Source organism: Liolophura sinensis, chromosome 9, assembly GCF_032854445.1.
Source record: "Liolophura sinensis isolate JHLJ2023 chromosome 9, CUHK_Ljap_v2, whole genome shotgun sequence".
NCBI lineage: Eukaryota > Metazoa > Mollusca > Polyplacophora > Chitonida > Chitonidae > Liolophura > Liolophura sinensis.
In genome coordinates, this window is record NC_088303.1 from 13355584 (window position 1) to 13416531 (window position 60948).

The 60948-nt window shown below is 39.5% G+C and overlaps 1 protein-coding gene across 1 annotated transcript; it reads left to right on the plus strand.

The window, feature by feature from the left end:
• The first annotated feature begins 24950 nt into the window (after positions 1-24950).
• LOC135475161 (uncharacterized) lies at positions 24951-58351 on the plus strand. The gene is made up of 20 exons (XM_064754945.1): positions 24951-25216; positions 43578-43727; positions 44301-44393; positions 45305-45443; positions 45740-45842; positions 46505-46559; positions 48232-48338; positions 48809-48878; positions 49238-49303; positions 49655-49701; positions 50280-50982; positions 51407-51524; positions 52196-52361; positions 53310-53487; positions 54420-54575; positions 54921-55083; positions 55653-55756; positions 56114-56197; positions 56967-57123; positions 57470-58351. The coding sequence occupies exons 1-20, from the start codon at positions 25031-25033 to the stop codon at positions 57511-57513; spliced, it is 2889 nt and encodes a 962-aa protein (XP_064611015.1). The 5' UTR covers positions 24951-25030; the 3' UTR covers positions 57514-58351.
• Positions 58352-60948: the final 2597 nt, after the last annotated feature.

The following is a 60948-nucleotide window of genomic DNA, read 5'->3' on the forward strand; positions in this document are numbered from 1 at the left end:
AAATATGTCAGTAACTCTGACTTCATACCACCAAGCTAATATAAATGTATCTGGTGCATGGACGGCAAAACGAATTTCGCTCACCGCCAATTTCGATTCGAGCCGAACGCTCTCGTCATAGTCCGGAAAAAGATCAATTCGTGGAACACTTGGATTGAAAACAAGAAGACGTACGCCATTAAAAAGACCAATGATAATTTGTTTTGCTTGAGAGGCTTAACTTCAACTTTTTGCTTTAATAATGAATGCAGGAAAGCGTTGTCAAAAAGATGGTCTAAATCTTTAGAAGAGCAGCTGAGTCCACCCTCTCAACGGGATCACGTGATTCGAAAATGGCGGTTGCAAAGTTTGGATCTTGCCTGATGGGATTCACAGTTAAATTTGTGTTACGTAAGATTTTCTGATTTTCATTATTTCCGCAGGATGAAGTGATATGAATTCAGAATTATTTTAAGATCACTTGAAACCTGTTTTCGTCGCGCACTGCTTGGACACTTTGAGGACAAACACTCTAAAGTCCAGGTTAGTGAATGTTACGATTCAGAGCGGTTAATGTGGAAGCCAAGCTGGGAACATGGCCAACTGATCTCAGAGATAGATGCCTATATACTTTTGGTCTCGTATCTTCTGTTAAGAATGTCGACATGCTTTATTGAATGGACAAATAAGTTTAAGATACGGCCATCGCTGAGGTTGACCGAATTAGTTTTGAACAAAAATCACATGTAATAGACCTACGTCCTTACCAGTGACTGAGGACTGATTTTATTGGACACTTCCCTTTAACAGTACATGTACCTGTTCCTGTTATTGTGTTCAGTGTCCGGAATGTGAAGTGGTTTATGCCTGCCTGCTCAGCCCCCTAACTATCCGCTCCGTCAACATATACTTCCCCGCCCCGGCCAACTGCCATCATCTCCAGATACATCAGGTCGTATAGATTCATGAACTATATACAAATCACCCCAATCAATAAGACGAATGATAAATATAGTCTTGATTCTTTTAGAAATTAAATTATTTAAATTACACACCAAATGTCAGCTTGTCTATTGCATTCTATAACAGACAATTCACATTATTTTATCACGTTAATAGGTCGACCTATACTATTTGCAATGTAGCCCTATAGCAATATTGCAACTATATGTACAGCGGGAATAGTCGTGGGTTTCCCCCCAGGCTCTGCCAAGTTTCCTGCCACCATACATTCCTGGCCGCCTTGGTATAAGTGAAATATCCTTCAGTGCGACGTAAAACACAAATCAAATAAATAAATATACAAATAAATAGTGAGAAAATGAAAACGAGACAATCATATGTACTTGTTGCCGCAATGACAGATTTTACAAGTACTATACGTGTATATGTCACAAATCGCACTTGGCTCTTTGTCTCGAGATGGCTACAGGAAGTTGTCCGTAATATTTTCAGAATCAATTTGAAATGGCGTTCTGATTAGTTTGGCAAGATGATACGATCATTGTTTTGGAAAATCTTGCGTTGTGTCATCCTGTGTATGTGGGATGGTGTTATATGTTAGATAATGTCAACTTTGATCTATATGAGGCAGTGACCGATGGATATCAATGTCACAATGGCATGTAGAATTCTAGGATTGGCTTAGGATGGTATCGGTGTATACATGGTGTTGGATCTCGGTGTAGGATGGTACGTGTCACAGGATTGGTGTCGGGCACGGTGTCCGGATCAATGTCGTGTAAGCCTGTGGTCGCCATCTGTGTGAAATGGGCAGAGATTGAGAGGTACTGGAAACCAGCCTGGTTGACTGAGGAAAAACACATAGAATGCTGCGTGGGGAAAGTCTCCTCCACCTCATGGGCTGTGCGGGCTTCTATAGTATGTATGTATGTATGTATGTATGTATGTATGTATGTATGTATGTATGTATGTATGTATGTATGTATGTGTGTATGTATGTATGTATGTGTGTATGTATGTGTATGTATGTATGTATGTATGTATGTATGTATGTATGTATGTATGTATGTATGTATGTATGTATGTATGTATGTAATGATGACTATCGGCGTCCATACGTATATGTATACCGTACAATATGAGCCAGTGTGAGCATAGTTTATACAGCATGGCATATATAGGTGTGCTTAACCTTCTCTCAGCGGTGTATTGCATTATATTTAACTCGTATTCATGCCGTCGTTAGGTGCTGTGTCACGAAGGAAAGGAAATACCGACTATGGGGAGGAGGTAAAATCCCAGACCCCCTCAGCGGGCCTAAACCTCATCATACACCAGAGGCAGACCTCTAAGAGCGACTTAGAGTAAAGTATATTCCTTTTTTATGTCAAGCATGATCTTCTTAGCTCGGGTGGATCTGTCAAAAATAGGCGGACAACGTTTAAACCTTTCAAGTGTATAGATGTCGTATTTAGACGTTGACGATGAGGCCAGTCTAAAGAACAACCTTGGCTGAAGCTGAGTGCATGTTGTCATTCACCCTATAAGTATAGGCATACCGTATTTATGGTAACAAACTATTCAAGTATGAATAGGGAAATAGCCCCCCCCCCCCTCCCCCGCATCACCCGTGGTATAGACTAAAATTGAGTCAAGGCGGAATTGAACCCCTGACTATTTAAGGCAGGGTGCCACAATCCCTGTGTTAGCCCTAAATAAAGCACATTCCCCTGTGGATTAAGCTAGAACATAAGCCATCAATATTCCTTTTTAATCAAGGATTCATTTTCCTTTGGCTGTAACTTCAGATCGGGGAAGTGAAGACAATCTTACAATTCAACCATTATATTGAAGAATATACATTATCCTGAAACGTAAATCAGTTATCCTATAGCAAACACTAATTACCATTAAGATGTACGGGAAATGTACAGTAAAACTACAAACTGGTATATTGTGATTATATATGTTTTTATAATTATATGGATCCCTGCCTTTATGGCACCCAGTCTTCAGAACTCATGCGGTTCCTGTCGTTTTGTACATCCATGACCTCGGTTCCAGTCCACTGTTTGTCGATATTTGACGATATAACTATACTAGCATAATCATATCACGATGCACTACAATATGACTTACATAAAGGTTCCAAAACCCTGGGAGTGCTGGTTCAATCCCGACACTGGGCACGGGTGATGTGTAGATTTTATATTTGTTGCTGACCACTTATCTTCCGCCAATGTAGTCTGTGTATATCTGTAAGTCACACGTGAGAAAGTTGGTCGGTGATTTCCCCCGCGCTATCGTTTTAGTGGAAAAATTCTTCAAATTGGCGTTAATCAGCAATGAAATAAGCAAATAAATGAACAAAGGTGAAATATTTGGATTGTTTTGCATAATAGAGGCGTTTCAAAATGTGTAATATTGCATTTGATACAGAAAAATCATTTATTGCATTAAATACTGGGTACATTCACAATACACACAATGCTTCTGATATCTCTAAAATATTCTACATTATCACTTACATGAAGTGAAATAGAAGGATTTTCTTCACAGACCTGTGTTGGCACTATGTAATATATACCATTATTATTGCACGTCTGTTATTACGCCACTGACTATATTGTCAATTTACCGTTGGTACATCTTAATGCATATTATTCGGAATTTAAAACATCGGTAAAAATGAACATATTTGAATATCATATGTAAGACAATTTGTGTGGATCACGTGGTTCGTCATTTCTGTCTGCCTTTGAAGCAACACTCCCGCGGAAGGTTTAGTAAACTCTAAAAGCGTCTACATCAAAAGTGAAAATGATGGTAAGTTTGTCTGAGATGCATTCGTATGCAAACCGTTTCTTTGGAGATCATATCTAGGTAGGACATCACGTTGGATTCTGACAAGATCGTGAACGAGGTGTACCAAGATGGCGATTGATCACATCAGCTGTACACAGAACACAAACACGATCCATTTTTAAGTGAGAAAGCTCTTAGTATATGTCCCTGGGAGGGCTTCTATAGCCTGGTTTGTTCTGTAATTCAGAGAACACTATCAGAGTCAGAGCAGAGAACAGCAGTTTGAACAGACCAGACCAGACGGAAAGCCATTGTTCGCAGGGTTATCGCCAGGATACAGTGGCGCTAGTTGTTAGAGGGCCATTTCCGGTTCATTACTGTCAACAAGGTACGCACCTAAAGAGTGATGCACCTACTACCCAGAGTCATATAGCCACTGCAGATACGGCATTAGGGTTTAAACTTCAGCCTGCAATAAACAAAGGACAAGGCGACATTTAACAAGCATGTCAGTGGAGTGGAGCTCAGGGTTGACCTATACAACAGCTGCACTAAATATAACCACATCCTTCACATTTCTCCTTTGCAGGCTTTTAGCACCTTTTCGATACAGTTAAGTTCGTTATTTTATTAACTGGATGATTTGATTTTCATTGTGCACCCTATTGCTCATATATTTTACGCTGCTCATTCTATCATTTTACTACTCTCACTACTTTTTATTATGTCTAAATCATTAACTAAATCATTAAGTAATTAATTACTAGTATCAAAGTTTCAAATCAAAGTTTAGTGATAGTGATATTACACAGGCTTACCGAGCTAAAACGGCCTGGCATCCCATTGCGATCGAATGACTATTTGTCTATTTGTTTGAATGTTTACCGTTTATAATACTTTCCTTTTGGCTTTGCTTTTGTTGCTATATGAGTCAAGGTCAAATGCATGTTTTTGTCTGTTTTGTTACCAGGATGATAAATAATACATGTTTTTTAATCTGAATATACATGTAATTGCTGTCAAAACGGACATTCATATACCAGTCGTCAACCGAAAAAGTTGTTCTGTAATGCCTATAAAATATCACCATATATATACACCCATATACAATATCAAGAGTAGTGAGCTTTTATCAATGACACTGATTGTATCCTTTGAAACTTTTGATTCTAGAACAAAATTTATTCCTCTAACATATAATAATCGACTTTTATTGCACTGAATTCATACTTGTTCAGTAACCATATCAACAACAAATATATGTACTTTCCGTGAATTTGTTTGTTTCATGTGTTGTTTCATAGGTGATTAAACGCCCCGATGACGCCAAGTCTTTGTTGATGGGAGGAGCGATGATTGCATGGAAGAAATGTCATCAGTTACATGATGACTGACTTCCCCATCCAGTTCTGCCTACAGAATGGAGCGAGAGTAAATTGACTTCTTGATTGACAAAGCACACGATAGATATCATATAGAAAAAGGTTTGGACCTTGGGCCTGAGTTCCTTCAAGCGAGTTCTCGCTGGCCAAGCTGTCCAAAAGGTTCGTCTGGAAGACAAATGGTGACGTCTGTTCAAATTTTCCCGACGATGGTTTGATTCCGACTGTTAGTTCAGCGGTGTTTCGGGCAACCGACAAGGTCCAGTGGTTTCCCATGCAAGTCTCTGTCCGGTTTCCTCCGCCAATACGTGAAACCGATCAGTACAAGTGAAATACCCTTGGGTGTACCGTTATGACATCGACAAAATACATACAAGCTTCAAGCTGAAAAACATATCCTTGTAGCGACGCAATCAGCTTATTCGTCTGTGGTTTCGACCTTATACAGACAGTTTGCCCCCCTTATACCCTAGATGTGATGTCACATCCACGGGAAGAATCTCAGCAATCTAACACAGTAAACAGACGTAGTAAATCTCCTCGCTGCTGTATTTGTAACAGTTAAACTTCGCCTGTGCCGATTAGGCAACGGGGACGGCGCGCCAGTTTTTGTTAAGTTGCCAAGTTGAAGAGACGGGACGGCCATATTTAGGCAATTGGCCTTTTCGTCAGAGTGTGACCCTAAATGCGATGTCTGGCATGTACTACATTGCCAGAAATAGAGTTTCTGCTTTGTTTTTCCGTGCTTTGTTGGGACTGTCCTTTGTCCAGTTTGGTTTTAAATATAGGACGGCGAACGTGTGACGTCTCATATGTGTGTATACAAGAACAACAGCGAGTACATGTTAACATTTGTAGTGCACCATATAAGCGGTCTCCTGTGTGGCAAACTCGAACATGTTTCTGTTATGTCATAAAAAAAGTACACGTAAAAATGTTCAAAAATGAGGTATCCACATTCACTATCCGACAAGTTATATCCCAACTCTTATTATACTACTAGTCCGGTAAAGCCGTATAGAACATCTAACGAATATTTGGATTCAGCGATCAAAGTCTCAGTTTTCAAAGTTATCATTTGCCATAAAACTGGCTCCCAGCCGACTGCCAAATGCAGCGGGTGGGATACAGTGGGAACAACCTGTATGGTATACAATATACAGAGGTATTTATTTATTCATTTACATATTTACTTACATGGACGTAAACTCTGACACAACCCACAGAGAAAACTTCACAGTATAAAACAGAAAAGTGATATGCCTATTCAGGTAAACACTGCATTACCAGGTAAACAGTGCATTACCAGGTAACAGTGCATTACCAGATAAACGGTGCTTTACCAGTAACAATGCACTGCGTGTTAGAAATGTATTATTAGTATTTAACAGAGTATTGATAGATAAACAGTTCATTACCATGCAGATGACAGTTTATTGTCAGATAAGTAGTGTAACAGAAGGTAGTGTAACCAAGTAAGAGAAAGTAGGAAGTTGACTGGTTATCATGACACCTATCTGTGTGTGGGCAGACAGTGATGCCGAAGTAGTATTACGGGAGTAATTCTTGAAACTTGCGTTAAACCCCTAGCAAATAGACACTCCCTCTCACAGACTTGGATACCTTTACATCTCTACACATACACACCAACCATTTATTGGCAATATTCTTGTTTTTTGTTTACATACTATGTGTTTTTGTTTTCTTTATTGTTTTTCTCGTGAATGTGTTATATAGTTTTTTCTCTCAAGTAACGGTTGCTGTACTTAAACCCACTGGTACACGTAATTCGTCCTCTGATAATCTACTCAGCTAACCTCTGCTGTGGTAAAACCATACCTTATCTGATGCGTTTAATTAGAACGCCGACTCCCTTAGATTAGAGCCCGGCTTTTCGCCTATCTACCACACAATTCATCTGTTTAACGTTCACCAGATACGTTCCCCTCGTGGAGAGTTTACTTTAAATGGTCATTTCGGGGACAAATGTCCGGGTTTGGATTTCTGGGAAAATTGACAGCGCTGTTCAGCATGTAGGCGGCCTATCATGCTCAATAGCACAAGGTGCGTTTGCATATGGCACCAGTGAAAACCGTATTCAAGTTAATCACATTACTCGTTAGATGTAACGGTACTTTTGCCCTTTACAATGACATAATTGCCTTCGTCGGGCTTTCGGCTGTGATGGAGTAAGGCTGTGTTCGGGTTAGTGGTACTTGTCAGTTTCAAAGCTACATATTGTATTACTCTATCTCCATCTTCCTATACAGTCACACCATTAACAACCGCATTATATTAAATCTAGGCGTACACGGTCACACCTAACATGCTTCCTGTCGTGATACAAGACTCTCCCAAATACAATATTTCGTATAAAAGTCTTATCCAGAGCGTTGTGCTTAGGATAAATGTAGAAGTATCCAATGTCCACCCGGTGTGGGTCGTGCAATTGTTTCAAACCGTGCATGAAACAGCCACTAAAAACGGTTCAAAACTAATCATTTTATTTATTTATTTAACGACGTATTTTTCACTTATACGACGACGGCGGGTTTAATGGTGGAGGTAATCAGAGTACCCGGGATAAAACCACCGAGCTTCGGTAGGTACCTGACAAACCAATAAAGGACTAATTGAAGTCAGTCACAACCATACACTGGAGTTTCTCGGCCATAACAAGATATGCATTCAATTCCCACTCGTTATTGGATGGTTATAGTTTCGTTGTATTATATCGAACTGAAATAATAGATCATGATGCACATATGATAAAACTGAATGTAGTATACAAGCATTTGAAACAATATTGTCATTCAAAGGGTTCAAAGTTCACCATTCCAAGCCCCATATACAAAGACAATAAAAGATAACGGGGTCGGTTTTATCTTCTGTTTGCTTAATAGGTTCCAGGAATTTAAATTGCACGATGTAAACAAAGCCGGGCCGTAAAATAAATCATAAATATTTATGATTGTTTTTAAACACATTCCTTGTATCATATTCACCCGGACTTTACCCTCTTACTTCTTCTCGTATATACCGATCAGTCTATTAAACTTTCACGAATTGTGTATACACATAAATATATAACAGAGGTCACATATATATGTAATTCTTCCGGAAAACAAACTTGATCCCCTGAAACTATACTGTGGGAGTATTGTGAATATATTTTCACTATAAAGCTAATGAAGATAAACATGATCTAACTTAATACAATACGAAGTACATAAACTCCAAAAGTACAGTATACAAAATCATACATCCACTCTTGCCAAATAGTTGATCATGCTATAAGATAATCATTCATGAGCATTTTTCAAGGCGCTGGTGATCCAACCAGATCATTTCAATTGATCTCGCGTGTTTCATATATAAATACCTGCTGCTTTTATAACAATGTATGTATTTACTTGTATTATAAGGAACAAAAATGCAACGTATCTGGAAGTTTTTTTCGTTGATGCCCCTTGATTTTCACATTGTATGGACTTTGCCTCTACATGATTAAGAGTAATCCGATAGCCTTTTCAGCCAAATTTCCAGGCTGCACACCAAGGGAGGAGTAGATAAGCGGACTCACAAATCTGTAATATATGAAATCTGATATTTACATCTACATTACACTTTACAGCGTGTTTCCTGTGGCCTTTCATACGAGGCTTGGACTCTACGACAATCTTACGCATCCTGTTAACCTACCTTCACTACCGGCCAATCCACGTGTAGACCTCAACCGTGAAGTCACACTTAAATGCCCACATAGAGACCGTGATAAATATCCAGAAAGTGCTATGATAATGACACGTACGTATTAAGACGTACATATTAGTGTATGTAAATTGAGTTTCCCCCAGGCTTATTGCCTTATATGGAAATCTAGGTTAACCACAGGTATGCTCATTCATTAATCTCCCCACGTGACCCTAAGCTACCCACCCCCCACTTACACCTGTACTTCAACGTATTACACACTTTATGCAACTTTGTTAAAAAAAAAAAAAGAACATCGTCCATTTTTTTAGTCGTGGTCTTAATAATTAATCGCGTAACAATTCGCACGCACTTCTCTTGCACAGAAGCTCTACACTCCCTGTATTGAGGTGTACGACTGCTATACTCTCCGGTCGTACGTGGGACGGCCCTCCAGCAGGGTAGTCCTGGGTTTTACCCGGCTCTGGCCGTTTTCCTCCCATCACAATGCCGTCGCATAAGTGAAATATTCTTGTCTACAATAACAAACGAAACACCAATGAAATAAACAAATAAATAGTATTACTATAGTCCTACGTTAACTTGAATATATTCTTGTGCATACATGCAGGAAGTTGTCCTGAACCTATAGGGCTTGGTACATCGGCGAATTTGTTTTTTTTTTTTTTTTTGTTTTTAAATGAGGATTTGGAGTCCACTCCGTTTTGGTTACAAAATGATGACAGATAAAGGACAATGCGATTCAAATATTGATCAAATTTTCAACATTTTGTAATATGGTACAATTTTGTTGGCAAACAGAATATTGAATTCCATGATATTAATGGTTGTAAATGAACAGCAAAAGATATCCTTTTCTCCTTCCATTCTCTTTAAGAACACTTTGCACATGTTACTTAGAAATGTGAGTGCTCGGTATGCCAGTTTTTACTTTCATTTTGGAAGGTGTTGCACAGTACCGTATAATTTCCCGTTTATTTGTATTCATTATAGCATAATCTCTCAGACTCAAGCTTTAGGGTTTCATGGCTCTAATGCAATTTTCGCTAATAGCGGAAAACAATTGAGAAGATATGTAAGTGGAAAACTGTAGGTCACGTCCAACGGGATATTTTAGCGGCCGGCCGCACCCATAATCTACATATTTTCACCTGTAGGTGTTTAACATACATTATTAATCACTTGAGCCTGAATTACTTGGGAATTCGAGATAATTCCCTCCAGATAAAAACCCCGTTTGTGACATGACTAATACAGGCTTTGTCACGGCATGTCATTTCCGGTCTCTCGGGATGTACTGGTCAGCTGAAGAAGGTGAACAACAACTTTTGACCTTGGCTTGACCCTCATCGCCGGAAGTAGAGTAAGTTAGTATATTGAATGCTAACTGTACATTGTTAATACAAACTGAGCAGATATATGTAAGTTATTCCTATTGTATATGATCGGTGATGACGTGTCATATTTTCGTCCGTCGGCATACCGACAATAAGTGCGAGCTGTTTATCGTGTGCATACTTCTCTGACACCAATACAAAATACATCTATTTATAGCCCCAATCTACTGATATATATTGTCACAAGTATTAGATTAGATGGGTATCTGTTCGAATAGGGAGATATAATGCTCTATCGGGTTCAAAATTTTCTTACATTCTTAACGTAAAATGCAAGGGCTTTGTAGACAATTCACTCCATTTTTTTTTCATTGAAGTTGAAAATATAGCCGAGGATTTGACTTGCCATGAAGAAAGGTCGCCAAAATGTAGCCTACTGGTATCGCAGTTAAATTTATACAGAGGCCACATATGTAGGCATTTCGTTTGATACATGAAAAAATAAGTTTTAATTGGTCAAATAGAATATAAATATACCACAGAAACACCCTTAACTCACTTTGCTACTGATGTCTTGTGGCATTTCACATAACTCAGACCTTCGGGTGATCTTGACTCCAACAGTACATCCGTTAGCCCTTGGTCGATGAAATTGTGGAGTCAAAGCCAGTTTCCGTTGACTCAACTGCGTCTTTACGTCAGGAAATTTGCCAGGTATAACAGTACACATGGCCAGGAGCGGAAGATTTTCTGCACCCATGAAACCTCACAACCGCATTTTGTGTGATTAATCAACGAAGCTGTTGGTACGGTTCATTAGTAATGTTATATTTATTTTTTTAAATTTTTTTTTTAATATTTTTTTTACATTTCACTTTTTTCAATTTCTGCAATCAAAAATACCTTTTTCACTTTTCGCTTCACCAAACCTTTGAAGAATTGTGATGTATTTTTTTAGCTTGATTGATGAGTTTCATACCATTAAGGGCCGATTAGAAATACCTGTATGATTATATACTGAGGAAAACGGAAAGAGCCAAGGGGAAACCCCTGCACACCGACAGACACTCGTCAAACCTGAGTCCTGACTTAAGATTAAGACAAGCTGGAAGTAGCTAGACGCAAACATTAACCTAGGTCGGAGTTGAAAATATCATTTGTAAAACTGTAGAGCCATCGTTTAAGTGACAAATTCAAATATCTAACAACAATCAAGTAAATAATACATAGATACGAAAAATTGACGTCGACCCACTACCGAGAGTAATCTGGTCTGGCGTCATTACTACATTGGCGTCAGTGGACTGGCATTACCGCAGTGTTTAGCTGTATACTGGGTGTATTCGATGAGAGCACGGAATTTGTAAGACGGCCCCGTTATGTTTTTGCACAGGCTCTCCACTGTATTAACAGGCACACGGTATAAAGCTGTCTCTGGGTTTTGTAGTGATCACGGATAATCTGCACACAGAATGTAGCCTCACAGACGTGGTGTGAGCACGCATGATCTGTGCTTGCGCATGCCCATATATCTGCTCGTCAACAGCACCTTGTTTTGGGAGAGTGGGGCGGGGGGATTCTATTACTTTAATTCTGACTCGATCACATTTGAATGACGGAGACATTTGAACCTAACTCAGGGATAAGCAAAGCCCTTGGTCCTAATGGTGAATACAAGATCATAGGTTGACACTTCGTGCCATACTAATGCAGTATTGTAAACTGATGATGCACACAATATTAAGGGATGACGCTTCACTCGGTACGTAATACAATACTATATAATAATGGTGCATACAACATTAAAATTTGTTGCATACTGATGGTGCAGGACTGAATATATTGTTGCATACTGCTGGCGCATACAACATGAACATTTGTCTCCTCACGCGGTACTATGCCTAAACAGGTTCATCGTTTTTTTTCTTTTTTCTTTTTTTTTTTTTTTGCTTTTGTAAGTGACATCATTTGTAGGCCGTAAAACAGGAGAAAAATTTTGAGGTTATATTCCACTTAGAGTTATCGCCCCTGTGTTCTATCGCTTTGCTTTGATAACCTGACGACAGCAAGCTATATTCACAGTAAATGCACCCTTACATGTACTGCCTAGTATATTGTTCACCAATTTGACTTTTATATTATTGTAGGACCTGACTGTCCAATCTCTTATTTACTCTCTTGATGATGGCGGAGGTCATTTTGATTGGTGGAGGGAACCGGAGTGCCAGGGGTGAACATCCGACATTTGGCAAGTCATTGACGAACTTTCTCACATGTGACGTACAGATATGTACACCATATTGGTGAAAGAGAAGTGATTTTCAAGGAGCATTACATTCTACAGACGGCGGCAAGAGCAGAGTCAACCGTTCTTTGTCACCACGAGGCCCCACAAGTGATGGCAAATATTAATTTTCAGCCCGAGGGCTAGTATGAACCCTAGACTCGTGGGCCCTGGTGATTGATATTTCACGCAATGCTAATGGTGGATACAATACCATAGGTTGACACTTCGTGCCATACTAATGCAATATTGTAAACTGATATCAAGGGATGACGCTTCACGCGGTACTTAATACAACACTATGTAATAATGGTGCAGTACTTAATATATTGTTGCATACTGGTGGCGCATACAACATGAACATTTGACTCTTGACGCAGAGCTTAATATATTTTTGCACACTGGTGGCGCATGCATGAACATTTGACTCTTGACGCTGTTACGACCCAAACTGCCTGTATTATAAAGAGATGGCTTGTTCGAAATACACGACAGTCTAGCCGCACAAAAAAGTAGCCAAAACCAGCAGATTTTATTTTACAACAATTTATTAGCTTAACAAGAACAGATAATAAGACTTATACAAATACTAAAGTACTTAAGTTTAACAAGAAAGGATAGCAGTATCTGTACAAATACTAAAGTACTTACGGTGCCAAGTCCATACGGACGCATCTATTCCACAATATATATACCACACAGGCATAAATGCTCAGAGGCAAATTCACAAGAGGGAAAATCCACAGTATAACTGAGTGTATGACGAAATATACACAAAATTTCACAGACAGGGTCCGTGTACTAATAGGCACTGTGTTTACAAGAACACAAATTAAACATACAAGTTCAGACTGAACAAGTGCTCGGTGAAGATAGGATGTAACAAAGCCAGAGGCTATAGAGACACCAAAATTCAGCACAAATGGCCTACTAAAGTAATACACAGCAAAAGCATCCAAGCTCTCAATAATTCTTCTTTCTCCGTTCTCTGTTCTCTCCGTTCTCTCCCTGTTTGACCTGCTTTCATAGGTCTTATATAGCCTGGTGGAATTGTCCAGAATAAGAAAATTCCTGAACACTTGATGTAAACAAACGGGAACCGAACTGAGCGCATTCTGGAATATTCTAAGGTAGAGGCAGACAGCACTCCCTGAACTTAGCATATGTAAACAGTGGCACGCTATATTTAGAAACTGACGGCAGGCGTGCACATAACAACGCAGAACTTAATATATTATTGCATACTGATGGTGCATACAACATGAACGTTTGACTTTTGACGCAGAACTTAATATATTATTGCATACTGCTAGCGCATACAACATGAACATTTGACTCTTGACGCTGTACTTAATATATTATTGCATACTGGAGGCACATACAACATGAACATTTGACTCTTGACGCAGAACTTAATATATTATTGCATAGTGATGGTGCATACAACATGAACATTTGACTCTTGACGCAGAACTTAATATATTATTGCATACTGGTAGCGCATACAACATGAACATCTGACTCTTGACGCAGTACTTAATATATTGTTGCATACTGGTGGCGCATGCATGAACATTTGAATCTTGACGCAGAACTTAATATATTATTGCATACTGATGGTGCATATAACATGAACATTTGAATCTTGACGCAGAACTTAATATATTATTGCATACTGGTGGCACATACAACATGAATATTTGACTCTTGATGCATTACTTAATATATTATTGCATACTACCGAGATAGTAAACCGTTCAGTTTCGGACAAGAATATCGGTATCGATTCTTGTATGCGGTTAGCGAGCTCTATTATAGTTCAATGAGGATGTGATACACACCTAACGAATTTACCTCCCCTGAAGTGAAAATAACGCCAATATCATCCAAGTTGTCCAGACAAGTCTTCCAAAAAGCTCCACTTTCTTGTATAACTTCCATTCATTTCGTGCTGAAAGAGAATTAACAATTTTCAATAAGTTCTTCAGATATGCAAAAAACAGCGTTCATTTGTACTGGACCTAAGACGACAGACACGAATGTCAAAAATGACGTCAATATCATTTCATTTGGATGAACTCATGTCCAAGAATAAGCAGGACAAAGGCCTGTCCTAAATAATGCGCAAAAGCGGGGAAGTAATGCTATATTGTGAAAGACTCAATGGAAGGTGGACCTAACACATTAAATCCTACCATAAATATTATGCGCACATTTATTTCTTTTATTTATTCGATTAGTGCATTACGCCGTACTCAAGAATATTTCACTTATTCGACGGTGGCAAAAGTACAGCATCACCGTAACTTTTTTTGCGTTTTTAAACGCTGTAAAGATAAAAATAAAACAGCATGATGTAAATGTAGATGTAAATGTAGATGTAGATGTAGATGTTTTCTGGTACTGTAGTTCTGCGCTATAGGTACTTGTACAGTAATTCTTGTATACCGACTCCGTTTATTTTTGTAAAGTATTTATTGCACCGTAAAATACAGCAAAATATTGTGTGTATATGTACAGACAATTTATGCGGTGAAGGCTACTTCATTGTCTTGACTTATCGCTAATTTCGCTATTCCCGCGTCCTCACTGGTCAGGGCACGATCCGCTTCAGGTTTTTCACATTTTGTACTAATCTATATCCCGTGTTGGTAAATATTAGCATGTTGCATAGAGCCAGAAACTCGTCTATTTAGCATTACTTCACTGACGACTAATCAATCTTTTCAACCCCTATCCCAGTTTCGTCTGCGTCATTCGCCGTCACAGTCTCACCTCTGTTGGGGTTTTTCACAATTTTTCATAAAGCTGAATGCTTTCTAATTTCATAAATGCTTAATACTGCTCTGCTGTGGCAATGTCCCTGTGAAGTAAAAAGGATCTAAGCGCGTCACTAAAGATAGGATACAGTGTATAGCCTACTCTTTATATATTTGCTACTTCCTTCTCTATAAAGTCTAGATCTTGAAGGGTTGAAGAGTTGCCTACCTTTGAACCCGTCACAAAAGCCGCCCTACATAAATCATTGTAAAGACTCAAATGCATTATCAAATATTCCACAAGGCATATACGAGGAAGTTATATTTGAGAGTGGTAGACCAGAACTAGCAAACGTGTCTGTGGGACTTTTAACACGTTAAAACTACCAATGCACATGTCCAAAATCAAATACCCAGTATTCATACAACCTAATGTAAGGGGAAGGCTATTTACTCATGCCGTAGTGCTCCACACCATAGATCTGAATCTCTCATCCACAAATGTTGACACCTGGTATTTTTATATAGTGTACATTTTACATACAGAGTGAATTAAGCAACAAATGTCGACAGGGGGTAAAATATGGAGATTTCAGCAATTTCAACCCAGCGATCTCTGTAATAGCAACCATTGTATTGGTTACAGCCCATTTAAAAACGAAGGCGCACGAGGCATGCATCTAAACGCATGACATGTCTTGTGTAGCCTACTGCTGTTATCGTTAAGTACGTCAACGAAGAGGCAATAGCTTACAAAGATAACCCGTGCAAATTGCTGACATGAATGAAGTTATCTCAAAACGTCTGGATTGGAAACGAGCTAAATCTTGTTCGTTGCACAGATGGACAAGAAATTCTGCACGTGTTCATTTTTCATGAATAGATTAACTTACTGACCAAGATATAGGCCTACCTATGGACGGTAGATAGTGGACGTACTAACACGGGCCATCAGTGCTATTGGTTTGTGTCCAACGTTACCTGTACCTCGGTCAACGAGGCCGCTCTTTCGAATCCATCTGGTTTGCTGCGGTTTTAAGTCAGGAAATATGTCAGCATCATGGCGAGGTGCGGTGGCTTCTGAAGATCGTCCGCCATGTTTCACTTAATCCTAACACTGGCCTCCGTCAAGTAAGTGAAAAATTCTTTAAAACGGCGTAAGATATAAATCAAACAAGAAGAAAACCAATATGATTTTTATGAGTATGTTCATTTAAGATGACGCAAAACATATACTCTGGAAAACAAAAAGTCAATAAAATGAAACGATTATATTTATAGAAGGCTCGTCATATTGTAAGATTTCATCATTTAGTAAATTTTTGTCTTGTAGGAACACCAGGAAGTTGTGTTACACAAAGCAGTATTTTTCTTTTTAAGAAGTCGTTTACTTCTTATCACGCCTTATATTTCTTATGTTTGCAGAAGCTTATTTCGTGGGCGCAGACGTTTGCCTAGAATATTGACTTTTCTGTTTGTACAGCAGTACCGAAACACAATCTTTTGTCATGTGTAGTGTCCATATTGCAATACCATGAAGGATTTCCTCAGTTCATCTGGTGGAAGGTTTGATACGGAGTTGAGAATTGTGCATGACATATACGATACTCTGCAAGGCAATTTAACGTGCAACAGGAAAAAGGTTTTTACCTGATGATATTTATGTTTAGATATATTTTTAATTACTAATCGGGATGTTTAGCTACGGTGCAGTTGGGTTATAACCTTAAATCTCCACATACAGAAGTGAATGATTCCAAAACTTATAATACAACCAATTACTACAGCCATCTCGATTAAAAGTAAATCCTCGGATTTCCTTTCATGCTCACAGCGTCGGCGTATACTATACAGCAGTATGATGAACAGTCTGTGTCTTGACATTCAAAACCAGATCCACTTGCACGAGATCTTCTCCAGAAAGCATTAGCACTATCTGAAAGAAATATATAGAAATATATATATTAATACCAACAAAAATTCGCCCAAATTCATTTAAATGATGTAAGTCAGCATACGAAAACATTTCGATACGGTTTTAGAACTGCTTGATTAAGGGGCCTAAAATTTAAGATCTTTCGGTGAAAGTGTGACATAGAGATTCCTATGTTTGTGTATGTTTGCTCTGTTATGTACATGTAATCATGTCTTTCCAAATAATACGGTTTGTGTAAGATAACAAGAGTGTTGCCGTGGGCCATATCATCGTGTTGACAACCTTTTTACCTGTAATTAGACACGAATTTTCTTTCGCTAATTCTAATTATCAAGTAAGCGGGTTAATCAACTCGTGTAGATAATGTTGTGTGCAAACATTCTTCCGGGATTGTTATAGACTGCATGAAATTGAATATTTATTCACCAATCATGCTCGTCTTTGAAGACGAAGTGCGCGGCGTGCGGCGGAAGAAGGAAGCAAAAAGATTGCATGATAGGCACACGTTAATGAAATCATTGCCTTTATTTATTTCACTGATGTTCTGTGTGGAACTAAATACTGTTTCAATTGTGCGGAGGTCAAAATAAAGGTTAAGAAAGCACTGCTTCGTATAAAATATGAAAAAAACCGACATAAGTCTTTGTGTAGTGATTGGAGCGAACAACTGCCAGCGCGTGGATATGAAACTGTTTTGTCGCCTTGGTTAAGTTCATTATTTGTGTCGAACAGTGACCAGTGCAAATGTTTAAGTCGGAAGACCTGATAATTTTGAATACTTCAAACTGAATTTTGTTTCGTTCTGTAACTACACTTGTATCCCTTCCAACCCCTCGCACGTACACACTACCTTCCTTTTCGACATGAGTTCATCCCACACCGCTCCCACCATCATCAGATGTCACGTCCTCCAATACACCCATGTCATGGCTCTAAATGTTTACTAATTCCAGGCTTTTATTTGTTACTCTAGTATATAATGACATACATTAATAGCACCTTTAGTGAATCAGGGGTGTGCATGTCTTGTGATGTACTAGCTACTCAGTTAAATCTACAAAATACCTTCCGGGTACGAAGGTGCTAAAAACATTTACTCTCTTAGCAGGCTCCGGTATAGACAGGTGTGTTTTTGACCTAGTATATTGGTCTTTTATGTTTAAACTTTGTATTTACCTATACAACTACACTGCACAAAGTTGAATTCTGTTGTTTGTGTTTTTTCTTTTACAAATGTTTTTACTTGTCACCGGGAGTGGAATGCGAAAAGTGTTTCAGACGGTATCTCTTTTCTGCTTGTTTGTGTGTATGTAGATATGTTAACGGAGCTATGTTTAGCTTTTAATTTTACAGATAAAGCATTCTCATGACGTTATCTGACCACACGAGAAGACTGATACAAGGATAGCGGTGCAGTTCAGGTCAGACATTGCCTTCATGGGGTTTTAGTCTCTCATAATTAATTATGAGTATTACTGTGGGTATATTCCGTGTAGAGAGGTGTTCACCTGGCTGGCAGTTCCCCATCACTAACCCCTTGATTTGATATCACCTCTGCCCTCGTGTACACGAGGTTTATTAAATCTTTTACCTGTAACACCTATACACGTCTGCCCTAACGCTTCCGCCTATAAGCTTGTATCCCGACTCGCCTCAGACCATATAACCTGTGCGCCAAGTCATCTATTTATATCGTCCCGCTGCCCGATTGGTTCACATCTACATGTGAATATAGCGGGATCTGCCAAACTCGAAGCACACACAACAACGCTCCACAGTCACTGGAGAATAGCCAAGGTAGATTCGTGTCTAGAATTACCCGTGTGGCCTATATTCCATTGCAGCTATATAGTTTCTTCTATTCCAGCTTTGACTTACCTGAGAAAATCAACCGGTGAGTGCAATGTACCGCTGAACAGCTTATAAAATTACTATATTACCTGACACTAGTTATTACTGACCACTGTACTGGTAAGTATCCGTTGGAAGGTGTGAATTGTCACAGGCCTATATGTATTGATAAGGAATTATATGAGTATTATGCTGGTATACGTATCTATAGCTGTAAATGTAGTGCGGGCTAAACTGATTTTATGTGGTAGCTTTGAAACTGTCTCATGGTTTAAATGTCAGAGTGCATCTATGTTACATGTGTAAGAACCTGGCCTGTAACAAAGCTAACTGCACTCCTGCCTGTCCGGTCTGAGCTTGGGAAGTTTATACCTGCTTATCCCCTGTTCTCAACTGGGCTTATCACTGGATAAACAAGCAGGCCGTCGACAGGTTTGCCACTAACAAAGGCCTGCATGTCGCCCGATATATGATGTAGTGTCATGTGAGCATCCAGTTGTACCCAGTCAATTTATTCAGCTAGTCAAGAACCTTGCGTATGCCGTGGGATGTTTATTCGTTCACTTGATGAGAGCGTGTCTCAGATTGCCCACATTCTCTGCCACCTCGTGACTTACCAAGAACATATAACGGTATACTGAAACAGTGATTAAACCATATCGCGGTTGTTAAAGAGAATTGTGGCGGAAAGACAACACCTAAGACAGATGCCCGACGATACTGAGTCAGGGACATACATGTACTTCTTCTGCAGGATTGATAGTCAGGCACTCTGTGAGGTATTCAAACATACAAACAGCTATTCAATCCACCAGGTTCAGTGTCAGAAAGGTACTGCGCACTCAGACAGTCAGATCTATAGCTACCCAGTTAGACAGGTATTGCATGACTCAAACAAGTACTCTGGCACACAGTCACAAAGGTACACAGTCAGGACTTAGTCAGATAGACAGGTACTCAGTCAGATAGACAGGTACTTGGCCAGATAGAAAGGTACTCAGTCAGATAGACAGGAACTTGGTCAGATAGACAGGCTGCCAGATAAACAGGTAATTAGTCGATAGACAGACACATAGTAAGACAGACAGGTACTAAAATAAACAGGTACTCAATCCAGATAGACAGGTACTCAGTCAGATAGACAGGTACTCAGTCAGATAGACAGGTACTTTTAGTCAGATGGACAGGCACTCAGCCAGACGGATTTTGCATGACTCGGGGAAGCACTCGGTACCACAGTCCCCAAAGGTACTCACTCAGACAGGTACTTAGTAAGATAGACAGGTATTCAGTCAGATAGACAGGTACTTAGTAAAGCTAGACAGGTTCTTAGTCAGATAAACTGATACACAGTCAGATAGGTATACTGTCAGATAGACAGGTACTCAGCCAGACAGACAGCTACACGGTTAGATAAACAGGAAAATAATCAGATAGACAGGTACTAACTCAGACAGGTACTCTGTCACAAAGGTACTGACTGTAAGTACTCAGTCAAATAGACAGGTACACGGTCAGATAGACAGGAACACAGTCAAATAAACGCGTACTTAGTCAGATTTAGGTACTCTCTCAGTTAGACAAGTACTCAGCCAGATAGAGAGGTACTCCGTTAGGCTGGTATTGCAGGACTCAAACAGGTACTCACTCGGTTAGATACTCAGTCAGAGAGACATGTACTCAGTCAGACAGGTATTGCATGACTCAGACAGGCACTGAGTCACATAGGCACACAGTCACGCAGATACTTACTCAGACACGTACTCAGTCAGAGAGACAGATATTCGTTCAGACAGACAGTTACTCAGTCACACAAGTGCACAGACATTTAATCAGACAGGAACTCATTCAAGCAGGTAATCATTCATACAGGTACACAGTATAAAAGGTATTTATTTATTTGAAAGGAGTTTTACTCTGTACTCAAAAATATTTCACTTACATGACGGCAGTAAGCATTATGATAAACCCATGACCATCCGCAAGCTGCTGTTAGATCCAGTCAAGTCAAAATCCAGACAGGTAGTCAGATACTCATTCAAACAACTGTTAGAATACGTACTCTTCCAGATAGTTTTAGACAAACCTAAGACATGAAAAATATTTGTTTATTTAGCCTATTCAGACTTTTACACCTTTTGAGTTACAGCCCATTGCACCAGTTACTACCTACTCTCATGAAATCGTCGAACAAAGTCCGTTTCGGGGCGAAGTCGACCTGCACATTTAATGACAGTTCTTGTGTGGCCATACACTTACGTACGTCAGCACACGGTTCGATGGCCCTCGGTTCAAGGAAGAGTTAAACACTACGTTTCCCAGCCCTGACCGAGCATGAATAGCTGCTCCGAGAGGGACGGGACGGGTGAGAAAACTGGATATTTTTACATCTCGTCTGTGATTCCCAGGATCTATTTTAAACTGAACCTCAGATGGATATGTGCCTCGGCCGTACAGTTCTTAACATGTTAACGGAAGTCTACATGATGAAGAAGGAAGTAAAACTCTCGTGCGAGATCTCTTTGTTGTTTCACCAATGTGTGAACAACAAAAAGGCTGATTCATTATCCAAAGAAAAAAGCTGTTTAATATTGATCAGCTGGGCGAAGATAGCACGTTGGCCTGACGGCATATCATGGAAATGTTTGTTTTGATGATGCGCTCTGAAGCTCTGAAGGCGGTATAATTTAACGGTATATCGCCTGCCAGGCCATTGCCCATGTTAGAGTTCGTCCAACTAAAGGGAGCCATTACCCATGTTATAGTTTTCCAACTAATGGAGGCCATTATATTTTGTCCAACTAAAGGAGACCATTATAGTTTGTCTGACTAAAGGGGACATTATGTATGCTATAGTTTGCCCAACTAAAGGGAGCCATTACCCATGTTGTAGTTTGTTCAACTAATGGAGGCCATTATAGTTTGTCCGACTAAAGGAGGCCATTATAGTTTGTCCGACTAAAGGGGACATTATGTATGCTATAGTTTGCCCAACTAAAGGGAGCCATTACCCATGTTGTAGTTTGTTCAACTAATGGAGGCCATTATAGTTTGTCCAACTAAAGGAGGCCATTATAGTTTGTCCAACTAAAGGAGGCCATTATAGTTTGTCCGACTAAAGGAGGCCATTATAGTTTGTCCAACTAAAGCGGGACATTTTGTATGCTAGAGTTTGCTCAACTATAGGGAACCATTACCCATGTTATAGTTTGTTCAACTAATGGAGGCCATTATAGTTTGTCCGACTAAAGGAGGCCATTATAGTTTGTCCAACTAAAGGAGGCCATTATAGTTTGTCCGACTAAAGGAGGCCATTATAGTTTGTCTGACTAAAGGGGACATTATGTATGCTATAGTTTGCCCAACTAAAGGGAGCCATTACCCATGTTGTAGTTTGTTCAACTAATGGAGGCCATTATAGTTTGTCCAACTAAAGGAGGCCATTATAGTTTGTCCAACTAAAGGAGGCCATTATAGTTTGTCCGACTAAAGGAGGCCATTATAGTTTGTCCAACTAAAGCGGGACATTTTGTATGCTAGAGTTTGCTCAACTATAGGGAACCATTACCCATGTTATAGTTTGTTCAACTAATGGAGGCCATTATAGTTTGTCCAACTAAAGGAGGCCATTATAGTTTGTCCAACTAAAGGAGGCCAGTATAGTTTGTCCGACAGAAGCGGGACATTATGTATGCTATAGTTTTTCCAACTAAAGCGGGATATTAGATATGCTATAGTTTATCCAACTAAAGCGGCATTCCCCTTTAGTTGGACAAACTGTGGGAAATATCCGCCAAAATCTGTGGGCAGTTGGAATTGTTCCTGTCACAGTAGGCCGTTGTTCAGCAAATTAGTTAAATGAGTTTCATCTGCATTTTGAACTCCAGGCCGTGACTGATTATTATAAATGTGCGTCAGCGTTTGTGCGAATTAGTATCGTGTGGTTAGTACGGATAATTTGATAAACTGGGGTGATGCTGGTTGAGTTAGCTTATACAAGTCCGGCGAGTGTAATGGCGTGGCTTTTAGCCTGGGTATAACCACAGCACATTGTATATCTACTACACCATACCAACATAATTAAGATGTGTATATAACATTATGATATATTGACGGAAAAGCCGAGTCATGTACCCTTGGGCTGGTCGGACAGTCAAAATGGAGGTTTAACGAAAAACTTTCAAGAGAGTCATTTATGGTTATTTAAAGACGCCTCAAGCTCTTAAAATTCGTTTATCGAGGACCTGAATATATGAGGTACATGAACCAAGACCTGGTTGATAAAAGCATATTCATACCAGTGCGTCCCCCACCCCCTCCCCTCTCCCCCCAAAACAAACACACAAATCCTCAGCTCGCGGGCGTTTATATGTATATGATTAAATCTGATCTGTACCCTTCAAGGTTTGAAATTACATCTATATTATTTATGTACCTGACGTTCCCGTTTTGTTGTGCAAAGTAACAGTACTCATGTTTGATCCGTCAGGTAGTGGTATATATACGTATAGAGGTATACACGTAGAAACAATGAACAATGCACAGTGTAGTCAGTTTTACTCATTACATAATGGGCTGATCAGCAGGTAGCTTGGTGACCTGAATTCGAATGTTAATACGCTAAGTACAGATGTATATATATGGTTATATCGGCACAGTGCTGATGCTGGATGATGAACACCACTGGCATTACGGTAAGTGTTCATGTAAGTCATGTTGATGATTTCTGGAGCCTCGACCTGGACATCTGAGATAGCAATGTGTAGGCTCTGGTGCTCATGAACGGAGGTACGGTTAAGGAGTTAAGGTTTGTAGTTTTTATCTCTGGTTATAGATATATATACGTATACATGTTCGCGCATGAAGTGCCGCTACGTTGCGCGCAAATATGTTTTTATTTTAGCATGCCGGTACCGTAACAGGATTATCAATTATTCTGTACACGCTACAAACAATTTTGGATTTTTTTTTGTTATTGTACGTATTACATGGCAGGAAAATGGGGCCTACTTTCCTCTGTTAATAGGAGGATAGTGAGCTTTTATTATAACGTTGCGGTAAAATGAGCAGGCTTGTAACTGAAGCAGTCAGTGGCTTATGGATCTGCACAGTGTATGGGTACCGCCGACATCTCCTCATACATGCTCGGCTGTTTCAACAGCTTCAGCTCAATCCCTGGCTGCTTGCCGTCGATCACTGTACACTCCGCCAGATCCAACTGACTGCCTAGCTGCCTAGCTGCCTGACCTCCTGCCATCTCTCTCTATCACTTGAACATTGTCTTCTGCAGGCTGCTGTTGTTGTCCGTTGACGTCGGGGTCATCCACCACTCTTCGTTTGGACCTGGAAGGCTTTGACAGTGTCCGCCCAGATCGTGAGGACTACACCGCCTGGACCACTGTCGTCTGATCAGACCGGAAGACGTACTCAGAACCACGATATTGGCGGTTGGTTTGGAAGCAGATCGTGAAGGCTAGAACAGCTAGACCCACCCCGAAGATTTCTGGCCAAGTCATTGAGTTTACAAAAACACTGTGAGCGAGATTCGGGGTGATTACTGATGCCACTGGAACTGGTTTTACGACATGATTCTGATGAAGGTTTGAAATAGCTCAGTTCGAACAAGGGTTACATGTATGTACCTCTGTCTATCGTTCGTTGTCAGCTGCATGGTGAGGTGAACAGCTGCTAGGGTAACTTATGTAAACCCTCTTCTCTATGTTATGGTACAACTGTATATCTTTCTACCAGGGTAAGCGGAATATATACCTCACATCTAGACCCTCGTCCCAGTGTTAGGAATTATACCATTTTACCTGTGTCCACGGAACATTTATATCGTGTACACGGTCGTTGCAGTATTAAGGAATACAGTTTCCATTGTATAGGTATATACCTGAGATAAACGCTCCTCCCAGCTTGAGGATATATACCTGAGGATATATACCTGTGGATATATACCCTCCCGCTCCAGTACTTTGTTGTATTATGTGAAGACCGTGTGTTGAGGTAACACCACAATGTCGGTGCGACCCCAAGCCATTCAGAAGGGCGAGTTGCCCAACCTGTCGTTGGATGAGCTGAATTATGTAATGGACTTGGTGAAGATATCTAATATGTCACCAGACGAAGCTTTCCGAAAGGCCAAAGAAATCGTGAAGAACAAGAAAAATGGAGAACAACGCGGCCGTCCAGCGGAGAACAAGGTAAGATTTACTCATTTAGTTTACACGTGGTTTAGAAGTTTGATGATATAGTATAAGCCATTAAATGTGTGGTTAACGTAACACTCAAGAATTCTTCACTTATATATGTGACGATTATCAGAAAAACTCTGAGCCGTGAGATAGCCAAGCCCCTTCGCAACATACTCGACACACCTCAAGAAAATGAAGCTTAACCAGTGAGAGTTTGGACGGCGATCACCTTACTGGAATCTTCATTTGTTATAGTGTTTCTTGTTGACGATGTGGTACACGGCGATCACCTTACTGGAATTGTCATTTGTTATAGTGTTTCTCGTTGACGATGTGGTACACGGCGATCACCTTACTGGAATTGTCATTTGTTATAGTGTTTCTTGTTGACGATGTGGTACACGGCGATCACCTTACTGGAATTGTCATTTATTATAGGCTAGTGTTTCTTGTTGACGATGTGATACACGGCGATCACCTTACTGGAATTGTCATTTGTTATAGTGTTTCTTGTTGACGATGTGGTACACGGCGATCACCTTCCTGGAATTGTCATTTGTTATAGTGTTTCTTGTTGACGATGTGGTAAACGGCGATCACCTTACTGGAATTGTCATTTGTTATAGCGTTTCTTGTTGACGATGTGGTACACGGCGATCACCTTACTGGAATCTTCATTTGTTATAGTGTTTCTCGTTGACGATGTGGTACACGGCGATCACCTTACTGGAATTGTCATTTGTTATAGTGTTTCTTGTTGACGATGTGGTACACGGCGACCACCTTACTGGAATTGTCATTTGTTATAGTGTTTCTTGTTGACCATGTGGTACACGACGATCACCTTCCTGGAATTGTCATTTGTTATAGTGTTTCTTGTTGACGATGTGGTAAACGGCGATCACCTTACTGGAATTGTCATTTGTTATAGTGTTTCTTGTTGACGATGTGGTACACGGCGATCACCTTACTGGAATCTTCATTTGTTATAGTGTTTCTCGTTGACGATGTGGTACACGGCGATCACCTTACTGGAATTGTCATTTGTTATAGTGTTTCTTGTTGACCATGTGGTACACGACGATCACCTTCCTGGAATTGTCATTTGTTATAGTGTTTCTTGTTGACGATGTGGTAAACGGCGATCACCTTACTGGAATCTTCATTTGTTATAGTGTTTCTCGTTGACGATGTGGTACACGGCGATCACCTTACTGGAATTGTCATTTGTTATAGTGTTTCTTGTTGACGATGTGGTACACGGCGATCACCTTACTGGAATTGTCATTTGTTACAGTGTTTCTTGTTGACCATGTGGTACACGACGATCACCTTACTGGAATTGTCATTTGTTATAGTGTTTCTTGTTGACGATGTGGTACACGGCGATCACCTTAGTGGAATTGTCATTTGTTATAGTGTTTCTTGTTGATGATGTGGTACACGGCGATCACCTTACTGGAATCTTCATTTGTTATAGTGTTTCTTGTTGACGATGTGGTACGCGGCGATCACCTTACTGGAATCTTCATTTGTTATAGTGTTTCTTGTTGACGATGTGGTACACGGCGATCACCTTACTGGAATTGTCATTTGTTATAGTGTAACCTGATGATAATGTGATACACGACGATTACCTTAATGGAGTCGCCAATTTTTGTAGTATAACCTGATGGCGATGTGACACAAGGCGATGACTTTACTGGAATCGCCACTATTTCTAGTGTAACCTGATGACGATGTGCTGCACGGCGATAACCTTACTGGAATCGCCAAGTTTTATAGTTTAACCTGATGGTGATGTGATACACGGCGATAACCTTACTGGAATCGCCAGTTTTTATAACCTGATGACGATGTGGTACACGGCGATAACCTTACTGGAATCGCCAATTTTTATAGTGTCACCAGATAACGATGTGATACACGGCGATCACCTTGCTGGAATCGCCAGTTTTTATAACCTGATGACGACGTGGTACACGGCGATAACCTTACTGGAATCGCCAATTTTTATAGTGTCACCAGATAACGATGTGATACACGGCGATCACCTTGCTGGAATCGCCAGTTTTGTAGTGTAGTCTGATGGCAAATTTGTACATGGTGATCACTGTAATGGAACCGTCAGGTGTTATAGTGTAACCTGGTGACAATGTTTCACAAGGTGGGCACCTTACTTATTGTGTAACCTGGTCACAAGAAAGTGGTACACAGCGATCTTATTACTGGAATGGTCAGTAGTTATAGTGTAAACTGGTCACAAAGTCGTACACAGCGATCTTGTTACTGGAATGGTCAGTTGTTATAATGTATCCTGGTCACAAAGTTTTACACGGGATCTCCGATCCTTATTGTGTAACCTGCATGGTCACAAAGTGGTACAAATGACATACAAACTCCCCAGCATCACAATGTCACGATTATTTTCGTCACATATCTGTCGATCGCCTCACTTGTAAAAAAATATTAATAACATTTTTCTTGCGAGAAAAACTTCAGTATAACCACATGGCAAATACCTGAGCCTGTGTGACTTCAATCACGAAATGCTTTACCGAGTCATGAATACAATAACATGGCACCAGCTGTGGAACATTGATTTATGGTCAAGTTTTTCTCACAGTATTCAAACATTTACAGTTTCAAAACCAAGATATTCGAAAGTCAAGCTCTTGACCTTGCCAAAGCAAATAGACCACAAGATCATGTCACGTTTTTGTCAGAAAGGATTAATGCACGAAATTTTAACATTTCTCCTCATACCCTATTGACATTTGTAATATATCACAAGTAATGACAATTAGAGTATAGCATAGTGATATAGGTGTTAATGTGCCACCCGGTACTGATCACATTGATTTTGCCTTGACCTTTTTGTAGACCTCAAAACCGATATGTCTACTGATGTTGTCATGACATTAGTCTTATGGCGGCTAATTAATTACTTCGTCACGTCCATGCATGTCGACTGAAGCCGACCGTAACGGTTTGCTTGATGACACGTGGGTCTGAGCTAAGTACGACATGACCATGTATATCGTTAACACAGAAACAGCTGACTACCTTAGCGTGACATCTAACGTGTAGTTTTGATTGGAGACAAACACATACCTCTGTAACTGACATTCAGTTTCATTTGAAATAGGCAATCCAACTCCCAGTAAAGAGTATAATGGTTGGTATACCAAATCGTTGGAACCATATCACTGGGTTGGCTGACTCGATAGTTGACGAATTAAGGGCAAAAAAAAAACCAGACCACGGCATGGCACAGATTTATTTATGGCACAGATTTAATACATTTTGGCGTTAAATTAAAGTTCAATGTGCTGTAGGTTTTCTCCCTAGACGCATACGCAGAAGTAATAGGTGTATGTGCTAGTGTCAAGACAGCCTGTGAAATAACACTGTAAGCATCAGAATATGACCAAATAAACAGCAATAGATGACAGGCTGGGAATCAGCAAAGGAAAGTATTTAAACATCAGAAAGTGACTGTATAAGCATTAGGAATGACTGCGCAAGCAGCAGGAAATGACTGTATAAGAATCAAGAAATGACTGCGTAAGCATCAGGAAATGACTTTATAAGCATCAAGAAATGACTGCGTAAGCATCAGGAAATGACTCTATCAGCATCAAGAAATGACTGCGTACCCATCAGGAAATGACTGCGTAAGCATCAAGAAATGACTTTATAAGCATCAAGAAATGACTGTGTAAGCATCAGGAAATGACTGTATCAGCATCAAGAAATGACTGCGTAAGCGTCAAGAAATGACTTTATAAGCATCAAGAAATGATTGCGTAAGCATCATTAAACGACTTTATAAGCATCAAGAAATGACTGCGTAAGCATCAGGAAATGACTTAAAGTATCAGCGTATGACCCTATATCCTGCATTAAATGACACTCTCCACAGCAAAATGTGAACATCATACAGCACTGTGTGCGATTACACCAACCTGCTTTATTTGTCAACTCCTGAAATCAAAACGCGACTTTAATGGTATAGTTACATTGTTTTTTTTTTTACTGTCACCGATATATGATGACATTTAAATCTTTGACCGAATTCAAAAGCTGAACCGGGTTTCATGGTTATAATCATCAACTATTAGCCTGTCCTTTTTTTACTTCCAAAGCCAGGAATCACTTTGTTGTGTGTCTGAAATCAACCAGTGAAACAAACAAATCATTAATATATTTGTCTCATTTATATCCCCGAAATGAGAAATTCCTTGTAATTCTGTTGAATTACTGCTTTGAAACGTGTAAACGTGTATTACGATAGTGGACCACAGTACTTTTGTTACTTGTACGACGCCATTTGTATATTGGTGTATACCGTGTCCTTAGGTTGAGTATGCAGTCTGAATATCTGAAAATATATTTATTTGTTTATTTTTATGATAGTTGTTTGATTTATTGTTTTTTTGTGTGTTTTTTTGTTTTTGTTTTTTTTTTATTACGAACATGTGCACATGTGACGTACTAACTTTGAAGCCATATTTGTGGAAGACCAGCTGTTTTCAGCGAGCGTAGGGGGCGCACAAACAGCCCTTAGATCGCCCTCAACAGTTAAGTATAACCAAGGCCCCACGAATAATTAGACCTGAGAATTTTGTGAAGATAGATGAGACAGGAGGGATGGTCCAGTAAGCGTGGGTTGATTAGTATGTCCACAATCTAACATTTTAGTTTTTGGTGGAGACTTGCAGACTCGTTTTATTGTTCCTAGCAATCGCCACCACGTTATGTGCAGCCTTGGCAGTTTGTGGTTCGTCAGCCTGTTTTTGCACCTACATGCACCCTCACCGCTGAATGCCCTTATTATTAAACCAAGCGGTCGTCAATACAATAACGTGGTAGAGCCATGACAACTCACGGTCCTCGGAGACAAGTGTATTATCTCGGTTGTTTGATTAATACAGCTTCAGTCCTCTGGTAGAAGCACGGTGCTCACTGCCGGGGTGATGTTTATACGCTGTCTGAACACAGTGTTGTGTTCATTCACCCACCGTTAATCCGTTTAAGTCATTTTTTATTAAATACCTTATGATCTATTTATTTATCTAGGCGATTTTTTCTTGTTAATTTATATCCATGATATTATATATAGGTTTGTTTTGTACTGGTTAAGAAATCATGAAGCCCGTTGTTGAAACATGATGGCGATGAACAGGTAACAACTTGGCCCCTGTCAACAGGTGTATATCAGGTAGTTCCTGTGGTGTCTATATTGATCACTTAATGACAAGCCTGAGCCGGGCTCTTAGTATGGACCAGAACAAACCTTGTCTCGGGCAACTGATATATCGAATATTGATTTGCGGGTGGGTTCTACCCGGTACTCATGTATAGAATACCAAGTTGGACACGGTAACATCTATACACATGCACAAGTACGCTATATGTAAAAGGCAATGCTGGATGTGGGTTTCCCTCCGGTAAATGGCAACACCAGATGTTATACCAAACATCAATCACGAAAGAATATCCCAAGAAGATAATTGCAGGCCCTAGTTTCAAAAACAAACTTTAAAATCTAAATAAAATGTTAATCTGTAATTGAGAAAATACTATCTAGGTGAAAGACAGTTTAATAGGAATCTACACAGTCTGTATCGTCTTTGAAGAAGAAGTCTACAGATGCGCGATGATGCTCATACGTCAATTATACAAAACACAAGAGCTGGAGCATAAAACCAGAATATCGACGACAGTGTGATATTTGAGAAATGGTCAAATCACATAAACGGTGATATGTGGCCTTGTGTCAGTTCATTCCAATGTGTGAATGTTTAAATAGTAGGAACTACGACGCCTTACGGTGGAATAAGAGTTAAAGGAGAATAAGGTAAAATTCAACATGCACTGTATTTAATAGCAATTTATTTGCCTCACAGGCTCGCATTTAACAAACAATAACACGAAACCAGTGCAAAGGGGCCAGGCCTCAGGGACATATATTCAACCAGCAGAATTCTGGTTTATGCCGGCCTAAACGTTAAAAGACCACAGCATGCCATACAATATAAAAGACTAAAGCTTAATGTGAGGTGGTATTATTCACAACCCTAGAAAATTGAGAGTTTTAAGTCGTTTAAAAACTACACAAGCCCTGTATTGTTGAAAAATAAATTTACTTCCGTTGTGTTTGACGTCTTTCCTTTAATACTTTGCGGAGAAGGCAATGGTCATCGGTCACGCAAAACCAGGGAACCCCGTGCCTCCACCCACAGTTATAATATACATAAAAGACTTGTGAATACGACGACCGGTGGATTCCGACTCCTTATTAATATGTTTCATAGACTTGAGGAGAAATGTAACGAAAAACTTCCTATCGTTGTGTTGGATGATTTTGAATGAAGTAAAGAATGCACCATGCAGTACAAAGAATTTACGGTAGTGGCCTTCGGACTAATTATACATATTATCTTTCAGGAAGCATGTGTGGCAAGGGCATTCATGTGTTTTGGCGTAGTGGCCACAGATGAGAGCCTTTTCCTGATGACGTATTGTCAATGCCTCATCCATACGTACCTGTAAAGTTGAAAGTAGGTCATAGATGAGGATATTGATTGAAGTGTGGTGAAGTGCAGGGCCGCTTTCCCAAGTGGAAAAGATGCCACTAAATCACCAATTTTACCAGGCGGACAGCTTCACGAGTTCCTTTACCCGTGACCCTTTCAGTTCACTATTCTGTAAGGTGACGGCAGCCAGCTGTGTGTTCACAAAGGCAGCTTTATAAAAATGAATTCGATTCTTAATTTGCAGCTTTACCTTCAAATCCCGAATTAAATCTCCACAGAAAATACTAGCAACGAGCCTTGGTCTTTGTGTTAGTGTGTATTGCGCTTAGGTCTTTAAGCTTATTTGAAGACATCAATCTCTTGACGAGCAGATGAGGTTTAAAGAATATTACGTTTTGCTGGCTTCACAAACAACCATAGGACTGGTCAACAATTAATATCGCTTATATAGCATGGATTCTAATGTTTTAAGCTGTGCTATATGAGTTTGCATAAAGAAACAATCGTGCTTATTAGACTCCTGGAACAATGCGATGGGGTGAAATTGTATGTGCTACCCATACATTAGTTCATACCTTTTGGGGGGGCCATACTTGTGTCTAAACATATTGGTGACAGTCTCCCTGGTCTAGAATTATGATGAGTAACTCACGGAATCCAAGTGTCAGTACATGTATTATAGATATAATGTGAAATACAAATATAGTACTCAAATACAGTATGTTAAATTTGTAAAAAGGGAATGACCTAGTTGTACCTGGCCATAACTAAAAGGACCTAGAATACATTCCTGGCTGTCTATACATACATGTACAACCTGTTCTATACACCTTTAGTTGGCTGTTTAACAGGCTAGTCACGGAGATACAAGATAGTTTCTTTTTCTGACACCCTGCTGTGGTTTGAGTGGCTTTAGTAAACAAAATCGCATCAATGTTCAGTGGCATGTGTTAGTATGGTTTTTTAATAATTATGACGTAACCCGAGGCAATGGGTTCTTGCCGTCGAAACCGAGCTTAGGCCTATGGACTTTAAAATTTTGAATTAGAAAAAGTGTTCTATCTTCATTCCCCTTGCAATAATATAGACTTCCTACATATCCATGTGCAGAGCTTGTGTTGTTATGTGTCACTGACTAAAGGCAATTTTGGTAGCGAGTATGACTGATTTTACAGCTAGTTGAATATAGATGACTTGCTAAGAGAACTAGACTACATATATAATCTACACTGCATAACTTATGGTCCTGACCTTTACGAGTACACCTTCTATATCTAATGAAAGAAAAAATGACACGTTCGCTTCAGAATCATGTCAGAGCATCCCATCTATACAAGTACAAGTATTTCTTGTCCCCACAGTGTTTTTGCTGTTGCAGTCACGACACCGATGCCTCTTTCTGCTTATAATGTCTCACAGCTTGGTGACCCGATTTTTTTTTACACGTTCTTCTTATTTCTAGGTTGAGTGTTTTTGCAGATATTTCTGGGAGAATAGGGGTTTAACATTTCCTTGTCGTGATAATTCCATCAAGCTTCTCGTCACATGACTTTATCCATACAAAAAGAGCATAGACTTACGCCGTAATCCGGGCTTCAAATTTAGATTTAAAAAGCAGTCTTATGCTTTTGCCCCTGTCATTCATATGTTATCTATACACCATGTTTCTGTGCCATCATGTTTTATAACAAAATAACACTTATGTGAGTTGTCTCTGGACTTGTTCACGTTAAGCAGTTTACTTGTTTACTTGTGGGAAAATCTCAAGAGACGTGTATATTACTGCTCTTCACACTGGCGACATTTTTTTTCTTTTTGTATAGTTTATTTTTAAACGGGTCATTAATGTATCTAAGTATACATCAAATTTTTTTTGTAACTAAATGTTTAGTAAAGTGGCTTCCAGGGGAGTGTGTATTTTATATAAATGATTAGTCACAGCTTGGAATGTATTGCAATAGTTGTTGACCAGCACGAATGTCATACCGACAAGTGTTTTTTTTTTTCTAATCATTTTTGCGGTTGTTGTTTTTTGTTCTTTATTTCTGGTATTTAGATATTCTCGAGTTGCTGTAAATGTGCTCAGCGAAGTAGAGACATACCGGTAAAATATGTCATTACACTTTTGACTAGAAATGCCATGGGATCAGTTTGTGTAAGTTTGAAAACAAATCTTCGCCAGCTGTTCTGCTCTCTAACATACGTTTTATGAGTCGACGACGGCGATGAAAACGATAATGATAATGATAGTGAAAATGCGGATGACATGTATCAGCCGTCTGACAGGTCCTTAGCTTGTAGAATTATCCCCTGGGACAGAATCTTCTGGACCGTGACTCTGTGGTGTGTCATGGTCACCTGTGACTCCGTATTACCTGTCGATAAGCGTCAGAAGTCACGTAGATGCTCCACGTCCACTTCCTGCTCAACCGCTTCATTTGTTTACTCTCTCAGGTTAACTGTTTGTTTTCAATTATCAATTGTAAACAACAGTCACTGTGCTTGGAGCTAAGGTATTTTACTAAACTATAAACACTTTTAAGGCCGTGCAGGTTGTTAACCCTAATTGAGGGTTTTACTGCTAGAGGAAGCTTAACATTTATTAATGCGACCTGCTTGATAAATTTAAGGAACTTTAAAACCGATTTTGATCGGTAGCACAGAGAACGCTGATGTTTTGTGGAAAGTAAATTATTTTGACTATTCTCAAAACAGTAGCAAAAATACGATTGGATTTCCATTGATCGATAATTTGCCGAAAATCTCCGACAATATCTTGAATGACAATATCAAAATAGTCGTAGCGATTTAAGCATTAATTTAAGTTCTAATATAACTTAATTTGAGTTCACATCTAACTCTGATGTGTATATACCAGATTATGAGGGCAAATGTGCAATATACTAATGGTCCTGTCGCCATGCACACACAGAGAAGTGAATTTATACTCGTCATTTGAGACACTTGTGTACCAATCGTCAACCGTTGTCTGGTAGGCCTACAAGTAACCACAGGACGCATTTCCAAAGCAATGTTCAACGCAAACAGCCAAAGAACAAAGAAAGTATATAAAAGCAAGAAATTAGAACGGAGTCGCATAAAGAGTAGCAACAGTTTCCAACGATGCCGGAAAGACGCAAGGGAATGTTCTAGGCGGGTAAATCTGAACAGTATCCAGATCGTGTATACCATGTCACGTTATAGACTGTCTCTGATCAAAACGCATGCCATTTCCGTTTTGGTTACAACTGTTCATGAAATAAATGTGGCCATTTTATTCTACATGATCCAAACACAGCTCATATAGTCCAGGGTTAAGCGGAATTAGACAGAATAGCGAAGCCGAGCGCCAGAGATACGGCATGATGGATGGGCCATATGTATCCATATTATTATCATTGTATGAAATTTAAGAAACTTAGAATAACAAATGAGAAATGTGCTGAAGATTAAAATATAGGTAATGAACTTATGTGTTGCCCAGACTTTTGGAAGCAATTCTATAAGAAATGTTATTGGCCTGTGTTTTTTTTTTTTGAAGAAAAATTCGGCTCATTTTGTAGTGCTTGTGTTTCATACTTTAAGGTTAATAATACTTGTGTCATTTGTTGTTCACTGATGAAATATAGGTGGGATATTCTATGGAGTTTTTCAGCATGACAGTAAGGTAACCGAGCACTATACATAAGTCTAACAGAGGCTATTGTGACCGAGCAAGGGGCGTTGTGAAGAGAGATGATTCATTACATCGCTTAAATTATACTGATGCAAATATTTTACAGACCTATTTAATATCGCCGTCTTGTCATGGGTGTGCCTTAATTAACCCTTGTCTGGTATGAATCTATCAATGAGAAGTTTCTCCTTTGTTTCTAGAGCACAGATCATTGAAGGTTGACCTGATGTATAGTTTTGTTACATAACCCCACCCATAAGTTTCATCTTGATAAGGTTTAGTTTTCTTTTATGTTCTATGCTCCTCGTTAATGTGCATTAAATAATGATTTCCATTTCCAAAGCTTACGTCCAAAAGTATGATTCGGTAAACAAATGGTAACAATCCTTGTGGCAGAAACTTTCAGTATTTGTTGTCGCTATGAACGAGACATTTTAGTGTAGCGTTAACGGATGGGCACGCCCAATAACATCGATACTGACTGCCATGTATGGACATCTTAGTGTATCGTGAATGTATGAATTAGTCTTTTACGTAACCTATCACGTGCTCTCTGTATGACCACACCCTGTTTTTGATACCCGCAGTACAGCTATCAGCGTCGGTACCATCCTCATAGGAAGGTACCATGAGTACTCAGTGCAGAAGGCTCGGAATGCATGTTGATAATGTGAGGTTCACAGAGCCATATGCTTTTGGTTTACTTGATGATAACTGGCGTTGTACCTGAACGGCTGTAAGCATCCTGCAGTATACTTATCATACAGAGAACAAAAAACGTCTTGCCCGTCAAAACTACCCGTGAGATACGTTGTTCTGTTTACGCACACAGATGTTTTCTTTCCGAAATGTTTACGAATAATAAGTTTGTGGCCGATTTCATGAACTTAATAAACATGGTTAGATATATTTACTCTCTCCCAAACAGGAAATGTATAGATTTGCAGGTGGCTGTGACACCAGATGCCGAGATGAACGCCGATTGGTGACATGGTTCCGTGGCTAAATGGGCTACTGTTCCTTATTTCATGATTATTCTCACATTCTGACTTGACGGAAAGTTACAGCCTATCAGGCAAATTATCCTACTTTGACCTAAAGCAGATTTATCATGTGAGTATTCACCCATGGGTTTCCTTTTGGCACCCAATATAGTGTACGTGTTGTGGAGTAAAGAGGTGCCGTCTATCATTTCTGGTCCTGCTTTCTGAGCTTAACACTGAAAATGTTCAGTCTGGAGTCATTCCAAGGGTTAAGAAATCTTGGGGATCAGCATAAGGGTATAGGCTAGCTGCCGAGGTGTCGTTATACTGTGACTAAATGGGTGTCATATTGGGTGTGTTAGGCATGGTCATCCAGTGAGGCTGCACTATTAATATGTCGACATTTGTTGTAAACTTGCTGTAAGGAGACCGTCATGAATAGAATGAAATGTCGAATGTCTTCGGCACTGTCTTCCGTTGAGGCAGCACTATTATAATGTCGGCATTTGGACCACATAGTTGTAAAGAGACACTGTTATAAAATGGCATAAATGTTGGGTGCATTGGGCAAGGGTTGCGTTCGGTGCGTTCATTATATTGGCATTTGAACCACCTTGTTATAAAGAGACACCGTTATAAAATGTACATAATGACCATAAAAACAAATATTTTTCTGAGCTGCGTTTTTAGCCAGTTATAGTGGTACAAAATGTAATGCCATCGCTAAATAATACAAGGACAATAACTGTTCTGTCAACAGCTAGCATCAGTTAAAGGTCAAATGTTCGAAGTCTGGCGCGATATCGAATCAAACACCGGATGAAAAGCATTGATATGTATGCACAACGAGGCTTCACACAAATTTTATGTTGGCCAATATTATTTCATTTGAAAAAAATAGACAGTTTTTATGGTGTGAACGAAATTCGTCTCTCATTCATCATTTTACTTCTATAAGGAAAGAAACCCAGGGATGGCCTGCATGATCACGTCATATTGTCACAGCACTAGTTTGTAAGCCACAATGGAGTAATGTTATTATAGCATAGTCTGGTATGGCTGCCTGGCTCCATCATGGCTGCCCGAGGTGGATCATGCAATCTCTTTATACTATATATCTAGCTGTTGGAAAGAATATATCAATGTGTACGTTACGGGGTATAGCTTACTACGATTAAGAGTATCTTAGAATAGGGAAAAAAAGTCTGCAATATAACAATTGTTTACGATAATTGTAGGTTTCTTTTGTTCTAGATAAACCTGGAATGTAGAAATGTGTTATGTATACCGGTGAGAAATATATGACTGTTCCGATGTCGTCAAAACGGTTATAATACATGGAAATTGAACGAGTAAGAAGAGGTTCTATTGATTGCAAACATGTGTTGAAATCTGAAATGTGACTTCAGGAAGAATGTTTCAAGTTTTCTCAAACAAGCAAACAACTTACGCCAATTACCGTATACACTTAATACTGATCGAAGGGCTTATATCCGCTTGGACTTTTGTCGGCTGGGGGAGCGGGGTTAGTCCGCGGGTTTTCTGTCCACGAGGCTTTTGTCCGCCGAGACTTTCGTCCGTCCCGCGTACGGGAGATAGGAGTATAATTTCTTTTATGTCAAGTTATAATTCTATAGGCCTACGTCAACAGGCATCGTAACAGAAATTCGCACACCAGTTGGCAACCACACAGGGCTTTCCAGGTCAGTAAATTTCCAATTTTCAACCGCCAAAGAATTAAATAACGCAGTATATAAAGTAAGAAATTAGAACATAGTGAACTACGTTGGAATGTGGACTACAAGGACTACACCTTGAGAAGAGTATAGATCTTTATATATTGAATTCTGATACATCGGTCAGGTGTATTGATGTGTACAATACCGTCTCTATTGCGTCAGGAGACTAAAGTCGCCTTTTGTAAACACTTTTTAGAGAGAAGAAAAGTAGACGTTCTGAGTGAGGTCTCTTAGAAGCTTGCTTAGAATGACAGTGTGATTATCAGGTGCAGAGTGTCGCTGATCCAGCGAGGCGGCGACATCACACAGACGGCTACCTGAGGCGGTTAATCAGGGCTTACCTGTCTGGATTAGAGGCTCGTCAGATGTCTGTGCACCTGAGACAGTACGGCATCAGACAATAGGAGGACAGCCTAGTCCGCGGAGTCTGTAGAGGTTACTTTTCTAACTGCTCCATCATTACGTCATCTGCGGGTAGATGATAGAAGGAATGCATAGCTAATGACTTCATACAAGCGTTTAAACCCGTAGCATGGAGCAATTCTGACTCATTCATTAGGATTTTTCAGTGCAGTCAATTTAACGTTTTAAAACACTCACATGCTTGCCGATTTGCACATCATTACCTGCACAAGTGAAATATCATGGAGTACGGCGCAAAACACTAATCAAATAAATAAATGTTGATTTAGGGAGAGTTATTCTTTCAATTATCTGTTTGATTACTATGTAACGTTTGTACGATGGCGATTGTGTAATCCAGAGTACCCGGAATAAATATACCACCGGCACTTCGTCTGGTGTCTGGCAAACTCCCTGACTTAAAGCTGCACCATGTCTAATGAGTCCTCGATTCGAACCTGTGACTTTAGTTTTAAGATGCCGATATGGTTAAAACATCGCTGTAGGCGAATAGGCGAGCGTTGAGGTCATAGAAAAGGGTTTTAAGACTTTTGCCATTTTCTAAATCAGAGCAATGTGTTGACGCATAAAAAACAGAGATAACAGTTACGTAACCTCCTTTCCACAGCCTACACTGTGCAGCCTGCATCCAGAGACCACATGTTGCTGGTAGACTATCGCTTACCAGGCTCTGGGTCCATAGAAAAACAACCAGCAGCTCAGTGTTGAGTTACACAATCCGATTTAATGTACATGAGATGCCGTTATGTTTGGAATGGACAAAATGTGCATGATGACAGAGTAGGCAAAAGTTCATGACGATATGTTAAGTGGATAAAATCCCGAAAACGGGTCTGGTTTTGGGGCTATATGGGGAGATTAACAGAATGTTGGCTTGATGTCAAAACAAGTGGAGTGGCGTGGGTGTTGGTTTCTAGGGAACCACTGAGATGAGATGATGGCAGTTCAGCATGGTTTGGTCTATGCTACTAAGGAAGTCTAGTTAATTAGACAAATTTTCAACTTCAACTTGTGTGAAAAGGAAGAATGCTATGTTAACCATATCATAGCGACATATAAAATTGTGAGTTAAAGTAGGAGTAATACAAGGGATTATTCATATTGATAACCGAACGTCCAAATGAGTGAATACACTAAATCCTTTACACTTAAGAGTCTGAAAAAGTACCAATTCACATTTTCTTGGAAACAGCTTTTATGGTGATGTTAGAACTTATAGGACATATTTAATATGCACACACGCCAGAACCGCGTGAAACAAATATGTATGCACATGTGATGATACACTATTCAAGTGGGTGGAGATTTTATAATGTATACGGAAATTGTATAATGTATCGTAGTCATTAACGTTAATTAGACTAGGGTGATTATTGCGCTAATCTGTTAACGTCATCCAAATAAGGCTACAGCTCATTAGGGTTTTCCACACGTCGAGCACATCTCATTTCGCATCACATTAAGTCTGACAGGAGTCTGGCATGGAACAAGGCGTTCACGTTTGACAAAATAACGTTGGCCAAAATAATGTTGGGAAAATAACGTTAACCAAAATAACATAGGCCATAAAAACGTTGTCTCAGTAACGTGAATATTGCCTTGATTACTGTACATTTCTGGTGAGGACAAGACATACCCATGTATGGAAAATCATATATAATGAAGTTATCTATCTCGCCTGATTCTGAGAGTTCTAGATATTCTAAGATATCTTAGAAGAGCCAAGCGCCAATCAAATAAATAAATAAATCATCTTAAAAGAACGCTTTCCGGTTCTTTCAAAAAATATAATTATATATACTGGAAAATGTGAAAATTTCATCAAGAAAAGATAGTAGGCCTATGTCATAATCTTTAGTTGTCTCTAGAAATGCATTTTGCATCAATTTTGAGGGCCAATACTGTGAGCGCTCTTTGGTCTTCATTAGGCATAATTGAAAAGAAAATATATTATATATATATATATATATACACACACACACACACACACACACACACACACATATGTATATATATATATAGGCATAATTGAAAAGAATATATATATATATATATTCTTTTCAATTATGCCTAATGAAGACCAAAGAGTGTGTGCTTATGTGTGTGTGTTAGGGCATACTAACGGTATTTTACACGAGCAACGGATGCTACCCATACAGCACCAGCTGATCTGAATCTGAAGAGGACACTTGTGTAACACCACACGTGACCAGGTCTGGGCGGTTTGGCTTAAAGCATCATCGTGCGTTGGGACTAACCCCTGTGTAATTCACGCGCTGTTAACAGGATGTTGTCGCTGATGAATTCATTTCCGTTTTACAATTTCTATATTAATTAAGAAGTGCAAAGTGATTATGATGTTAACGATTGTATTTCCGCGTGTCTCCTTCACGACGCGGGTTTCAGGTCACACTGACCTTCGATGTCTGGTTATATGTGACTAGACAGAACCCGAGGCGTTTGTGAAAAAAAAACATGGCTACATCTCTGTCCTTGCACTATATATCTGAGATGTACACTATACCAAGTCAGAAACTCGCAGAATTTTATATTCATGAAGACACGCTTCATAACAGCTCACAACTTATATATGTACTCTCCTCATCTCTTACTCTGTGAATACAGGAAATGGCTTACGAACCAGACTAGTATGCCCGCCAGGTGCCACGCCCTTCATCGCTTAGCGGTTTAATTGACTGACCAGTTTTGCGCATGGCTGAGTAGCAGCGGAACATACATCTATAGATGCCGCATCTGCATCATTCGTACTTGATCGATAGGGTTGATGAGTTATGAACTGACGCAGTCTACGCACACTCTCTTTACCTGTCTGATTGCAACTGAATCTTTTCTCAATTTAACAAAGACTTTTTTCTTGAAAATATTATAGAATAAGCTATTGATTGTTATCACGTAACAGTTTTACTTCCTAATGCCAGATGTATGCCGGCATTATATAAAGACGAATACAAACCCCCGGCTTGGTCTTCGCTTTAATGACTGTTTCTGACTGTTTTGCTTAGTTTAGAATGTACATATATTGTCTTGTTTCCTCGGCAACACTTGATCAAAGCTGAATGCCTCGTGCTGGCCACTTTGCCTCGTTTAGGCTACAAGACCTCAAATGACACTGCAAATCTTCGTTCAGGCAGTATTGTTTTATTGCTTCGATTAGGCTGTAGTGGTACACTGCCTCCTTTTGGTGCTGTTTAACCCAGGCTGTATTGCCTTGTTCAGGCTGTAATGCTGTATTGCATCAGTCGGCCTGTTTTGCTGTATTTCCTTGTTCAGACTGTAGTGCTGTATTGCCTCCCTCAGACTGTAATGCTGCATTGCCTCCATTAGACTGCATTGCTGTATTTCCTTGTTCCGGCTGTATTGCTGTATTGCCACCTTCAGGATGCAAACCCTCTTTCAGGTTGTATAGCCTCGTTCAGGCTGTATTGCTGTATTGCCTCATTCAGACTGCATTGTTTCATTGCCTCCTTCAGGATGCAAACCCTCTTTCAGGTTGTATAGCCTCGTTCAGGCTGTATTGCTGTATTGCCTCATTCAGACTGCATTGTTTCATAGCCTCGTTCAGCTGCAGATTGTATTGCCTCATTCATACATATAGTACCACCTTATTTAAGCAGCCAGGTGTTCATAAGGAGGGTTTGGAAGGCTGCATATTTTATGAACATGTAGCACTTATAAGTAGCATCAGCACAGTAATCCCAGTAATAATGAATGTTGGGATGGTGCTGTCGTTTAATTAAGTTGTTTCAAATTCATGCATTTTTTTTATATCGCGATTGAAAGCAAAGTAATGTAAATATAATGGCGTGGAAGATTGGAGAAAGTAAAAAATGAAATACAGGGGGCATGCAAAGCAGGAGACGATACGAAGAACAAGAATGGAAACATTCTTAGGTTTGGTTGAGGAAGGTAAAATCCCTGAATATGGATAGTTCGAGCAGGCAGCTTACACAACAGGTTTTGCAGTGTAGTTAAAATGACTTCTTTGTCTAAGGGAGACCGTCTATCGCCTGCTTGGTGGATGAATTAAGTAGGCCTTTTATATGAATCTGCTGAAAGTCTTACGATTTTAGGTAAGTTTGTGGAGCAAATAATTGAACTGTTCACAGCCGGCTTAAAGATTGTAAATTTTAATGGTGTTTCTCGAGAAAAGCTCTCTTAATCTGCTCATATACTTCATTATCAGTGAATGCATTTAGACTTACTCAGTGTTCAGTTATTATTATTATTATTATTATTATTACAGGTACTTACGATCTTAACGTATTGTTCATCATTTTTGATAGAATATATAAGTTAAAGTTTCTGAAAATCGAATATTTTAGTTTGTCTGTTTCTGTTTTTTATTTTCATTTTTTTATTTCTAACTGACGAAACATTTAGTCTAAGCATTTCGTCGCTGTACTTCTGTAGAATTCCTTCCATGTTCCAGCCACGAAGAAGCCCTATCGTGCATTGTAAGACTGAAATAAAGACTTGAGCAACATTTGATCTGAATGACCTAAATACCAGATGTCATGGGCAGAGGAAAGGGCTTTTTACATGTCTGAATAGACTTGTTGGAGACGCCATACATATATCCGATAACCTTACTATTTGTCTGTAATGGGTGCAAAAAATCTTTAACAGAACATGTTTGGTTGGAATCTTTATTTTATGATGAAACTTTTATCGTTGAACTGATCGACCTCATGCTAGGGGCCCAACAGTCTACGCATAGTTTCATAACATGATTGAAATGAAATCTCAATGCGCACAGTGTACAAGTGAAAACCGTTAACAACAGATTGTATTTTGTTACAGGTGAATACTTGTTGTGGCTGCATATTGTAAGCTACTATAAAACATGCATAGGTTCACCACAGCGTAACGTACCAAAACATATCAACTTTCGTCTATAAATATTCAAAAGGGTTGGACTGGGGACTGTTATTTTTTGTCAGTGTTTTATGTAGATTGCTCACGTCGTACTTTTTCCGTCTGTTCCAGGATGAGAAGAAAAGAGCCACGAAGAAAAGTCAGGGTTCTTCTTCACTATCAAGCCAGGCCTCGCTCAAGTCAATCTCAGCGCCCATGGAAATCCAGCAGAAGTCCCATATTTATGGGGTGTCCACCCCAGGTGGCAGGAGGACTCTGCAGGTAAAATGCCACACATATCTTAACCAGTTCGCGGTATTGTATACTGACGTAACCAGCGCAAGTCACCTTAAAGATGGCCGCCAGTATATCATATCGCTTGTGCCATCACTGAGCATAACCCCCCCACAAACAATGTGTAAAAAGACGACCTTTCTCTGTATATATATTTAATTTATTCGTTTATTTTATTGCTGTTTTTCATCGTACTCAAGAATATATCGCTTAAATCAAGGTAAAGTCCGGTGAAAACGACGGCTCTAGATAGAAATTTGCGTATATATTTTCTATGAAAGTTGTTTAATATTAGAGTCTAAAGTTGAATGATTGGAATCGTACTGATATTGATGTGGGATAGTTAATATATTAACTGCATTAATTGTGATAATACGCAATTAGTGATTTTCATTTGTCCGTCGTAGTAGTTTTGCTCTTTATACTGTATACCTTTAATTATATAGTAAGTGTGTCTGACTGATTACTTATCAACGAAGACGTGAAAAACCATTATGAAGTGGGCTAAATTGTTACTTTATTGTACTGTTACTTACCCGTTGACTTTTTTTTTGTCATCAGATTGATTTCGTCTCAAAGACTTTCAATTTCATCAGCGGTGGTCAGATTCAACAGTCTTTCAAGTTTCTGGATCTGAGAAGTTACGATGTGGATGTAAGTACGTTATGCAAGCTCAGATGGTAACGCTGAGAAGTTACGATGTGGATGTAAGTACGTTATGCAAGCTCAGATGGTAACGCTGAGAAGTTACGATGCGGTACAAATACGTGGACTCAGGATGTAACTTGAAAGTTTGGGTCTCTGTCAAAGGATTACATGGCGAATTATGCATATAGCTTGTCGGCCATGTAAGAGTAACATTAACAATAGCAGATATAGCTGCATGTTTCCAATATTACCCCCAAAAGCAGGTTGTGCAAACCCTGAACAGTTATTCACTGGGGACACTTATTAATGTGTGTATGCGAATCTACATGTGGACACCTATTAACCTTACGCTCAGGTGTGCGGATGCGAATCTGCATGTTGACACCTATTTATCTACACAAAGGTGTGCTGATGCGAATCTACATGTGGACACTTATTAACCTACACCCACGTGTGCGTATGCGAATCTACATGTTGACATCTATTTACCTACACACGGGTGTGCTGACGCGAATCTGCATGTGGACACCTATTAACCGACACTCACGTGTGCAGGTGCGAATCTGCTTGTGGACACCTATTAACCTACACACACATGTGCAGATGTGAATTGTGACATCTGTTAACCTCCGCAGACGTGCGATAATACGAATCTCTGGACATCTGTTAGCCTCTTCACTCGTGTGCGGAAACGAATCTGTGGACACCTATTAACCTCAGCACACGTGTGCGGATAGCCCTAGGTGAATAGACGCCCTTCTAAGTTAAGAAGTTCCAGGTGTATGTTATCAATGAACAATTTGTTATTGGCTTACAACTACCAGTTTCCATTAAAGATGCTACCCTTTTATAAATTTGCTTTTATACCTTCACGTGCATATGTACTGGTTGACCTGAACTGTGTGGTGTGTTTCTAGGAAGCGATTGCTAACGAGCTGGTACTTCGGTTTGAGGACCGCTGCTTTGAGATCAATACGGACAGCACCGAGGAGAAGTACGGTCTGGAAAGACTTTTGTCCACAGTGTTAGAGTTAAATGATCTTGAGAGGATAGGGGGTGAGTAATCTTTCAGGATCAATACATGTCTTCTCGATTATCCCCCTTTGAAAGACGCACAAATTGTTTAGATGTATCACAACAAACATATACAATTAATATTTTTTGAACGTGTAAGCATTCGACATTCCTTTTAGAGGTCGCCCACTCCATGTTGTTTGTAACACCCACAAAGTTCAGACTCTTCCGATGTCGATGCAAAGCTTCAGAAGAGGTTCCATTATTTTTAGCAACTTAAGTTACATAAAGGGTGTTCATAATTGTAAACATTCTCATGTTCTGATGTTCTGTTCTAGTGAATCTCAATCCCGCGGGGACAGTTGTCTCCCCTGAACAAATGCTCATCAAAAGGGGAAAGCTGATGAAACGCGGCAATACAGCTATTCCTGTCTGGGCGGAGTGAGTAAACATAATAAACAAATAGTGTATATATCGTATGTCTAGACAAAAGAAATATTACAGTCTGAGTATAATTGTATTAGTCAAATCTGGCAGTAATATATGAGTGAAACTTGGCATTAAAGCCTGAGTAAAATGAGGTTTTAATGTATGAATTAAATTAAGTATTAAGGTATTTGGAAATATTGTAGGAGTGCGCTTTGGCATTACTGTATCACTAATAGTGAGTATTACTTTAAATAAATGTGAGTATTTTATATATAGGTCAAATTTATTATTATCATGTCTGAATATATAAACGTAGGTAGGCTTATTGCTGTATGAATAAAAGCGCATGTTAGCGTTGCTACCTGGGTTAATTTGCTTTTGGAGTTTGAAGGAAATGAGTTGTTGTTTTTTAAGTAAATGTCTGTTCATGGTGCGTGATTTATGAGTATTACTCTCTGTAGACTGTTATCACAGCATCAGCATGCTGGTACCACACCCGGCACGTCTCCAGGTTAGTAGACCATCACGAAAGATCCGTTATCGCCTCACGGATCATCTGTGTTTGAACTACATACAGATGGGTTAAATGGCAGTCGTGCGTTTTGAAGTTGCCGGTACCACATGCGTAAAAATCCCAAAATATGAAATGATTTAGTTTTTATTCTCACTTTCAGACGAATGGTTAAAATTCAGACGGGGGAGTTCTGTTTTTACAGAGCTGGAGATGCCGTATGTATACTTAATACCCTTTTTAATATGCGTTCACATGACCAAAAATCAGGAGTTCAAATATTCCAGTCGTATAAACCAGATCGGGGTTAATGTGATATAGGAAAAAAGAATAAGAAATAGTTGAATAAAAACAAAAGTAGATGAAACCAAATCAACATGTGTTTAATCATTATTTTTGCAAAAGAGAACAATATTTCAACCTGTTAAAACCATACTTAAAACTTAAGAACTGTTATTTCAATAACCCCCATCATGATTTCGTTTGATTACCTCCCCCCATCCACCTTCCCCCATTGATATTCTGTAGTGAAAATCGAGTGAAATGGAAGAGCTTTCTAATCTTTGCACCTACGTCTTTAGTTCTGGCTTTGAGAAACTATAAAAATTCACAGCAAAATCCACTGGGAAATGGATTCTGGACACTAGAGTATATATGATTAATGCAACTCATAAACCAAAAGTCTTGCTCTTGTATTTCCGCAGTAACTTATGTAGTAAATTGCACATAAGGTGTTGTACCGTATATGGAGCTACATGGTATCGTTTTATTGCATTTTCTCCCTGAAATGATCCAATGTTTAGTACGGCTCTTGTAAGTGAGTAAGGATAAATATTCATCAACAGAGGTGAGAAAAAGAAACAAAAAGATGGTATCATACCATGCCCTGAGGATGTAAGGATATAACCACTGAAGCATGGTAATCAGTAGATGTGGAAGAAGACAGCGAGTAAAGTCACACTACTCATAGCCATCAGCATTCCAGTATCTAATTGAGCAACTCTATATCGTGTGTACCTCTTATGAGACGTTCAATAACCGTGAAAGTTTTTGTTCAGGTGGACTAGAAATAACCCTTCTGAATAAACCAGTTTGTGTTAAACGTTCTTTTATCCTTTTTCCAACCCATTGACCTAAACAATTTTGCGCGACCAATTCTACTGATAGGTAATCATATTATGAGTATTAATGTTAGACATAAAGAAAAATTCTGATAATTTTAAGAGAACGTCTGTTGTTTGAATGATGATAGAATGTATTCCGTTATCATAACATAACAATATGTCATATTCAACATACATGTATATATCTTGTTAGTCTGATACAATCTTTAGGTTGAATTAATAGAATAGACGTGCTATATTTAACAGAATAATCTGCTGGATCAACGTAATACATTCTAACATCACTCAAACAGCAGACTTTCTCTTCAATTTAAAAGATTATATTTTGAGAATACCAGTGATAGTTTTAATTTACATGTATTCTGTGATAGGCAAAGGTCACTAGTATATATTTGAATACACTCTGTATATAAGACCACTCGCTAGAGCAGTTGCAAATGGGTCTTCTCATCGAAATTTCTCTAATGTAACAAGGATCCATGAGAATTTAATCCAAATGAGAAAACGGAATTCCATTGTTACACGCAGTTCTATAAACCCTGTACTCGCCACAACAGGGTGTTACACGCAGTTCTATAAACCCTGAACTAACCACAACAGGGTGCTACACGCAGTTCTATAAACCCTGTACTAGTCACACCAGGATGTTACGAACAGTTCTCAGTCCAGTAACTCTGCGAAGGGATTCGAGATTCGTAATGTGGTCTCAAATTTTTCAAGGCCGAGATTTGACACTTTGTGTACTTTCCAAGTGTATTGCCGACAGGTTGCCATAAACGTTGTGAGATTGTGGGAAGGTAATGCTAAATTCAAGGCCAGAGGAAACGATGGACTGGTTATACAAATGAGAGCCCCTGACACAAGGATATTCTGGTAAGAGTTAACGACACAAACCAAATGCTTAGTTAACTTTCAAGGCCCATATACACGTTATAATAGGATATATGAACCATGTTTATTCCAAATAGCGACATATGTCGATTTCATCCGCTTACACTCAAATAATATTCTGTAATATTCAACAATATATCCTGTAAATATAAGAATATTTGTGTTGAATTAATAGAATATGTGTGTTATATTTAACAAAATAATCTAGCATTCTAGCATCACTCAGACAACAGTCTTTATGTTAAATTTAACAGATTATTTTTTAGAGTGTAGGTTTGTTTCTCCTTTATTTTTCGGTAGACACCGTTATAGAAAAATCTCTCTCTTAATTTCCTTCAACAAGCCTAAAAGCAAACATGTGGTCAATCCTTTCATCATTACATTATGATACAAGTATTACATACCTAGCTGGACGACATAAATATTCTAAGGAGAAATCTGTTTGATTTCAGTTTTCGCGTCTGCTCGGACGGCCATAAGGATAGCAGCGCCATTAAACAAGAGCGTAATGATTGGCTCAAGGTGAGAAGGGTCCTGATGACCTCATTGATTGGTAATGAATATACTAGTAAATTTTCCCTCATAATGGCAACTTAGTTACAAAAATTGACCGTTCTTCTCCTGTAATACATGTGTACTACGTCACCAGTTTGTCCATTAATCGTCATCACAAAGGCAGGAATGAACAACACACGAGACAGCTTTGGTCCGAATTACTTTAGTCAAGAATGGTTAACGCGAGTAAATGTTCAGGCAGTACATTACAAAATATTTTAATCCTTTTAGTCTAAGATTCAAAGCAAAATATGGCTACACGTCCAGCTACGCTCGCCCACTTTGCTGCCAATTCCAAGTCTTTTTTTTCTTTTTGTTAACTCTAGGCGTTTAAGAAAGCGTGTATTACCAGGCGAAGTACTCTCAAGCTAACAAAGGATCAGATTCAGAAAGTAAGTAGTCTGTTTGTGCCACATTTTGGAAGAGCCTTGATGATAATCATATATCTCTGACAGACGAGCATTAAGGAGTCCACTTCAATATTTGCAATGGTCGTGGGTTTGCCCGGGGCTGTGCCCGGTTTCCTCCCACCATAATGCTGGCCGCCGACGTATAAGTGAAATATTCTTGAGTACGGTGTAAAACACCAATCAAAATAAATAAATAAATCATTATTTACAAGCGTGGTCTTCACGTAGTTATGAAACAAACTATATCAAGACTTAAATTAGATGAGAGATTGACTTTGACTCCTTTATACAGTACCAAACAGTTTCAAAAATGTTTATGCTTTTGACTTCCAGTTAAGTTTACGGAGCAACCAAGCGGCAGGTGAACAAACTCCTGCAAGGTAAGTAACTAAAATCAAAACGTCCTCGCAACAAGCACCATATATCTGAAGTGTCATACCTACCGAATTGTGAGGAAGTATATTAAAGAAAAACATTAGATTTACTCACATATCTTTACAACAGTTGAAAGTACAAGAAGTTTACTGCTTCTAGTTAAGATGTCAGGATGACAGTATCGTGAAAGGATGCTATGGCTGTTCAAGTGTAGCTTTCCGAACTCCCAAGCATGGACATTTGGTTTGGGATCAACTTAATTTTGTTCATTGACTTGTCTGTGAATTAATGGGGTGCCTCTTCCAACGCATTGGTGACTGCTGTCCAAGCTGGAGTTGCTGCCATATTCTTTGCAATACATCAGTAAACTAGGTTATTGGTTTTCCCACAATCGTTATCGCAAAAGCATAACGGAACAAAATACTACGCACTACACAGCTTTAGCCAGAATTACTTCAGGTGGCAAATTTTCTCCACTGAGGCATTGTTAACATTTAGGTATTTTACGGGATTAATCAGTGAGGCCTGCTCGCTTGAGAAACATGCAAAATACTGAAGTTTTCTACGATTTATCTTTATGCAGAAAACGGGTGGTAATTGGAGAGGGTCAGTTCACGTCACCAACCAGCCCTTCCGGTCAGGCCTCTTCGTCAGGAAGTATTGGCTACTCCACGGGCAGATCGACAGCCAGTTACACAGAAAGTCCTACGATAAGCCGGGACAGTCTTGTGAACGCGAATGTGTACGAGACTCCTGAGTGCCCCCGTGATGAGGCGATTGGGACGTCCAGTGATGACGATAGCGGCGAGTTTGAAGACGAAGAGGTGTTTTATAACAGCATCCCTACGCCCTATGCCCATCAAGAAGCAGAGGTTCTCGGTCTGTTGGCCGATGCCATTTCAGTCGAAGACATTCCAGGAGACATCCAAGGCACGGATGAACATATTTACGGCAACGAGATTAGTATCCAGCCTCCCACAGCTTGTCCCAACACTTTCAAAGATCCTCCATACGCCCGGAAAATCATCCAAGCAGACCCTACCATCCAGGCCCCTGCCCCAAAGAACGACTCTTTGGCAGCCCCTGGGTTTGTTATAAGTCATGGCGGCAAAGACATCTCTTGGCAACCCGATACCAATGTGGTCACAACGCTGCCTATCCCGGTGCCCCCTGTATCCCCGCCAATGCCCCCTCCTCCCGCCCCTCCGCCCATGCCTCTAACCAGAGATTGCTCCAACAGAATAAAGCTAAAACACATTTTCTGGAAGGCTGTCCCCCCGAATCAGGTAATTAGATATTGTGGAAATGTCTTAATGAGTTGTTCATGAAAATAACAATTTTTCTACAATTTTTATTGAATCAAATTAGCATATTGTCGATACAGATTAATTTTTGGGGGGGCAACAGTAGTACCTAGAATTTGTCTTGATGCAACATGTTAGCATTTTATCTCAAATAATGTTCATGAAACTTTCATGAAGGTGACAAAGCCAGAATGTCTTAATGAAGTGTCAGACTGATATTGCATATTGGTGTTGACGACACAGTCATAGAAAACATGGATGAAATTTTTAACTGTGATTTTGTTTCATAAATGTATTGTCTCGCCCCATAAGTGATTAAAATTAATTAATTGTACAGATGTATACTTTGATGTCCGGCATAGGTTTCTGATGAAATGCAAATATATTTCTCTGTCCCATCTTCCAGGTAGAAAAATCCATCTGGCAACATTCACGCCCTGACGAACTGCGGAAGAAGTTGAACTTATCTGTCTTGGAAGATCAGTTTTCACTGGGACCGAACAGACAGCTATCTGGAACCACAGGTATATAGAGGATGTGTCCTAAACGCACAGTCAACCTAAAGTCGGGGACGGGTTCCAAATGTTGATTTTAACTAACATTGTAAGTGACTTTGAAAGTTAATGTAACGTACGACAGTTTTGTGGTAGTCGGCCCCGATGGTCATGGTCATTGGTGGGGTGGTAGGGTCGTCAGTATTATCTGAACGCATATATTTACCAGCAGACATGCCATTTTATCTGATCTCTTTGAGCATGGGAGGGTGGAGAAGCTTAAGTCATTATCAGCTCACACTGATGGTCAGCATGCTTTAAAAAGATAATAACATACTCATGAATGTTAACTGTGAAGGCGAATTTACATATCAGGGAACAAACCAATTTTCACATTTTGTTCCTCCGAAATTTCTTTCATGTTACTGCAACATATTGACATTTGCCCTGTTTTTATTTAAGAGGAGGGGAAGGCGTCTTGTACGTTCTGTCTAATAGTTATACCTGTTCGTAAATTACTGATGTAGAACGCTTTACCTTTTTGCATTGCACCTGAGACGTTTTGCTGTTGAATTCGAGAAGTGTTTTAAGGACGTGTACAGGCGTCAGTTTTGGCAGGTACAAAGCAAAGGGAAGTGGTTGCGTACATGGCATGGGTATTTCGTATAGTTTATTTTGAGCATTCATTACCTCGATTTTAGCTCCAACAACTAGCCAACAAACCCTAGTCGGTGGTAAAAGGGCATATAACCTGGGCATATTCCTGAAGGGACTGAAGACGAGGGGACGGGCGTTGATTCAGAGTTTGTCTCAGGTGAATGAAGAGGACTCGGCTCTTAGCGTGGAGCAAGTGGCTACTATTAGGAGGTGAGTACTGCATACTGAACATCAGCTGACCTACACTGGAGGCAGACTGAGTGGACATCAAATATGAGTGTACTGTATGTATGTATGTATGCTTAAGGTTGTACGTCGTACTTAACAATTTCCAATCATATGATAACGACTAATCATTGGGTGTGTGTACATATACTAGTACTGTGTGTTCTTGTAGCAAGGCGAGTCCATGCCATCAAAGTGCTCCCCCCACCCTAAACCGAAGAATCATCATTGGGTGTGTCTACATATATTAGTACTGTTGGCCTTCTAGTTATTAGGTATGAATTAGGTATGAAAAATGCATTGACGTTTATTCATTAAACGTCAATGATCTAGACTTAATCAAAATTATGAGTTGCCATCACATATACAAATCATAATAAAACAATGGCAAGGGGGCAGGCCTCGCAGATTCTTAGTCGACGAGCAAAATCCTGGTACATAAGTACACTATTAAGGACGACAACATAGAGAGTAAAACCAGAGCAGTGACGACAGTGTGACAGTGACAAATCGTGGCACGCATTATCAGCCAAATCCGGCCTCTTGTTAGTACAAATCAGTGAGGGTTTTACACCGACGGTTCATGTATATACTTAAAAATGAGTGTGTATTGGCTTATCTGTTCGACACTGCAGTCATCAGTGACGATTCTGTATCCCTTTACGCATGTCACTGTTAATCTGTCAAGATTGGCTTACCTGTCCGACACTGCAGTCATCAATGACGATTCTGTATCGCTTTACGGATGTCCTTGTTAATCTGACAAGATTGGCTCACCTGTCCGACACTGCAGCCATGAATGACGATTCTGTATCCCTTTAAGGATGTCATTGTTAATCCGTCAAGTCACCATGAAAAAAAAAAGGGAAATTGAAACTAACTCCTCGCAAACATAGTCTGGTGGAATGCTATTAATTGTTGTTCATTCTACAGATTCCAGCCCACTGTGGAAGATTGTGAAATGTACAATAATTATTCTGGCAACAAATCCAAGCTGGGTGAGGTCGACCAGTTTATGATGGAACTGTGTAAAATCCCAGAATTGGAGAACCGATTAGATCTGACGCAACTGCTTTGGGAGTTTCCACATCAGCTCCATTGTTTGGAACCAGTAAGTACTAAAGTTGTAAACTGCCATTTTCGTGGATGAAGAATCAGGGATTGCACAGTTCATGCACCGTGGTTAAATATAGTTTCCAGGTCATCGTCGTGTTAAAATGATTTCTAATGTTTTGCAAGATATTTTGCTCCCGTCTCCTCACAGAAGAGTTGTAACCTTGCCTAATATGAACTCTATTGTGGTAGCTATGCAGAAGAGCTGGAATAAAAAAAAGTGTGAAAACTTCCAGAAAAAAAGAACATAACGCGAAAATGAGAGCTTGTCGGTGGGATTTTTCTTTGCGGTAAGTATTCGAATAAAATATACAACTACCCGTGACAGTTGTGGAAGCGTGCGTTGCTTTTTACCTCCCGCGTAAAATATGCTTTTTCGACGACTACGACACATTAGAAGCCTTTTGCATTGTAACTCCGGTGACTGTGCCACTAACATTAGAAAGCGTTTCGCATTATAACTCCCGTGACTGTGCCACTCAAATCAGAGTTACATGTTTGGAAATAGGTTAAATATTCTTTTCTCTTGTGTAATACACCATATTTTTTTCGTTACTGTTCTCTGTAATACCATTGCCCTATGGCAACAATAAAGAGAGAAGAAGTCGTGTTTAGTTTAGTTAATCCTGTAATGAGCAACTTTTCCAGCCTAACTGGTAAAATAGTACTCATTCGTTACAAGAGAGCAATAGTCAAGTTAGCTTGGAACCAAATCGCCATTGCGCGGGAAAACGTACCCCAATAGGCACAAATGTCAGTGTAATGAACATAAGTATATGTGTTTAGTTCACGCTGTCTCCACCTACATCGCTATGATGTACCTCAAATGCTGCCGATGTCGCATTAACCATCATTCATTCATCCATAGCTTGTTACATGTAGAAACTTGGAAACCTATATTTAAGCCCATTCCATCGTCTCTTCTCACAGACAGTCGAGCAGATGACGCGGACTTGTAACCAGTTGAACACCTCTCAGAAGTTTGCTCGAGTTCTGCAGTACATTCTGTGTCTGGGCAATTATTTGAACAGTAGCTCACCCAGCGGACTTGAAGTTAAGGGGTTCCACCTTGCGGCGCTCAATTCAGTGAGTCACCGCCCTAGTCCAACGGCTTATACAGAATAATGGACCATATGAAAAGAGTTAAATTAATTACCATTTTCTTGAAAATATATGTACTATATAAAAGGAGTTCAGATTCTGAACATCTTATAAATTTTATACGTTGAAACAAGTCAGAAGGAAACGTGATGGATACATTTCTGATGTAGTGTGTTACGGTATGTACGTTTACTTATTCCTGGCATGGTCCTTTTTTGAGTGCTCGGAGCCTGACATCCACGGTGTATTAATAAAACATTAAAGCTGAATTTAACAATAACTTCTCTTAATAAAGCGGTAATCACCTGAATGATTTTGTCACTGTCTCAGCTGGCGGACACCCGGGGTAAAGACAGGGACTACTCCTTACTACATTACTTGGTGGATCAGCTGGCAGCCGTGGAACCGGAACTGCTCAACTTCCAAAGAGAAATCCCAGACATTCACAAATGTTCAGAATCCTCCACCAAAGCGCTGGAAGTGGAAATCGAAGGTACATATAAAGTAATATTTCATTTTCGTATATATAATTATGATCGATATACAGCGGCACTGTCGTAATATTAGGGGAGTTTCGAGTTGGAACTCAAAGGTAAAAACAGCCCAACTGTATCATGTGACTTGTGAAAAATGTTTGGCAACCTTTGTTGACATTAAATTAGATGTCATCTGTCTCGTCCTTTTTCCAGAGGCACAAATGACACCTCTTTTCATTAGGAACTTCTCAAGTTCACACAGGTTCAGATTCACAATTTTCTCTATCATTCCTCTATTCTAAATTACATTTATGACACCTTTCTCAGACACCCATGTTATAGAAAATATGATCCAAAATAGTTGCCTGACGTGTTTGACTTTCCACATGACACAGTTGGGCCTTTTCTACCTTCATCGATAAAAGAGTTCGAACTTGAAATTCCCCTATTGAAATGCTGTTGGAATAGACATTAACAATAACCAAGCAAGCAAGCAATTATATAAGTTTATACAAATACGTATTACCATGTCTTCCATTGTATAAGGTTAACTGATTAAAGTAACACTCGTGTTCTACACTTTCAGTGTTAAAAAACCAGCTGACTTTAATTCGAAAGACGATCAGGTCGTTAAGGGCGGGGCTTATACATCCGGCATCTTATGAAGCTCATTTCCTGGATGAAGCCGAGGTGAGTTTTTTTATTTACCGTCAGTCTGCATATATCTCCCTTGCTGGTGAGTATGAATACATACATGTACCGTTATAATCCCAGGTGAGTAACGGGATACTTACATGTACCGTTATAATCCCAGGTGAGTAACGGGATACTTACATGTACCATTATAATCCCAGGTGAGTAGTCTTTCATGCATCACACGAATATTTGAGAAATCTGCCAATCCCATTAAATACGCCAAGACAGCTGGGCAATATGAAAGAGATCACGGCGTTTGTGTCCAGTATAATATATAACCTTCTGTGAAAAAGTCATGCCAGTGAGCAGAAAGGAAACAAATGTAAACAACAATATTGTTTGTCTTTTTAGAAATTTGCCAAACATCACGACAGGCTATTAGAGCAACTACAGGTGCTGCACAACCAGCTCCATCACTCTTATATATCAGTCCTGGTAAGTACTCTAGACTTTATATCTTTATACTATACACTCAGTGTTTGCTGGTAATACAACTATGGTTAAGAGACTTGAAAAAAAAAGACAACACCAGACCAAGTTTATATATGCATCGATAAAATACCCTACATAAAGTCTTAAAAGCACACCTTTTTATTTTTGTGATGTTGAAAAACCGATACATTGCATTTGCAATGTAAGCTAAATAGCACACATTGAGCAAAAGCACTGCCAGGTTGTAACCAATCTGTCATCCGAACCTGTTTTGTCTTTCAGCCATGTGAGTATGGGGTGCGAGTGACGCAACATCGTGTTTTCAGTTGCTTTAACATGGCATATCCCATGGCCTCATTTATAGTTACCAAGGATTGTATTACATGATACTTTCAGGGTCATATGACCCCTGAAATTTGTCTCACATCGAAAGCAGCCTCCATTTTTATGTACTCACATGATATTTCCATAGACGTTGAGTGCTTGAAATATACACAACAACGATCTCACAAGACGCCCACACACGAGTGAAACCTTGTGCCCGGCTCATTTGTTTCTGGATTCTTTGTTGCCCAAACTTAAAGAAGCTGAATCTTTCGATCAAGTGTTGCAGACTCAGGAATTATCATTGTGGTTATCCACACACCAGTAAATTTCGAGGATTTTTTTGTTGTCCGAATCAGGAATCTCGTTTTCGACAACAAAGGTTGTCTGTGTGCACTGGGCTTAAAAAGTGTCAAATTTTCACGATGCTTGATTTTTCATTTGTCAGCACCGCTTTGGTCAACCCATGGAGACCTCGTCTAATCAGCTGTTTACTGCCATTTGTGAGTTTATGGAGAAGTTTGAAGCCATAAATCAGGAGAGGAGTGCGAGGCAGCAGGCGGAATCCAATCCACCAATCAGCGTTCACAAAGCATCCGGAAAAGGTATGCCTATGTGTATTAGCCTCATTTGGTGGGCCCACAACGAGAACACTATAACTTAATATTAAAGGAATTAAACAGCTGCATATGTATAGGACTTTAATTAAATATTATGTAATTATTATCACTTTATTCATAGTTGCTAGACCAGATTTACCTGCTTCAGCTATATATTTAGCTATATACAACTGATAAACCAGAATTTGCCTCCTTGGTAACCACGTGGAACCTTAAAATTAACGGCGGTCTAGTCATCTTTACCCCACGATCTATACAAACTCTTGATCATACGTCAGCATTTGATGGATGTTAATAAAAGCTTCACATTTTTTTTTCTTTCTCATTTCAGCCAAGGTACCCCTCCCACAAAAGAAATCCACAAACCCAAAATGAAATCAGGATAGAGGCCATGAGATACTCTATGATATACTGAAGACGGTAGATCATTCACTGTGCTAATTTAGGGTGACGTTGTTCAGCGATATTAGTATGCTATTGATGTGTATGGGTTGGTCATCATTCAGAGATAATCCAGAGGCTACGTTTGGTGATAAAAGGACTGCGACAGTATAATTACAGACAAACTAGATTTTCTTGTTCTTATTTACATATGCTTCATGTCAAGAGCGTATATGGTGCCAACGCTGTTCCAACCACTGTGATGAATGACACTCCCCAACAACTGAGGAGGAGTGGCCTTACAAGAACAAAGATGAAATCCGACGGATCAGGGGACGTAACTCCTGCGAATTTTGTACCGATAAAACGCATAACATACAAGTGTTCTCGCAACCAAATATTGAAAAATTATCCAGAATGGCTATTATTTATTCACATACACGTATATACCACTGTATGTATATGTTATCTTGTAAGAAACATTAGATTAACTCCCGTATACAATACAAGACAATAAACATCATATGTTACCATAATAAATTCGTAATATTTATACCAGTGTAAATAATATGGTTTATCGGGACATGTACACGCCTACAAATATGGTCAGCAGATTACATCTGCCATACCTCCTTTGTTGTATTACATCCTGAACTGAAGAATAAATGACGCCGTTTATGCCAAAAGGGCTGGTTCAGAATTCATAAATTTCTCATTTATATAAAAGTGAAATATGAGGATATATGCGATAAATTCAAAGTCAATCATATTCTAACGGATTCGATCGTGACATCCTAGCCTCCACAGCCACATTGAGGTATCGTTAGTCTTTTGCGTGCTTTCGTGACCATACTGGTGAAGTAGGTGTAATTTCGTGCATTGCAGCAGTACGAGGCACTTGGTACTCTTATCTGTTTTGTCAAGGATTGTCAACAGGTACCTATATAGCTTTAGCCTGGGTGCTCCGGTTTACTCCACCTACACTAAAAAATCAGTCTGCTGATTTTAACAGAAATTCGGTTGCCTGTCTGAGTGATGCTAGAATGTATTCTGTTATTATCACACAATACTCTGTCATATTCAACATGTCACCCTGTTAGTCTAAGGGAATCTTCATGTTGAATAGATATGTGTGTTATATTCAACAGAATCATCTGCTTCAGCGTCAATAAATTCCAGCATCACTCAGGCAACATACTTTCTGTTAAAATTAACATTTTAATTTTCTGAGTGTACTTGTATAAACCTGCATGACGCCATGTAAGTGAAAAATAAATAGAACAGTGCCATTCACCAATACACTCAGGTTTTGAGGAGTATGGAAGTGAGCGAAACTTGACTGCAGTTGTGTGAGGAGCATTGTTGAAATCTGTGGTTTGAGAAGTATAGAAGTGTGCCTTTGAATATTCTGGTTGTTAAACCCTGTTAAAGTGTGAATGCTTAGACAAGCGTGGACGAATATTGCCGTTATTTAAAAAAACCTGGATAGTCCTTTAAAACCTGCAGTGTGGGGAGTATGGAAGCGCTGTCAAACATTCCAGTTGTGTAAACGTGGACAGCCATTAAAACCTTCATCGTGACGAGTATGGGAGTGTATCCGAATATTTCAGTTTTTGAAACCGAAAGAGATAAAAAAAAATCAATACAAAGTGGACGGTTGGCGACCCCTATAATTATGTGAAATACACGACAGGGTACATACAGTAAATTATCAGTTTTAAAGTTAAAAGCCCACGCTGGCTATGGGAAGTAATGACTCTGTCGGACCTTTCCGTACCTTTGGCCAACGAGGTAGCCTGTGCCAATGCGGCAGTTATCCTTGGTTCGGGCGGCTCTGTGGCAGGCAGCATTTTGTCAGGTACCCTAAGGATTGTGAAGGAGATATGTGCTTCCACTGGGTTCTACCCGGTTTCCTCCACCCATAAACCTGACCACAGTTATGGATTGCTACTTGAATACAACGTTGAACAGTTCTTTCACTCAGCTTTATAACAAACCTGTCATGTAATTGTGGATGGACGAAATCGGGGAAAACCACTGCCATTTGTCGTGACGGCAAACCTAACACAGGGCATACATACGATCGTCCGGATAGATTTGTGTCGCCACCTTCGGTTTGTAGCCCATCATTGCCGACACCAGTTGTAGCTTCCGGGTCAGGTTGAGCTATCGCTACAGGCCTGTGTTGTCCGAGATTGTTCTGACGTTAGGTTTGGCAAAAATTTTGTCCGGCGACCACAAATCAACGTCAGAGCTCGCTCAATTTAAAAAAACTTAAAGTAGTTTGATCAAGAGTCAAAAGCCAAGGTCGTAACAGAGAGATTTATCCCACCAAGCGACCAAAGTAAAAGTAGGGTGTCGGTTTCATTGTTTAAGTTATTAAATGGAAGATGATGCAGTTTAAATTTCATATAATAAAGCTCACGTGAACTCCTTACAGGGGAAAACAAAATCGTTCAAGAACAAAGCAGTGCAAGACAAATCGTCCAAGAAACTTAGTGAAATTGTCCACGATAGTCTAATCACTTTGGAATTTAGTATTTATTATGGAATTATTTATTCCAAGGCAAACGTTTAAGACAAACCTGTAAAGATTTACCTATATGTGTGACGTCCATACCAATGTGGTGTTTGTATACCCGGTTTACTTAAAACTTACTTAAAACAAAGGGTCGGTCCAACAGTATTTTTGCTTTTGTGGGTAAGTTGGGCCTGTTATAAGCTTTTATCGAGTCAGATAAATTAAGACTGGTGGAAAAATCTGTCAATAATACGCTACGATCATCCGCACGTTGGCGGCAGACCTTCTTACGCAAGACCTGAGAGATGTGGCGGATATGAATTCAGCACGTTTTATTTCGTCGTACGTTGTGGGCATCGAGCTTTTCGCTAAAAAGTTCCAGCATACAAGTATTTCATCGGTCACGTGACGATTTACCAAATATCACGGTCGTCGCTGAATTGGTTTGATCTCTATGCTGCAAGTCTTTAATTATATTGTATTCCTGCATTAACTGGGATTCTGCTGTTGGACAAAGCATTCCCCCGAGACCCGGTCCCTTTGCATTGTTTTAATGTTATTTCATGTTAAATGTAACAACACAGCATTTTGGGTAATTATAGACCTCTGACGACTATTAAAATACAAGTAACATCGCTGAATTTTTTCTTAAGCCATTGTGTTGGAAGCTTGTTGTTACTATTTAAGCATATACATGAACAGTTAGAATAGTGGTAAATCCCCAGGTAAACGGAGATAAGGTCATATCCCACTGTTTACGTGTGACCGTATTGCCAGTCATCGCTGCTCTGCTATTACTCTCCTTGCTGCATGTAAATCTTTTATTATTTTTACAAAACAGCTGCTAATAAATATACATCATACCAAAGTGGGCTCCACTGTATCCACGATACGATATGTATCTTGGA

Bases quoted from the DNA above. Each gene is read 5' to 3' on its own strand.
- LOC135475161 (XM_064754945.1), top strand. From the start codon at position 25,031: ATGTCGGTGCGACCCCAAGCCATTCAGAAGGGCGAGTTGCCCAACCTG. The intron at 50,983-51,406 runs GTAATTAGATAT...CCCATCTTCCAG, and splicing joins AGGCTGTCCCCCCGAATCAG to GTAGAAAAATCCATCTGGCA. The intron at 53,488-54,419 runs GTAAGTACTAAA...CTCTTCTCACAG, and splicing joins AGCTCCATTGTTTGGAACCA to ACAGTCGAGCAGATGACGCG.